Source organism: Chenopodium album, chromosome 7 (genome assembly GCF_948465745.1).
Source record: "Chenopodium album chromosome 7, dcCheAlbu1.1, whole genome shotgun sequence".
Taxonomy (NCBI): Eukaryota; Viridiplantae; Streptophyta; class Magnoliopsida; order Caryophyllales; family Amaranthaceae; genus Chenopodium; species Chenopodium album.
Genome location: NC_137840.1, coordinates 66,429,664 through 66,496,742, shown reverse-complemented (window position 1 = coordinate 66,496,742; position 67,079 = coordinate 66,429,664). Strand labels below are relative to the sequence as shown.

General features: G+C 33.9%; 2 protein-coding genes and 2 pseudogenes across 2 annotated transcripts; 3 read left to right on the top strand and 1 right to left on the bottom strand.

Annotated features, from left to right (window-relative positions):
• The first annotated feature begins 8,406 nt into the window (after positions 1–8,406).
• On the top strand, positions 8,407–14,314 carry LOC145639222 (heat shock cognate 70 kDa protein-like). The gene is made up of 2 exons (XM_081690399.1): positions 8,407–8,927; positions 12,500–14,314. The coding sequence occupies exons 1-2, from the start codon at positions 8,708–8,710 to the stop codon at positions 14,146–14,148; spliced, it is 1,869 nt and encodes a 622-aa protein (XP_081546525.1). The 5' UTR covers positions 8,407–8,707; the 3' UTR covers positions 14,149–14,314.
• A 9,263-nt stretch (positions 14,315–23,577) lies between these two features.
• LOC145640530 (uncharacterized) lies at positions 23,578–31,344 on the bottom strand (annotated as a pseudogene).
• Positions 31,345–32,834: 1,490 nt separating this feature from the next.
• Positions 32,835–41,124, top strand: LOC145640529 (heat shock 70 kDa protein 18-like; annotated as a pseudogene).
• An 18,946-nt stretch (positions 41,125–60,070) lies between these two features.
• LOC145639221 (heat shock cognate 70 kDa protein-like) lies at positions 60,071–66,028 on the top strand. The gene is made up of 2 exons (XM_081690398.1): positions 60,071–60,581; positions 64,214–66,028. The coding sequence occupies exons 1-2, from the start codon at positions 60,362–60,364 to the stop codon at positions 65,860–65,862; spliced, it is 1,869 nt and encodes a 622-aa protein (XP_081546524.1). The 5' UTR covers positions 60,071–60,361; the 3' UTR covers positions 65,863–66,028.
• The last annotated feature ends 1,051 nt before the right edge of the window (positions 66,029–67,079 follow it).

Here is a 67,079-nt window from a genome sequence, read left to right as displayed (position 1 = left end):
TGGGTTGGGTCATTTCGGGCATCGGGTCAACTCCATTTCGAATTGGGTTGGCTCGGATTCGAGTCATTTCCGGGTCAATGGTTTGAGGTCAACTTTCAAGTCACGGATCTGGTCAGGATTTTCAGGTCTAATGTCACATAAAACTCCTTGACTTCCTTTAAAAAATTCATCAAAGTACGCCTTTCATCAGTCCTTGATGCCGTCATCTTGTACCAAAACAATTTGGTTCTTATCTTTGACACAATTGAACGTGCCAAACTGCCAATATCCTTTCTCGCCTTGTCTTCTTTTTGCCATCTTATAAGTTATCTTTTCTCTGCCCTTAGAGTTAAGCTTTTCATGATAAACCTCTTTATAAAATTATAAGTCTTTTCTTTCCCTTGACGAACAACTTTCTTGCCTTACTCTTATCCTCCTTATACACTACAAAGGTTTTGTTGTTCCTAGATTTTCCAAAGCTTGATAGCATTCCCTTTTTGCTTATTTACTACTTATCGCCTCTTCATTATTCCACCACAAAGATTATTATGACATATATTAGAAATAAATCAAAGTTCTTAAAAAAAAAAAGGAATAATTCTAGAGGTAATTCTCTTATCATTTGATAAATAATATCAAAAATCAAAATAAAAATAAGTAGTTGAAATATTATTTCATTTTCGTAACTATTTGAAAGGCTTTATAATTACGACCTTGGAATCTTTGTCTATATTCTTTGATCAGGTTAATCAAACAACTCTTCAAGAGAGTGAGGGTTAGTTCAAGTGGTTAGAGCTTCCCTTCCGGTTACAAAAGATCTTGGGATCGATTCTCACCCCGCTCTCGTGGCTCTCTAAAAAAAAAAAAAAAAAACTCTTCAAACTTCTATTTGTTTATTTGTTATAATTCTCATTTTTTTTTTATGACAATCCAACCAAACAATCCAAAAAAATGAAATGATTCTAAATAAAAATCTCATCCCCACCCCACGGCCCCACCTCCCACTATATTTTTGTTCCAGATAGGCTGAAAATGAAACTTATCTTGGAACTAGTAGATCATGCAATAATACACTACAAATCCATCTAAAATCTAGTGTATATTAACTAACAATAAAAAAAAAGTGTTGATTTAAAAATTTTAACAACAGCTTTAATTGATTTTAATATACTATGTATATCATTGAAGCTACTACTCCTTAGTATATGTCATGGCTATAGTCCTATAGATTTACTTAATTTTAAAGGGCAAAAGCTAATGAGCGCCCCCGGACGTTAGATAAGAAAATTAAAAGTGGAAATTTTAGAGTAAAATTAACATTAATTACACCGAACGATGCGTGATTTTGTCATACATTCCTAATTTAAGTATTTAATTTACTCTAGAATATTGTTAAAAATTTAGAAATTCATGACAAAAACACACTAATTACACCGATTTGCGCGTGTTTTTGTCATGAATTCCTAACTTTATACATTTTCAAGAGTAAATTTAATACTTAAGTATAGCCCTAAGGGCTATGTATAACATTACCCTTATCTTAATTAGATGCTCCCATGATTCTAATTACGTAATAAGTAGAATTTGTCATTATTATCTACTTTTTAATAAACAGACCTGAGTCGCACTCATCATAAGTGTCTACTTTTCTACCTACTTTGCATGTATTTGATTGTTTCTTATCTGTCAATAACATATAATAACAGTGTGAGCCAACAACTGCATTTTACTCCGTACTAGTGTACTACATACTTTAGTCTTATGAGGTCTTCGTTTACTTTTATGGTCGTTGTTTTAAAGTTAAGGACTTTTTTCGGATGAAGTTACGTTAATGGGACCATAGTATAGAGTGCTGGTAAAAGAACTGGCTAAGCATTGTTTTTAGGAAAATTTGTCAATTACTACCGCGTAATATATTTATGTCATTTTGAAAATTATTACCACCAATTAAAAAACTTCTGAATTATTACCGTAAAAATTTTAAAAATTTTGATTTTACTACAAGCTAGCACTTTAAACCATTTATGGCATCATATTTAACCTTTAACCCTTGATTAACCATTTACAAGACCTTAAAATAAATAAATAAATAAATAAATAAATTACCCCTAACCCATGGTTACCCCAACTTAACTCAACCCAAATTTCTCTCCTACTTCATAAATTTGACCCTTTGACCTTGAAACTCCATTAAAAAACAACCTACAAAAATGATTGACCTTGTGCTCTAATATGCAACGAATCTTTGACAAAGCTAAATTGACCAGGTTTTTGAGCAATGAAGGAAACAGGATGGACCATTGATTAAAAATACCAAATCAAATCACATATTATGCTAATTAGGGGGCGTTTGGTTCACATAATTAAGGTATAAGGTATGGGTTTAGAATGGTTTAAACTCATACCTTATGTTTGTTTTATGATTTTAAGAGTTTCAAACCCATACCTCAAACCCTCAAGGTATGGGGTTTAGAAACCTTTGGTGGGGGGAGGGGGGGGAGGTAGGTTTGGCTCATTCCCATACTTTTAGGTATCAAATTAAATAAGAGAAAAAAATTGCATTAAGCATACCAAACATATGGTATTAAGAATCAAATTCCAAACCCATACCACTATGGTTTCATTCCTGATTCCAACCCCATACCAGTTTGCGAACTAAACGCCCCCTTAGAGGTATTGCCATAATGTAACATTTAATTAAAATTATCAAACAAAATCACAAATTATGCTTAATTGATAGCTCAATTTAAAGAAAAATACAAAAGCCCTATGTTAATCAACCAAAATCGTAATCCATCCATAAACCCTTAATGAAAAATCCCTAATATTTGAAAACCCTAGAATTTGAAAACATTAAAAAAAAAATTACTTTAAGAGAATCAAACTAATTATATGTTTATTTGGAGCAATTGGAGGGGACATGAAGAATTAGTGTGGATTCGGAGTAAGAAGCTTGGAGGGTTTTTAGCAATGGTGAAGGAGGAAGATCGATAAGAGAGAAAGAAAGAAAATGGGAGTTTGGTTAAGTTAATTAGATAAGGTAACCATGGATTAGGGGTGATTTTTATTTTTTTTTTGTTTGTTTAAATGGTGAACAAAGGGTTAAACGTGGATTAAGGGGAAAATGACGTCATAAATGGTTTAAAGTGGAGTCTGGTAGTAATAAAATCAAATTTTCTAAATTTTTTACGATAGTAATTCACAAGTTTTTTTACTTTGTTGTAATAATTTTCAAAATGACATTAATACGCGGTAGTAATTTTCAAGAAGTTGTTCATATGATCATATCCATGTGCTGCATATATCTTTATAAATGTAGACTGGACTCAAGTGCATATTGCATAGACCCTACTCCTTCTATTTTTATATACTTGCTCCATTTCTCCTTGTACAGAGTTTTAGGAGAAATTGGAAAAAGTAATAAAATATAGAGATAGTGGGGTTGGAGAAGAATAAAAAATTGTGTAAAACAAAAGTTGTTGAGAGAATTGAAGGAGAGAGAATATGAAATTAATAAAATATGATTTATGTTGGGTCCACTAGGTGAGAGAAATGAATTAAATATTATAAGAGTTTTCTAAATAAGGAAATGAAACAAGTATTTAAAAACGGTCGAAAAAGAGAAGTGAAATTGAACAAGTATTTAAAAACGAAGAGAGTATTTGTTTTCAAAACAAATACGAGGGCAGTAGGCTAATTTTACGTCAATAAAGGTAATTAGAACTATAATATTATTTTTTGCGTACCATGCATGTAGTTGTTATACTTCCTCTGTTCTTTTTTACTTGACTTGTTTCTTTTATCATGTTTGTCGATGCACAAGTTTAACCATCAATAACTTTAATACTCTATAAGTAAAAAAATATAAAATTTATATATTGTGATAGTACTTATTTAAACGATTCTAACAAGATCCTACATGAATATGTTTTTCTTTACCTATAATTCACAAAAGACGGTCAAAGGTGGGTTGGTGAATAGTGTAAAAGTCAAAGCGGGTCAAGTAAAAAAAAACGGAGGAAGTAACTTATAAGGTTATACACTTATACCACTTAAGTATATAAACCATGGGGAATAGATGTATTGAAAACCAAACGTGAAGTGAAGACTTGAATAATCAAACAAAAAACCGACATAAAAGCCTCGCAGCTAGAAATTTGACTGGAATCAAGGTAATCAAATAATCAATGGTTTAAGGGCCTACAAAGTGAAAATAGTATAGTGCACCCGGGTGTATTATGTGTATGTCCGGAAAAAATATTAGGCATATTTTAAAGAATATAGGTGAAAATAAAAACATACTAGTGTTTGAAAAAGAATATATTTGTATTTGATAAAAGAACATGTTTGTGTTTGACAAAGAACATGACAAAACAAAGAATATAAAGTCTTTACAAAAAGGACATATTTTTTTTCATGGTTACTCTATGTTTGACAAAAGAACATGTTTATAATTGATAAAGAACATGACGTTATAAAAAAACATACAGCCTCAGATGTGATCATTGGGCGGGCCGAGCCGAGTTCGAGTCGGGTTGAGATAAAAAAAATTAGCCCATTTTTTAGGCCATGCCAAGACTCGGGCCAGAATTTTGTGCCCAAACTCACCCAATATGGCCGGGTCGTGCAAGCTTTATGGGCCATTTTCGAGCCGAGTCAAAAAATTCGACTAAAAAGGCATAAAAACACATTCCCAAACCTGTCCAAAAAAAAAAAATTGGGCCAAAAAAATCTGCCCAAAATCGGGTCGAGACAGGTCTACGAGCCGGGCTAAGCATGATCGGGTCTATAAAGTCTTTACAAAAGAATATGATAATACATTAAAGAACATGTTCTTTTTCACGGTTACACAAATGGTTGAATTTAACATTTTTTTTTATATACATATATTAAAGAACATATTTTATAATGTAAAGAACATATATTTCAAACTCAAAAAATAATAATCAAACTCAAAAAAAATATTATTTTCGCGTTCTTCATAAATGTGTATAATTTTTTTTCTCACCCATGTTCTTTTAAATATACGTAATGTTCTTTCCGGGTGCACCATGCACATGGTGCACCATACGCATTAGCTCATAAGTATTCTCTATGGTCAAGGGTTCAATTTCTTTGTCCAACATTTTCTTCTTGTTTCTTTAATTCACAAATTCAATTAGAAGTAATACGTTCTAAATTACCTTAGTAATTTACATAATTTTTTTGATAATTGCATAAATTACAATCCCAAATTATTTGTTGTAGTAGGGATTTCGGCAAAGGTATTTGATTTTATTATATATCTTAATATATATTAAATTATCCCGAGTTTGAAACTTTGAACCTATAAGATAAAATTCTTAGATCTGCCATTGTCCAAATTGGAATGAGAAATAGTTTATATATTAGGATTATGAGGAAGAACATCAATAGGTTCTTCTTTAGGCAGATTCTCATAGCAAAAGAGGGATGAGTTGTCTGACTTAGAGGAACTCATTTTGGTGATGAATTTAGCGAAGATTTGGAAATTTCGAAAACGAAAAGAGAAGTAGAATGGGAGGGTATGAGAAATGAGCGAACTGAAGAAGAATTAGGGTTCCAAATGAGAGACAAAGGTGGAGATTCAATTTTAAAGGAAGATGAGATAGAGGAGTAGCCATGGATGTAATGTAGGTAGGTGGAGAGATGACAATGAATGCAGTAGTTGAGAAGATGACAATGTGATGAATAAATAAATACAGAGGGGAAAGTTAGGGTTTGATGATTTTTTACGAGAAGGATTAATCGTTGATGCAAAATTAGTAGAGTAGTTAATTTTAGGTTTGAGTAAATCTACCCTTTAATAAAAAAAAAAAAAAAAAAAAAAAAGAGGGCAAAATGACAATTTTGCCTTAAAAAACTTATTAAAAAAAGAAAATAAAAAACTTGTTGCAAGAAATGTGAACTACCCCAAAATAACAAATATTGCAAGAAATAAGAAACGGAAGGAGTATTTTATTTAATTTTTTTTTTCGAAAGTTATTTACAAATTTGTTTTAATTCTACGAGTATTTTTTAAAACACGTATTCACTGACTCTCTCTTTCATACTTTTTGTACTTTGACAATGTTCTGGCTATGTTCATGCTAATAATTATATAGTTCTTATTTGTATTTTTTTTACGGCAGTTAAGAAAGTTGATGAACTACATTAATAAAAGTGAAAAGTACAATATAAACAAAAGTTAGAGAGAGAAAGTGGAAAAAGGCACAAAACATGTGCAAGATTCAAGGGTAAATTAAGAAATATAATGAATAAAGTTAAAAAGATGAGGGTATAATAGACTTGATATATTATCCAAAAATAAAAACAGAAATAGAAATAACATTTTGAATTTCTAAATTACGAAAACATAAGAAAAACAATGATAAAATTAACCCGGATATGGAAGTAAAGGCTACACATACAATCGTTGTATATAGTCCCTACATACAACCTTAATTTGTCATGTTTTTATTGGCTAGAATTATGGGTCCAAATTCCATTTGAATTCAATTTATATTTGACTTCTAGTTTTCTTCCTTTTTTTGGTGATGTGTCAAATTTCTAATGGTGTTGTATGTAGGGAATACATACAATAATCGTACGTGTATGGATATGGATTTGCTTCAATTTAAAAGGTCAATTAAGGTGTCTGTCGAGTTGTCGACTTCTATCTTAATAGACAAACCGGCTTTTTTTTCTAATTAGATTCTCCCATGTTCCTATAATCCTATTGGCGTTGTTATCCACTTTCTGCCTATTATTTTCTTACTGTTTCTTATCTGTCAACAACATTTAATAACAAAGTGAGCCAACGACTGTATTTTACTCCGTACTACTTTAATTAGTCTTATGGGGTCGTCATGGTCGTCTTCGTTTCATGGTCGTCTTCTTTAATTAAATTAAAATAAGGAGTTTTATTTTTTTTTATTTTTTTTTATGCATTATGGAGTTGTATAACTCCTTTCGTTTTTAAATACTTGTTTCACTTTTTATTTTCGATTATTTTTAAATATTTGTTCCATTTCCTAATTTTGGAACATTTTTATAATATTTAACTCATTTCTCTCAACAATTCATTTCCTTCAACTAATGGAACCAACATAAATCATATTTTATTAATTTTATATTCTTTCTCCTTACATTCTCTCAACTACTTTTATTCTTTTACCTATCCCACTACCTTCGTATTTGATTAGTTTTTTCAATTTTTTCTAAAATTTCGTTCATGAAAAAATGGAGTAAGTATTTAAAAACAGAGGAAGAATACCACTAAAGTATACAAGTATAAACCAAGGGGAATATTTTCATTGAATACCAAATGAGGATATAAGCCTTTGAATAGTCAACATAACCTTTATAAAGCCATCTCTAATGGTGAGAGTGAGACTCAAGTAAGTATTTTTAAGAGAGAGAAAGAATATTTTTTACAATGTATACCAATAAGTTGGTATCAAACTTAGCAACTCTAAAAGAAAGTTGCTAAGTTTAGATACTCAACTTTGAGTCTCATTTGACAAAAAATGTGGGCCCTTGTCAATATTCTAATATATTTAGTAATTTATTTAAGCTTTACCGTTTACCTTTTTATTTTTGTTTTTTAATCTTACAATATTTGATATTAAAAAATAAATGGATTTGGTGGAGCATAAATTGAAAGTGACATTTGTATACCTTAGAGAGTCTCACCGTTAAGAAATTAGATCTCACAAGAGTTGCTAAATTGAGAAATGGATATGGTATCACCATTGGAGGTTAAAAAAACTCATTTTGTATTTCAATACTCAAACTAAAGTCTCACCATTGGAGATGGTCTAAGAGCCTTATAGCCGAAAACTTGACCGGAATCAAGGTAAGATCGATATGGTGAAATTTGTTTTTATATTCCCTCTGTCCCTTCAGTTTGTCACTTTTAAAGAAAAATTATGGGAATTAAGGTGAGAATGTGAAGTAATGAAATTACATGAGAAAGTAAAATTTCCAATAAAAAAGATAATTAAAGTACATGGGAAAGATAAGTCGATAGATTCAAGAGTATAAAACATTAAATTAGTCAAAAGTTGACACAATTTTTATGGCAAATGTTAGGGTAAAACAGAGAGAGGACTTAATAAGAACAAAAAAAATGAGAATATAAGGGTCTTCTTATGTATCTTAATAATTATGAAAATGTGAAATATGACAAACATTTAGGGGCACCCAAATGGCAAAAGTGACAATACGATGGGGGTGAAGGGAATATTTTTTCATAGTTATTTTGCTTCTTCTGAGTTTCTTGTGGTCCTGCTATGTTAGTCGGTCGTCAGTGGCGGATGTATGTACAAGCAAGTGGGGTCAGGTGACCTACTTGAACAACAAAAAAAAAAATTATTTTCCTATAAAATAAATTATTTTTGTTATAAAATTGAGTTTTTACCCATAGAATTACCAACTTGACCCATTAAAATTTATGAAATGTATTTTAACCTTGTTAAATAATTTTATTAGATCCGCAGTTGTCGGATGTCAGAGTTATATTATACGAAGTACTCCATATTACTATAGGCTTAAGCAATATAAATAGCATTTTCCAATACAAAACTTTTTCAACTTGTATCTCTTTAATTAGCTATTTGTATTTCACTTGCATTTGTTATTGCTTGTAATAATCAAGAGCTTAAGACCAATAAAAAAAAAAAAAAAAAAAAAAAAAAAAAAAAAAAAAAAGGTGATCTGAAATAAGAAAATGGAGGGGAAAGGAAAAGAAAAATGTCCGGCAATAGGAATCGATCTCGGAACTACATACTCTTGTGTGGGAATATGGAAGCATGGTCGTGTTGAGATCATAACTAATGATCAGGGGAATAGAACGACACCGTCTTGTGTTGCCTTCACTAAAAACCAAGTCCTTGTTGGGGAGGCTGCTGCTAACCAGGCTATACAAGATCCTACCAACACCATTTTTGGTAAGCACTTTCTTAGTCTAATCTATAAGTTTCTTTCTAGTTAATTATTATTATTATTATTATTATTATTATTATTATTATTATAAAAAAACAAAACGTACAGAGTCAAACAATTTACAAGAAATTGGTAGGGAGCCGAGATACAATCTGGGCCCCCACCCCTCTAGCTATAGCGAACCCGATCCTGCTGAAAATGTGAGCAGCTGCACGAGCACCAATATCCTGAGTCTTAGCGAACGCCTGAACCCGCTTCAGCAACGCAATAGCATCCTTCTCTAATTCCCCCAACGAAGAAAAGGAGAAAGGAAGAAAACCATAGCCAATAGCCCTGCAACGCGCCCCATACTTGTCCCGCTATAAGTTTAAGCACTTTCTTAGTCTAATCTATAAGTTTCTTTCTAGTTAATTATTATTATTATTATTATTATTATTATTATTATTATTATTATTATCATCTCAAAAACAAAAGTCATACAACCTACAATTATTATTATTGTAATACGTACTAGGTTAATAATTTTGCAATACAAGATTAAGAATTTAAACAAAAATCAAAATAATTACTTGTATATACTAAATGATTTTGTAATGGGTATTACAAAACCCGCCCCAATTTGGGGGTTGGGGGGAAGGGTTTCATGGTTGGGGTTTTAAAAATTTCAAGGGAGGATAGGAGGTGGATGGGCCAGTGAAGGGTGGGAAGTTAAGGTGGCCGATTCACGATCGTGACGGGGGAGTAGGTGGCCGATTTCAAGGAGGGGAGTTATGAAAGTGGTTGGAATCATTTAGTGTTAGAGGACCAGCTCAACAGGAATATGCTTTATACTTTATCATTTAGAAATGATTAAAAATTGGGATTATTTAAAGAAAATCGATTAAAATTGATTAAAAGGTTAGAAATGATTAAAGGAAAATGTTATACATAGCCCTTAGGGCTACATATAAGCATTAAATTTACACTTGAAAATCATAAAAAGTTAAGAAATCATCGAAATATAAACACTAATAGAACTGATTTACGCGTGTTTTTGTCATGAATTTCTATTTATACAATTTCCAAGAGTATATTTAATGCTTATATATAGCTTTTAGGGCTACATATAATATTACCCATGATTAAAAGAAGTAAGTTATGAAAGTGGTTGGGATTATTTAAAAATGATTAAAAGTTAGAATTATTAAAAAAAAAAAAAAAATTAAAATTGATCGAAAGTTTACAAATAATTAAAAGGAAGTTATGAAAGTGGTTGGGATTATTTAGTTTTAAATAAAAGTTGGGATTAAAAAAAAAAAAAAAACCGATCAAAATTGATTAAAAGTTTAGAAATAATTAAATGAAGGAAATTACGAAAGTGGTTGGGATTATTTAAAAATGATCAAAATGATTAAAAGTTGGGATTATTAAAACCAAAATTTTCTTTTAAATATGCAAAACCAAATGAAAGTGTTTGTATAAGTGTTGTAATAAACATGCATGGAAACTGAAAAGTGTAAAATTTAGAGGTAATAAAAATCGGGCTGGACTGGGGCCTTAACACAATTTCTCGTGCTCAAACCCGTAAAAAGTACCGGGCTTGTCGGGCTAAAACGGGCTTTTTCAGGCCGGGTTCGAGCTTTTTAACTAAAAATGCGTTTTTATGCTTGCCCAAACCCGCCCTATTTTCAAGCCGGATCGGGCTGGGCTAGCAGACCGGGCCAATGTTGATCACCTCTAGTAAAATTATAAGTATATTTAGAAAGAATCATATAGAGTAGTATAAACTAGGGGTGAGCAAAAATTCAGGGTACCCTGATATGGAACCGGAACTTGTTCGGAACCGCATGTCCCAAACCTGTTGATCAGGTTCCGGTTCCGGGTAATAAAATTAGGAACCTGTTGCAACAGGTTCCGGTTCCGGGTAATAAAATTTTGGATCTAGAACCTGTAGGGTACCTTGTTAGTACAGGTTCCCTATAGGGTACATGAAACCGGAACCTATATGGTATTAAAAATTCTAGACAATTAGTGTTGGTTTGTTATATTTGAAGTACTATACTAAAGTTGTAAGCTTTTATTGTGATCATCTATTTAAAAAAAAATAAATTTGTCACAATTTATCAAGTAACTATTAAACTTACTTTGACAGACAGGGTACCCTGGTTAGGAACCGGAACCTGCAGGTTCCGGTTCCGGTTCTCAATTCTTAGGAACCTGTTGCAACAGGTTCAGGTTCAGGTTCCGGTTCCGGTTCCTATTTTTAGGAACCTGTTGCAACAGGTTCCGGTTCCGGATTCTAATATTTTTACAGGGTACCCTGCTACGCTCACCCCTAGTATAAACTCATGTAAAAGGGAGGAGAAGATTGAGATTGAGATTCTATGGAAAATGTATTCTAATCATTAATGATCATGTGAGGTTTTGCGGCTATTTTCGTCTAGATCTTTAGATGGCTATGATGGTATCATAGAGATTACGGGTTCGAATATCATCCACCCCTCCTTTAAAGTGGAATTAATTTGCGCTAGGTATGGGTGAGGACTGTATTGCATCCACATTTCAAGTCCAAATGACCTTTCATGTGAGGGGGAGTGTTAGAGTATAAAACATATTCCTTGATCGTTGAGGCCCATGAATATGTTTTATAATCTATTAGTGAGAATTGAAAAAGGTAAAAAGAAACGAGATGTAAAGGTAAGAGAGTGTGTATGAAATAAAAATATAAATAAACACGACATTTTTAAGGGAAAAAAAATACCTGTACATGTTACTCCTTCCGTTTTTAAATACTTGGTCTACTTTATTTTTTCGGCCATTTTTAAACATTTACTCAATTCCTTATTTGGAAAACTTTTATAATATTTAATTCAAGTCTCTTACCCAGTGAACCCAACATAGATCATATTTTATAATTTCATATCCTCTCTCCTCCAATTCTCTCAACTCCTTTTGTTTTTAATGATTTTTTATTCTTCCACCAATCCCACTACCTCCATATTTTATTATTTTCTCCAATTTCTCCTAAAACTCCGCCCTTGGAGTAATGAAATACTTCCTCCGTTCTTTTATTATTGCACCATAAGGGTTTGACACAAATTTTTTGGTGTGGAAAAAAGGATGAGAGAAAAAGGTAGAAATACCAAGTTGCCCATGTGATTGTATGCACAAAATAAAAGTAAGGGTTGAAAAGCAAGGGTGTATTAGGTATTTATAGTGTGAACACATAAATTTCCTTTCCTAAAATGGATATGGTACAATAAATGTGAAACTTTCTTAAAAGGAAAGTGGTGCAATATTAAAAAAACGGAAGAAGTATTAAAAAATGAAAAGAGTAAAAAGGGAATACTACGAATATATACTAAGTAGAGTACCAGTATTAAATAAGAAAAACAAATGAATAGTTGGAAGATAAATGGATTTCTATTTATTTGATGTCATGATGTGTTATTATGGTCATACAAGTTTATACTCCTATAATAATGTGAAATGCTTATATATTATTATTATTCCTTTGATCATTATTTACCACCTTCTTTTGATTTCTTATTTAATTATCTACTTGTATTGTCCGGCTATTCATGTTAAATGATCACAGATGCAAAGAGGTTAATTGGGAGGAGATTTGATGACAAATCCATAGAAAGTGACAAAAATTTCTGGCCATTTAAGGTTATTGAATCTCCCGTACACAACAACAAACCTATGATCGCGGTCACTTACAGGAATCAACAGAAGCAATTCTCCGCGGAACAGATATCCTCAATGATCCTCTCTAAGATGAAAGAAACTGCAGAAGCCTACCTTGGCTCAGAAGTGAAAAAAGCTGTTGTCACAGTCCCTGCCTACTTCAATGATTCCCAACGTCAGGCAACTAAAGATGCTGGCACCATTGCAGGGCTTGATGTCATTCGCATTATCAATGAACCAACAGCTGCAGCAATTGCCTATGGTCTTGACAATCAGATGGTCACAGGTACAAATAAGGTTGCGAAGAATGTATTGGTTTTTGATCTTGGTGGAGGTACTTGTGATGTATCTTTGGTTAAAATTGGCAAACGCTCATTTGAAGTGAAAGCAGTAAGTGGTGACCCCCACCTCGGTGGTGAGGATTTTAACAATCGGATGGTTCAGTATTTTGTGGCCGAAATTAAGGTGAAGAACAACAAGGACATAAGTAATACCCCTAGAGCTGTTAAGAGGTTGAGAAATGCTTGTGAGGTAGCAAAAAGGACTCTCTCAGCAGCAATTGAGACTGATATTTATTTAGAATGTCTTTTTGACCGTATTGATTTCTCTGAAAAAATCACTCGTGCCAGATTCGAATATTTAAACCAGGATTTGTTTAAGAAATGTATCGATCTTGTTAACGAGTGTTTAAAGGATGCCAACATGAAAAAGGATGATGTTGATGACGTAGTCCTTGTTGGCGGATCATCTAGAATCGTCAAGATTCAAGAATTGTTAAAAGACTTCTTTAATGGGAAAGATCTTTGCAAAAGTATCAACCCAGATGAAGCAATTGCATATGGTGCTGCAATTCAAGCCGCAAAGTTGAGTGATACAGGTAACATTAAGGATTTCGCGCTTGTAGATGTTATTCCTTTGTCGCTTGGAATCCAGCTTTATACTGAGGAAATGAGGGTTGTTATCCCAAAAAATACTACCATCCCTGTGAAGAAGTTTAATGATAAACTCGTAACAGCTGAAGACAACCAAGAATCTGTGACATTTTCAATATACGAAGGTGAGAAAGAAATTGCTAAGGAAAACAATTTCTTAGGCAAATTTGAACTGTGTGGGATTCCTCCAGCGCCTAAAGGTGAACATAAGCTCAAAGTTAGTTTTGAAATCGATAGTAACGGGATTTTGACAGTGACAGCGTATCATGAAGCCAGTGACAAAAAAAACCAAATCATCATCACGGATGTAAGGAGTAGGCTATCAAGTGCTGAGATTGAGCAAATGATCAAGGAAGCTGAGAAGTGCAAGGCAGAGGATATGGAGTACAAAAAAGCTATGAAATCCAAGCTTGCATTGCAAGAATATGCTGAGCAAAACCAAGAAACTCTTAGAAAATTCAACAAGAACAAAAAGAAGTTGGTGAAAGCTAAAACTGCCATTGACAACACCATACAATGGCTAGACAGCCTAGATCTGAATTCAACTCTCTGTAATGCTCGCGAATTTGAGGTCAGGCTGAAAGTGTTGAAGCACACTGTGGATCCTTTTACTGCTATGCTGTAATGAAGTCTTGATGGAGTATTGATGCCAAGGATGTTTAAGATATTAGATCGTTGTACCACCAAATTAAATAAGCCAGTGTACCTTAAATTTCAATCTGTTTTTTTTTTTTTTTTAGTTTCAGATGTGTGTGTTTTATTTCTTGATTGATTAGCTGTATGTTTCATGATGCACTAGTTCAATTTGCGTGTATTTTATATCTTTTGTTTAGCGTTTCACAAATTCTTATTAGATGTGGTCAATAATCAGTTACTCCCTCCGTCCCCAATTGTTTGCCCCAAACCATAAATTCACTTTATTAAGGCTTTGTGCAAAAAATAGTGCACATGGGTTGACACAAATATCAACGAGGAGAGAGATAGAGAGAGTGCAAGTGGGAAAACATGCCAAAAATGATATGGGGCAATTTTTTGGGGACACCCTAAAAAGGAAAGTGGAGCAAACAATTAGGGACAGAGGGAGTAACATATAAGACAAGTAGACAACTACTAATTAAGTAATGAGGTTGTCATATAGATTATCAAGTGGTGTTACCTAATAATCATTTTTTTTTAAAAAAGGTAAGAATAAAGGTGGTAAGCCAATAAAGAGAAAGACCCTACTAAACCAGAACATCTCACACGTCAACCCAACTCGAATTAGCAGACTAGCCAATTTAGGAGGGGGAGGGGGGGGGGGTAATCCTCACACCAAATTGCCTTTAGTGGAGCTTGATCCCACAACATATTGATTTTGAGGTGACAAACCTTACTACTAGGCCAATTCCAGCTTTACTTGGTCGTATAATAATCATCATATATTCATATTGGTTTGAGAACTTTACATGTATTTTTATACTATTCCAATTGGATTTCATAAGACAAAAATCAAAGTGGGAATAGGAAAAATGATTGAATAGGGGTTCGTTTGGCATTGTTGTGGTTTTCTGTTTTTTGGTTTTTTCTTGTATAAAAATATATGATATATGTCACATAATGAATAAAAAATTATTTAAAATTATTAAAATTTAAAATCATAATAATTTTGAAAACTGACAACAAAAAAGGGGAAACACCTTTTTCTTGTTTCCTGTTTTTAGTTTTTAGTTTTAAAAAAAACAGGAAACTAAAAACCAAAAATTATACCAAACAAGCCCTAGAGTATCAAATTTTGCATTATGAACTATAACAAATTTAATTAGGTGACAAATATAACAAAAACTTTTTGCGTACACCGTTTTATAAGTATATTGTTATACATCGAACTATATTAAGGTAATTTTACTTCATTTGAGGTAACAATAAACTATTTTTGGGTAATTTTAATCGAATATAATTTTAATATATATTGATAGTGGAATAAGCTTTATGAAACTAATAAAATTACTTTTAGTTGTTGAATTTAGAGATAATTTTTATTTAATTTAGGGGTAAATTTGGTTCAGACAACTTAATAGTGGTTAAATACAGATGTTGAAAAGTGTTAGCACGGCCGATAGTTTGGAGAATTTTTTGCACCCGGGATACAAAGGCTTTTTGGAAGCCTTCGATAATAACTCAAACACTCCACCTTCAACACCATGCAACATCTCATTCACTTGTTCATCCTCGATCTCATCCGCCTGATCATCATCGGCTCCATCCTCACCATTATCAACAATATAGTCATCATTTTCGTATTCCTCGTCCACATGAATCTCATTGCTTCTAACACGCACATCATTCCGATCAAGATCCCCACTGTACTCTCCACTTTCTCCGTGCCAAATCCACACATGGTATAAATGCCTAAACCCACGACATAATACATGATCTCTAATGATTTCAACACTATAGACCACATTCACATTATTACAATCAACACAAGGACAATAAAGGCCTTTGCCACCCAGTTTGCGTTGATAAGCTAAAGCCCTCTCGCAAAACTCTTGAACCCCATTCCAAAATTCCAATGTATCGCGTTTACCATACATCCAACCACGATCCTTCTCCATTTAGTAAATTGTCTCTAAACATATATAGCAACATATAATGAATAATGTGTAATTGCTACATATTTTATGTAAATCAAATTCAAGTACAAAACGTGAATATACCATTCATATAGTGAAAAAATGCATGTTTCCAAAGGGTCCTTATCACTCCAACCTAACCCATCCTTGAATGTCTACTCTCACTAGTGAATGTATGTCAACTTTCCAATTTTAAGGAAAATCCGGGAGCATTTCCCCCTAGTTCTCCAAGTACACGATGTAGATAATTAATTACCCACATATATACCCAGATAACATAGTGAGGAAATGATAAGCCAAGATGTTCCTTAAAATCGAAAAGAAAACATACATTCACCACCTAAGTGAGAGTATACATTCAAGAACAGTCCAAACCGGGGACTATTCAAGACTTTCTCCTAATGAGAAAGCCTTGAACAGGTATCTAGGCATATGATGATGCAAGTATTCTATATATTGTTGTATTTATTTGCAATTAAACAATACACAATTTGCAATTTCATGATCGAATAAACTTTTATTAAATGGATAAATAGAAAGAAATATAGCTAAGTAAAGTTTAAAAGTCATACCAATATAGCAAGTACCCACTTGAGCTCAATATGTAGTCCTCAAGCTAAACTCGTGCTTCAATTCACAAATCTATTAAAAAAAAAAAAAACAATAAACAAAAATTAGGTTAAATATAAGGTATGTACTATTTCTTTCTCATAACATGTCAATTCACTAATTTATTTATAAGCTAAAACACATCATTCATCGAACTAACAATTGCTAAACAATGTATTCACTACTTTAATTCATCTAATTTATTCAAAATTGCTAAACTAACAAGGTTACTAATATCTAATTTTTTTCAAAATTACTCATCAAAACAACTTAAAAGTAACCATTCACCCATTCCAAAATTCATCTACTTTAGTAACAAGCAAGGTTACTAATCTCAAATTTATTCAAATATACCCATCAAAACAACTTAATATTAACCATTTAAACATTCCAAAATTCAACTAATTTAATAACAAAGTTCACTAATCTCTAACTTATTCAAAATAATCCATCAAAACAACTTCAAATTAACCAAGTAACATACCAAATTTCACCTATTTAAGTACCAAGGTTAATATATATTCTATAATTATTTCAAAATTATCCACCAAAACACATTAAATTAACCATTAAAACATAATAAAATCCAACTAATTGAGAAAAATCACTAATATTTTCATTAATTCCCAATAAAACAACCTAAAATTGAGAAAAATTAGAGTATAATTATATTCAAACCTAAATTTTAATTTGCAAACAATGGTTCAGCATGCAAAACACAATAATATAAGTACATAATTAGAAAATAATTGTAAAATTAAAAAAAAAAAAGGAAAAACCTTGAAATAGTGAGGAAATTAACTCGGTGGTGGAGGAGGGCAGAAGCAGGTGGTGGAGGAGGGCACGGTGCGGCGACCATAGGGCAGCAGAAGCACTGCGGTGCGGCGAGCAGGTGGTGGCGCGGCTTAGCTTCTACACCTTCACAACCCTCTTGAAATAAAACACAGAAAGAGAAGGAACATGGGGGAAAACCCGGTTAGGGGAGAAAGAGAAGGGTGGGGCTGGTGGCTGGCGACGGTGGCAGCGATAATGGTGGTGGGAAAATGGAGAACGAGAGTGCAATAAGCTAAGGGAATAGGGCTCGAATGAATGAAACAATGAATGAAAGAGAGAAGGAAGAAGAAAGAAAGTATAGGGCGCGTTTTTTTTTTTTTTTTTTTTTTTTTTTTTTTTTTTTTTTAAATATGGCACCGGTTCAATTGGCATTGATTCAAACCGGTGCCCTTTTTATTTTTGGCACCGGTTTGGGCTGAACCGGTGCCTTTTCTATTTGTATAAAATTGCGCCCAATTTTAGGCCAGTTTATGACACCGATTTGGCCTGAATCGGTGCCTTTATGGGGATGCCTTTTTGTATTTTTCTACTAGTGTATTGATCTAATTTTGGATAAACGAACTTTTGGTCCGTTAATATAAATAATAATCTGTAACTTATAAGGGCATAATTCCTTTTCCTTCTTTATATTTTAAATCTACTAGGATATTATTAATTTATATATCGAATGATATATATATATATATTTTTTTTGGTGAAGATATCGAATGATATATAAAATGTACTTTGTATTTTAGAAACATAAGTTTATGATATGATGATGTTTGTTGTTTCTACATTTTGACAATTAATCATGTGTATAAGGGTTACCCAAAAACAAAGTACTATATCATTTTATAATAAAATTTAGATAAATTCAAATAAGTGAAATTTAAGGAAACATAACACATTTTAATCTTGAATAAATGATACGGAGTAGTACACACTAATTTTTATACTTTATTCTATTCGTTTGATTGAACTATGAATCATCATTTTTTAATCAAGTAAAATTATATATTTTTAAAATGAATTTATCCTTTAGAACAAATTTATACTCCGTAGTATATATATTGCGTTATACTTCCTCAAAAATTTAAAAGTAACATTTCCATTTTGGTATGCTCTCATTTTAAGAAGGTAAATAGGTATTTAGGTCAATGAACTTTTAGAGTATAATATGGGAAAATTTGCAAATTGCAGCCATTTAAAGTTCGTATTTTGCAAATTGCAGTCATTTAAAAATAAAATTGCAAATTGCGGCCCTAAAGTTCATATAAATTGTAAATTACAGCCCGATTCAACTTTTTCATAGGTTTACAAGTTGAAAATCTTCGAATAAGGTTTTAGGGGCCATTTTAACCCTTAGGGATCCAAATTGAGCTCGGAATTAGCAAAAAAATAACGCAAGTATCTCGTTTTGCGTAACAAAAATGTATCGATTTGTGGGAAACTGTAAATATGAGACACTTACGTTATTTTTTTTGCTAATTTCGAGCTCAATACGGGCCCCTGAGGGCTAAAATGACCCCTAAAACCTTAATCGAAGATTTTTCAACATGTAAACCGATGATAAAATTGAATCGGGTTGCAATTTACAATTTATACGAACTTTTGGGCTGCAATTTGCAAAAAAAAAAAAATTAAATGGCTGCAATTTGCAAAATACAAACTTTAAATGGCTGCAATTTGCAAATTTTCCTATAATATGACAAAAATATACATTCTAATGTTATTATTATCTCTCCTCTCATTGTCCCACTCATGCCTTTTTTTTTTTTTTTTTTTTTTTTATCTTATTTCTCCTACAACATGCTTACTCCACAATATAAACCATTTATCCCTTTATTTTACCTTATGATTAAGTAATTAACTAGGTTAGTAATGTGCGTTACAAGTTACATGATTATTTTATAGATAAATTAAGGATGCCCATATAATGAATCATTAAAAATATTTGTTGTACACTCGATTTATTTAAAAATATGGGTAAACATTAAGGGCCTGTTCACATTGACTGAAATCAGCTGAATTGAACTGAGCTGAACTGAAGTGAAATGAATATTTTATAAGAGAAGGAAATTAGGAGCTGAACTGAACTGAACTAAACTGAACTGAGCTGAGCTGAACTGAACTGAACTTAATTTCAACATAAGAGAACAGACCCTAAGCCTTTGGTTAGTTTGTTCGCCTTATTTCCACTTGTTTGATGAAAAATAAATTTGAATAAATTACACATGCACAAATTACCAATTTCCTAAAAAAAAAAAAAAAAAAAAAAAAAAAAAAAACTAGGTTAGGTTACGTGTTGTTTCGGGTATTTTTTGGATTTCCTGGGATACTGGTCACGCTCTGCTGGTAATGAGTCGGTCCTACCTGCAAAACAACGAATATTCCGATCAACGGAATATTCGCCTCCGACGATCAAGTCAGTGATCAGAACGGAAAAAGGGCTAGAGAGAGAAAGTAGAGAGAAGTTGGAGCTATTTAATGCTCTGTGTTTTCAATTGTCTAAATCCCCCTCTCATCATAAATGATTGGGGTATTTATAGGGGTGGGATTCGTGCCCCTCTCTAGGGTGATTTGCGTGACGTGATTGGCTGCGCAATCAGCGATCGCCACGTGCCCTTCTGGGGGCGCCGTTTTGCGGCTTTCAGTGTCATCTCTCGGGATTTGGGCCCTGACGTTGTTAGGGCTTTTTGGCGTGCTGATTTTTAGAAGAATCTTCCCGTGGTGACACGTGTCACCCTATGGTTGGGCCACGTGTCACCATGGGATTGGCCTGAGACCTTAAGAACTCTGGATTGCGTGGCATCTTCCCGTGGTGACACGTGTCACCCCATAATTGGGCCACGTGTCACTGTGGGATTGGTCCACGTATACGTGGTATATTTACCCTCAACATTTGCCCCTCAGAGGGGATGGCTCGTACGCTTATAAGCCGACTCCTCTGACCTTTAATAGCCTTGGCGCGTACAGATGTTTTAGAGTTTTGTCAACTTTCTGTCCGCCTGACATTTTTAAGGCGAACGCCTGTCTATTCAAGCGGCGCGGACGAAGCTGGGCTGTCGATTTTTGCGGTCGTCTTGCCATTTCGGAAAGAGCCTTAGTTCTGCCAGCTTTCCCTTGGACGAGCTGTTTATTAGGTCGTCCCTTCCGTCTATTTTGACGGAATTACTCCTTGTCCTTCCAAATTCTAGGTCACTTTTTTCAAATTGTAACCGTTTAGCTAAGTTGGGCGGGAAAGTTGAATTTACTATCTTACCCCCATAGATTTTTCCTATATATACAAGGGGTTTGACTTCATTTTGGCACTTTGGAACTTTACATTTTCTAGAGAGAAGTCAGAGCTTCTAGAGAGAGAAAGTGTTTTTCCTTTGAATCTTCAAGAGCTCCACCGCGCATTTGAGTTTTCCGGTGACATTGGTTGAGTTTTCCGATCAATCTTCAAGTTTCTCCAAGTTTTCAACACGTACAGAGGTAGGCCGCCTGTTTTTCCTTTCCTTGTCTTTTTATTTCTTTGTTTATTTAAAAGCTGGCTCAACACTCGGCTTCGTCCGTTTCTCCTCATGAGGCCGGCCGTTCGCCTGGGACTGAGGAGTCTAGAGTGGACGGAGATGAGTTGTCTCCTTCATGGAGTGGGTCCATTTCTAGTGTGTACCAACTCACATCCACCCATTCTTCTCTGTCCCTGCAGTCGAACATGGCACGGACGATGCAAACGCACGACCGTCACGCGGCCAGAAATCCAGACGGAAGTCTGGTAAACCCTCGGCCGCCTTATGACCCAAACAGGGTTAATGCTGAGACCCCTTCTACCACTCCTACGACCGCTTCCACGGGCACTCACTGCTCGGCCGTGGAGGTGACTTCCTCATTTGAGGAGCGTTAGAGAACTCAGGGCGCTCTTATAATGGGGGGAACGTCCGGGCAAACTCCGGGGTTGAGGTTCCCCCAATATGCTAGCTCGGTCATGGATGGGGCCGAGTTGCTACTCTGTGAGGGGCCTCTCTCCTCTTCTCGAGCGGACGCTGATGCGTCCGCCCCCACTCCTTCTGAACTCTTTCTCCGATATGGCGGGTCGGACAGACCAAGAACGGGGATCTCTCTCAACGAACCGTCCGACCTGCCCCCTCGCAGAGCCCCTCCTACCGGGAGTCAGGCGGCCGGTGCCAAAGATAAGGGCAAGCGGCCTCTTGAAGACGCAATCTCCCCCCGGGGCGGCCATAGTTCTAGGAGCCGCAGCTCGGCGGAGGCAGCTCACCTTGATAGAGTGCTGTCCTCCGAGTTTGGGAGCGCTCCTCGACAAGAGGAGGGCGAAGCTGAAAATGCGGCCGAGGGTGGAGCGGCGGCCGCAGAGGGTGAAGAGGCGGACGAGGAGGATGTTGCCAATGTTGACAACTTCAAGGATCCGTATGCCTGCACGGTGGGTAGCACAACCTTGGGCTACCTGAACTACAAATTTGAGGATTACAAGGCATTCCTTCACCTCGGGGAAGGATTCGAGATCCAGCCCCCAAGAAAGTCCCGCGCCTTGGCCGCCTGGGAAGAAGAGAGGTCGCGCCAAAGATCCTTCAGCGTCTACAGGGCGGCCTTAGACGTTGGACTACGCTTCCCCCTCCATCCTTTCGTCCGCACAATCTTGGACGAGTATGATATTGCTCTCTTCCAGCTGATGCCAAACAGCTGGTTGAACATCTTTGGGTACTTGGTGACGTGCATCTGCAAGGGCTTTGAGCCAGACTTTGCAGTTTTCTGTGAGATGCACTCACTGACTAGGCTGGACGCGGACACGGACGACTGGCTCATCTTAAGCACCACTAGAGATTACATGGTGGTGATGGACCGCGTCTCCAAGTGGCGTGACTGGAAGCACTGATTCTACCGCGTCAAAACTAAGGACGTCGAATTTAACTTGCGAATGAATCGGTTCAATGCTGAGCCAATTCAACTTGGACGCGGGGATCTCAAGCCCAATAAGCCACCCGTCCACCCCAGCCAGGAGCACCAGCTTGAATATTTCAAAGTCAAGCGGGTGAAAAGGAACGACAAGACTGAGCGCGTTCCAAGTAACTGGGTCCCTTTATCCAGCTGCTGCGGGATCCCACCTTCATGTCCGCCTATGGCCTATACAGGAACCTGCCCCAAGGTGGACGCACGGACACATATTCTTACACTTACACATATTATTTGAACTTGAAAAACTTTCTAACTCTTTTTCTTCCTCTTTCAGCTGAGGCGTACAAGATGCTGGACAAGGAGCAAAAAGGGGAGGTCAACATGTCCGAGATTGACTTGGCTCGGTACAAGGCTCGCCAGAGGCTGTACGAGCAATCAAAAGGAGTAAGTAAAACAAACTAGCTCTCTTTCTTATGTCCGTGTATGCATTTCGGAAGAGATCTTCTTCCTAACTAGGCTCAACCTATTATATCATCTTGTTTTCTTCTTCTAACTTTTGTCTCTACAGCTGGCCACTCCAACCCCCAGATCCAAACGGAAGCAGCCGTCTCCTGCGTCAAAGACGGATCAGGACGGCAAGTCGTCCAAGCAACGGAAGACGGTTGCATCCAAGACCACTTCCACTTCTGCGGCCAAGACGACGTCGCGGACTGTATCAAAACAATCCAAAGGAGAACAACCCCGGCTGAGCGATAGCGGGGCCTCCAAGTCCATAGATTCGGCCGCCATGCCGGGTCATGTTAGGTCCAAGAAATCGGACGATAGGGGTAAGTCGACCCAGGCAAAACCGACCGGGCCAGAAGTGACTCCGCCCGTCCAAAGAGTCAATGAATCTGATTGGCTTGATGCCAATCAGTCGGCTGGCGATCAGCCTGGCCGGACGGGGGAAGAGAATAATGAGCCTGTGCCGCCCCCGTCATTCACTTTCAACCTCCCAACTCCTCCAAGCTTCTCTGATGGTCAGTTCCAATGACTTTGAATCTCTCTTTTTTTTTTATTTTTTTTTTAATTTTTTACTTACATTTAACTCTTTGCGTCCGCCTACAGACATTGCAGAGGAGCTACAAATGAAGCTGCCCGGCCAGTCCCTTACTGCCCGGCCAGTCCCTTGCTGTAGACAGGATTCTTTTTGCCCTTTCACAAGCAGCTCTTAGCTTCTCAATTGCCCTATAGTTCTCTCTAATGTTCTTTCCATACTTCCTCTGAATCTCAGTCACATAGCGTTCAATTATTCTGTTGTCAAAGTCTCTTCCTCCCAAGTTGGTGTCTCCACTTACTGATTTGACTTCAAATTTTGCATTCTCAATAATGACCAATGAGACGTCAAAAGTACCTCCGCCAAGATCAAATACCAACACATTCTTTCTATCATTTGTCATCCTGTGAAGGCCGTAAGCAATGGCAGCAGCCGTTGGTTCATTGATAATGCGCATCACATTCAGCCCAGCAATTGTTCCAGCATCCTTAGTTGCCTGACGCTGTAGATTATTAAAGTAAGCTGGAACAGTAACAACAACATCCTTCACAGAAGTGCCAAGATAGGCCTCTGCAAATTCTTTCATTCTGCAGAGGATCATAGCAGAAATCTCTTCTGCTACAAATGACTTCTCTTCACCCTTGTATGTCACCACAATCTTGGGTTTTATTTCTTCAGCATTGACTTTAAATGGCCAGCGCTTCATGTCTTTCAGTAGAGCTTCGTCATTCGATTTCCTGCCTGTTAGCCTCTTTACATCGGCTATTCAAGAAGACACAGAGGATGATTGCATAACCAAATTAAAGTAATTTATTTCTATCGAGTATGAAGATAATAAAGCCCTGTAACCCATACTACATATAAACTGCTATTCAATGAATACTTATGAACTTACAATTTGATGTAGACATGCAGTAGTTTAACATCAGTGAAATAAACTCTAAATCTCTGATCCAAAATCAGATATATATGAACATCAATGAACTCTGACAGCATACAGCAAATTGAACTATGTAATACAATGTCACATTAAGGGATCTATATGTTCAAAATCTCCAAATCAATCACATAAGAAAATTATTAGATTACTCACAAAATAGTTCATTTTCTTTTCTATTGAATAATAAGTTCAGAAACTGTACGGATATACCGGTAGTATCATAATATGCCGGTAAAAGAGTGTCGTGCAACTTAAAGCCCTCGTTAATCATTGAATAATTCATGTCCTTACCGGCATTAGTCTCTACCACGTGGAGAGCTGCTTCTCGGAACGTGGCGTGTCCCACTGATACGTGGAGAGTTGCTTACTGCCGCGTAGGCACCTGCTATTTACAAGGTCGGTGTGCCACCTATCTGTATAGGTGGCACCTGCTTGGTTGTGTTCCTATAAATACCCAAGCAACTTCTCATTTCAAAGGTAGAATCTCTCTCTCTCTCTAAAACGCTTTCTCTCTCTTCTTTCACTTTCTTCTCACAAAGGTACTGACTTTAGCATCGGAGTGGTTATTCCCGGATAACCCCCCGGGTTAGCTAATCTGTATTGGCTGTGTAGGTGAGCAATTGGACGGTAAACCATTACCAGCCCTCAGACATTAACGGAAGCAGAATCCAGCAGGAACAATTGGCGCTAGAAGGAGGGGGTAGTAATAACTTCTATCGTCCAACAGGACCTCTCACAGTCATGGAAGGAAGTAAGGAAACTTCAGTACCGGTGCCAGAAGTTGATAACCGACAATACGATAACAATGTCCTTAATGCTAACACGAATAAAACCGTACTACCAGAAATCATGGTCGAAGATGAAACTCATCTCCTTCACGGTAACACAATGAACAGGCCCATAACACCTGACCGTAGCAGAGCAGTGACCCCAGATCCCTTGGAAGGGTTTACCCCGGAGGAGCTGGAGATAACGGCCAAGGTCATGCGGGCTATGTCTAAGAAAAGAAAGGAAGCCGAGTTAACGGCAGGGGGAATGCGGGATGAGGTACCAACAAAGCCGCTGATAGTGAACTTGGAAAGTCAGTTCAATCAGGCGGGACAGCAACAACCGTCAAGAAGCCGGGGCCAAGAGACCACACCGGCTGAGCGCCAACTCACACAAGGCGCCCAGGTGGGGGATTCAGGTTCTTATCGGCATGAGGTTTCTAGTGGCTTGGAAAGGCGGGTAGTCAGGGCGATCATCAGGCCCAGAATATCTCCGTTCACACAAGAGATACTTGACCAACAAATGGAGAAAATAAAGATGTCGTCCTGTACGTATGACGGTAAGGGGGACCCAAAGCGGTATGTGGCTGCGTTTGAGAGTCACATGTTGCTATATACCGACACCGATGCTGTGTGGTGTAAAGTTTTCCCTACGACTCTTACCGGCGCCGCTTCGGATTGGTTCTCCAATATAGAGCCGGGATCAATTGACTGCTTTGAGACCCTGGTGGAGTTGTTCACAGGTCAGTACATAAGTAATAGTGCGAGACAAAGGACATCTGGCGAGCTCATGGCTATTCAGCAACGAAAGGATGAGTCACTCAGAGACTTCGTTAGACGCTTCAACAACGAGGCTAACACTATACCAAAATTGCAGCAAGAAATTGCCGTGATGGCATTGATGAATGGGCTAGGGGATAACGACTTCAAAAAATATATGTCGCGGAAGTCTTTCCCAAACTTAGGGGTAGCATTTGCCAAAGCTCATGAATACATAAAAAATGAGGAGCTGCTGAAAACGAGTCGTCAGATATCGTCGGCAGAGCCCTCCAGAAGGCAAAGTGATAATAGCTCGAATTCCCAGATGGGTGGGGTAAGCAGGGCGCTGCCGCAAGGCCAGCAGAGATCCGGAAGGCCGACAAGGGGATTGGGTCGTTATAGTAGTTATACGCAGTTAAACACCCCGAGAGCGGCAATATATTCAATAAACCAGAATAGAGAAGATTGGAGTCGACCGGCACCGATGATAACGAAGGGCCCGGACGTGAAGAAATATTGCATGTTTCATAGAGATGTTGGTCATTACACTGAAGAATGTGTTCAGTTAAAAGAGAACATTGAAGATCTCATAAGGAAGGGGCGATTATCCCAGTATCGTACTCAGGCATGTCCCAGCCGACAGCAAAATTCACAGCCTAGGCAAACCGAGTACCGAAAGCAGGGAGATCCATCAATGCAAGATGATACTTACAAGCAGAATCATGCGGAAACATCCAGACAGGGAGGTAATCCGACAGGGCGCAAAATAACAATCGACGTTATTACGGGAGGGCCAGTATATGGAGGTTCTGTAAGCGGGGCCAAGAAGAGTTTGAGCGTAGAGGAACGACCTCGGCCTTCTTCCATGCTTTCGATATCTTTTTCGGAGGAGGATGCTAAGGGAATAATTTACCCTCATGATGATCCGTTGGTGCTGATATTGACGGTAAACGGAGCAGATATCAAACGGGCACTCATTCACGGCGGAAGTTCCGCAAATATCCTGTTTGCTAAGGCTTTTGATGCCATGAGGATTGGCTGAAAATACTTGACGCCAATGTCTTATCCTGTGATAGGTTTCAACGGATCAACGGTGCGACCTGAAGGTAGTATAGTTCGAATGGGAGAGGGTTCGGCAGTAAGAGACGTTATGGCGGAGTTTTTGGTGATTGATGTGCCATCCGCTTACAACGCCATTGTCGGCAGGCCTCTAATTCATGACATGCAAGCTGTGGTCTCAACGTACCACTTGACGATGGTGTTTGTATCCAACGCGGGAATGACAGAACGCGTACGGGGTAGTCAAACTATGGCAAAAGAGTGTTATGTATCAGCACTGAAGCAGCCAGGCCGACAGCCAACTTGTGAACAGACACCAGCCAAGCGAGAACGAATTCCCTCTACACATGACTTGGCTATGTAAAATTTTGATACTCGGCCGGTAACTGCGCCACGTCCTTCCCCAGGAGGCGAAACTGTAGAGATCGAATTGCAGCCTAGAGTTCCCGGTAGGGTAGTGCGTGTCGGATCCGATATGGATGTCGACACGCGCTGCCATTTGGTAGAATTGTTGCGAGAAAGTGCTGACGTGTTCGCTTTCTCGGCAGACGAGATGCCAGGGATACATCCCGACGTCATAGTACATAAGCTAAATGTCGACAGGAGGGCAAGACCTGTTCGACAGAAGAAGAGGAACTTCTCAACAGAGAAAATGGAGGCTATTCGGTCAGAGGTGAATAAGTTGCTAGCGGCAGGGTTTATCGAACCTTGCACATACCCCGAATGGTTAGCAAATGTGGTTATGGTGAGGAAGCCGTCAGGGAAATGGAGAATGTGCGTGGACTTTACGGACTTGAACAGAGCCTGCCCGAAAGATTGCTATCCCTTGTCGAGGATAGATAGATTGGTAGATTCAACTTCCGGTCACGCGCTATTGAGCTTCATGGACGCTTTCTCCGGATATCATCAGGTCAGCTTATATGAGCCGGATCGAACCAAGGCGGCATTCATTACCGACTGCGGAGTTTTCTGCTACAGGGCTATGCCGTTTGGATTGATAAATGCAGGGGCTACGTACCAGAAGCTGGTCGACAAGGTATTTGCGAACCAGAAAGGAAGAAATGTAGAGGTGTATGTGGATGATTCAATTGTGAAAAGCCGTTTGACCGTTATTTGGTAGTCTTAGTTCGTAACCATCTGGGAAACGGTAGAAGCGTTTGCCATGTTGGCAATAATCTTTTTCGGTGGCTGTCTGCAACCATACCGGATCCACAACTACCTCAGTTATTTCATAGCCGCTGGGAATTTCTTGAGGTTCTAGATACTTCGGATCATCTTGATCTGAGTCGTATTCCTCGTCGAGACGTTCCTCTTCTGCAATCTGAGCAGCAAGGTTGAAATCTGTAGCAATTTCCTCGCCGGTCTCGTCGTTTTCTTCCTCATCACCTTCTCCCTGACCACCCTCTTCTGACCCACCTGCATCGTCTTCGTTACCGATGCTTTCACCCCCGCTTCCTTGCTGTTCTAGGCTATCTTCGACTGACCGGATATCCTCTTCTCGGATATCCGAAGCTTCAAGCCCAGGGTTAACCATTTCTTCATCAACAGAGGGTCTACTTCTTTCACCAACCTCACGTTGGTAACTTGTATGTTTCGTTCTCGGCATCCTGTCAATATTAGTGCCGTATTGATTAAATAAATCCAAATTTGACCTTAAATGATATTGAACGCTAATAGGCTCAACATCGGCAATCTCTATGTCCTCTGAAATATCGGGGTTGGTAGGACGCAAAGCCTTCTCGGCGTCAGCCAGAAACTTATGACGGTAATAAGCTTCTCTTTCTTCTACAGAAGTTAAGGGTGTACAGAGTCCAGCCTCAATGGCTTTACCCGTATTTGCATGCATTCCAGAACCAGACATTCACAAATAATGAAATAAACGCAAAATCTACTTAACCACAAACCAGTGAGAAATCGAAAAGAAAGTTAGGGTTTTTTACCTCTTTTTGAACTCAACTCTTGAAGCGTAACTCGGGAATTAAGTGTCCTCCGTTTACAAACACCGGTCACAACACAACTGAACAAACCCTTGACAAATTGAGCCTTGAATCGCAGAAATATAAGCGCAATACGAGCGAAGTGAAGTAGAAATTTTTCGAAATTTTTTCGCAAAGGAAATGAAGGGTCAAAAGTACGAAACTCGATATTTATACTGTCCAAATGAAGCGGTTGATGTGACATTTACTGCATGCAATCCAACGGCTGTAATAAAACGCCTTTTCAAAACTAACCTACTTCGATGACTGACACGTGCCCCATTACTTTATTACATTTTCCCGCCAAATCCTGGGGGATAAATTTTTAAATGTGTAAAATCGTTTTACCTCCTATTTTCGGTTTCATATTTAATTCACCCAAACCATGTCGGCATTATGCTCGGTTATTGAGCAACTTACTATCGTCAATTTGCTCACTTGGGGGGCAAATCGTAGATTTTTTCATGTGTTTTATTGAGCAAATTACTATCGTCAATTTGCACACTTGGGGGGAAAATCGTAGATTTTTTCATGTGTTTTATTGAGCAAATTACTATCGTCAATTTGCTCACTTGGGGGGCAAATCGTAGATTTTTTCATGTGTTTTATTGAGCAAATTACTATCGTCAATTTGCTCACTTGGGGGGCAAATCGTAGATTTTTTCATGTGCTTTATTGAGCAAATTACTATCGTCAATTTGCTCACTTGGGGGGCAAATCGTAGATTTTCTTTTCGTTTTCTAAGCATTCTTGTATGATGTATTGTACATACCACCACCGTGTTCCATTACAAGTGAGCACGTCAGTTTTACTGACGCCCTCACTTGGGGGGCTAGTTGTACGGGATATACCGGTAGTATCATAATATGCCGGTAAAAGAGTGTCGTGCAGCTTAAAGCCCTCGTTAATCATTGAATAATTCATGTCCTTACCGGCATTAGTCTCTACCACGTGGAGAGCTGCTTCTCGGAACGTGGCGTGTCCCACTGATACGTGGAGAGTTGCTTACTGCCGCGTAGGCACCTGCTATTTACAAGGTCGGTGTGCCACCTATCTGTATAGGTGGCACCTGCTTGGTTGTGTTCCTATAAATACCCAAGCAACTTCTCATTTCAAAGGTAGAATCTCTCTCTCTAAAACGCTTTCTCTCTCTTCTTTCACTTTCTTCACTTTCTTCTCACAAAGGTACTGACTTTAGCATCGGAGTGGTTATTCCCGGATAACCCCCCGGGCTAGCTAATCTGTATTTGCTGTGTAGGTGAGAAATTGGACGGTAAACCATTACCAGCCCTCAGACATTAACGGAAGCAGAATCCAGCAGGAACAGAAACATTATTGTTCAAATGGAGTCATCATATCCTTTACAATAGCTAGTCCAAACGGCCATACAATTTGCAACAACAGAAGAGCATATAGCCAAACTAATTCAGTGAATGAATACTAGCTAGTACGACATAATTCGATTGTTAGAACATCAAGATCAACATCATGAGTCATGACACCCAAAAAAACTTGCCTCACTAGAAATATTTTTCGAAGTCTACCAAAAATTTAATACATGAATTATTTGCTTCTCATAGTTGTGTAATTTATATCCATTTATGTTAATTTCTGTAATTTGCACACACATTTTATCCAGTGATTTCATATATTCTTTACAAATTATATAATGCACTTCCACCTAAATTGACAATCGCTACTTCCCTCTATCAAGAAAATTGCTTCTTCCATTTTTTCAGTAAGGACAATTAAATTTTTCATAATCTTCCAAAAAAGAATATTTCAATTAAATTCTTCATTTTACTTTGATTTTTTCTTACAAGTTTGATGTCTAGTATCCTAAATAATCAAACCAAATATTTTAGCTCTCTAAGAATTAATTATCAAGAAATCCCATAATTTGGTAAATTAAAAAAAAAAATCAAACCCAGAACTCGACAAAATTATCAAAAACTGTTATTCAATAATCAAGATAGAAGATTAAATAATTAAAGTAATAAACCCAAAACTCAACAACATCAAAAACACCTATTTATAAACAATGTTACTCAATATTCAAGATAACAATTGAAAACAATTAATAGCAAAATCTACTGAATATGATGTTTAAATAAAAGAGCAATAAAGTTACCAAAAATAGTATTGGAAGGATTAATATGAGCTTGATACTTGGCAGCTTCTCCAATAAGGCGTCCAGTCGGTGTAAAGGCAACACAAGACGGCGTTGTTCTATTACCATGATCGTTGGGAATTATTTCGACCCTTCCATTTTGACAAACTGCAACTCATGAATAAGTCGTCCCGAGATCGATTCCTATCGCCGGCGACGGAGTTTTAGCTGTAGCTTCCATTTTTGGTAAATTAGAACTACCAAAAAAAGTTTGATGATATTGTTATCATTAAGGCTGTACACAGTTTGGTCTGAACCGTAACCAAACCAGACCAAACCGCATTTTTGCGGTTTGGTTTGGTTTGCGGTTTGGAAAAATACGGCTTGGTTTCGATTTTTTTGGGAAATACGGTTTGCGGTTTGGTTTGGTTTTTCAAAAATTATAAACCAAACCAAACCGTAAACCAGTAAACCGCATTTTAATATTTAAATAATTTTTAAATAAATTTAAATAGTTATTATATATTATAAAAAAATAAAATAAAAAATAAAAAAAACATGAAAAATCATTAGAAGACTATACGGTCAGTATACTACTATACTCTATACTCAATCTCAAATATCAATACTTAAAATTTAATAGGTCATATAACTATAATATAGTATGAATTATTTTTTTGGACAAATGTATTATGTTTTTTTCCACTGTTAATTTGTTATGTATTATTTTTATTATGTGTTATTGTGTTAGCACTTAGCACTTGATTAGTTGGTTGTTATTTTTATTAAAAATTTGTAGTAGAATTTAATCCCTTTGGCGAATTATTTGAACTTTATTATAAATTTATTAATATTTGACAATTTTTAGGAAAAAATGCCATCTCATCATAAACCGCAAACCAAACCGCACCAAACCGCATTATTACGGTTTGGTTTGGTTTGGTTTGGTTTGAAAAATTGACCAAACCGTATTTTACGGTTTGGTTTGGTTTAGACTCAAACCACACCAAACCAGACCATGTTCACCCCTGGTTATCATTTTAATATTTGTAGAAGAGAGAGAAAATTGAGCTGCAGTTTATAAAGGATGGTCTCCCCTCTTTCTCTAATCTCTATTCTCCTCTTACATTTCTTTCTTTTTTTTTATTAAAAAAAAAATTAATTTTTTGAAAGAACTCTATTCTCCTCTTTCCTATCTTTTTCTTTTTTTTCTTTTTCCTTTATTTTTTCCGGTTATTTTGGTAGACTTTGGGGTAAGTTAGGGCCTGTTCATATTTACTGAACTGAGCTGAACTGAACTGAACTGAATTGATTGGAGCTGAACTGAACTGAATTGAACTGAACTGAACTGATTGGAGCTGAACTGAACTGAACTAAGCTGAAATTAATATTTCATGAGAGAAGGAAATTAAGAGCTGAACTGAACTAAACTGAACTGATTTGAGCTGAACTGAACTAAACTGAACTGATTGGAGCTGAACTGAACTGAACTGAACTGAAAATAAGTAAATATGAACAGGCCCTTAGTAAAGACAGTAGTTTACTCGATTAGGGTAGTAACTCTTTCGAGTTACTTGGTTAGAGGTTTATTGAGGGGTTCGTTCAGAGATTATTTGAGGATTACTTAGTCAAGGCCTCATGGGTTTGCTTGAGGGGTTACTTGAGGCTCATTCGAGTAACCTCTAACCGAGATGCCGGGCACATAGTGCAGCCATGAAAAATACCCTTTTAGATAAAATAACTTAAAATTTTCATTATTCCTACTTATATACTTTGCATTTTCTATGTTTTATTATTTTACTAGTATAGTTATTTGATCCTCGATGATAAATTTTTTTAGAAAACAACAATTTACAATATAATTTCTACAACTCTGCTTAATGGAAATTATTATGCATTGAAATTGTAAATAAAAAAGTAGAAAAATTTGTGAGAAAAGTCCTTTTATGTAGACCTTTTTTACTTGAAATGTCATTTTATTTTTAAAAAAAAGGTTGGGTTATGAGTCTTATGACTAATTGACTAGAGTCCTTTTACCATTTTGTTTGTTGATTTTATTTTCGCCTAAAAAAGTCACATGACCAAGTTTTTTTTTCTTTTTTTTTCCCCTGTTTTCCCACTTTTATTTTCCCCTTCCCCCCTTTTAAATCTTAACTTCTCAGTACTTTTCTCACTTATTAAACCCTAATTGAAGTATTGGGGTTAATTGTATTGAGAAATTATTTTTTGATAAAGAACTTTGCTATATTACAAAGCTTTTTGTTTGGAAAATGGCAAAATGGCCGGTGATAGGCATTGATTTAGGGACAACATACTCATGTGTAGGAGTGTGGCAGGCACAACAAAACCGTGTAGAGATCATTACTAATGACTTGGGAAGCCGTACGACACCGTCTTGGGTGGCCTTCACCCCTAACAATCGCCTTGTCGGCGAGGCGGCAAGGAACCAAGCGGGAAAGAACCCTTCAAACACTATTTATGGTTTGTTATTAACTTTTTTTTCTTTTTTTTGGTTGATGATTTGCTTCCTATTCTAAGCATGTGATTAAATAGTTGCTTGAAAAGTTGAAAATTAATGTTGTAGTATTTGTTCTGTGTTAAGATTTCAATTGAATTTCACCGTTGACCAAAGAACTACAGTTTTTATGTTCATGATTTGGTTTGTTAATTTAGATTTTCTGTATAAATGTTCGTAAGACTATTAATGAATTTGATTTGATGATTAATTAGATTCCACAAAATGTGAAATACATCTTGAACCTATATATATAGATAAGGGTTTTGACTTTGAATTATAGTGGTGATCTCAAAATATGTTTAACATTAAGCCTAAACTATACAATATGTAGTTACATTAAATTAAATTTATGAGATGAACATGTTATTATAAGCACTAATAATGCACTAAGTTATTAGGTGCAAATAACTTGTTTTCCTAGTGGGCAAATGAATTGATGTATGTCTCTCTTAAATCTTAACTTGAGGTTGAAAATGACTGATTTTGTACGACTACAGTGTCAATGTGTCATAGGTTTCTAACTTCTTGTTAATGAGTATGAACAGACGCCAAAAGGCTCATAGGTAGAAGATTCAACGACGACAAGCTTCAAAAGGACATGAAGCTCTGGCCTTTTAAAGTAGTTGCTTGTCCTGATGGTAACGATGGAAAGAAGCCCATGATCATGGTCACCCACAAGGGTGAAGAGAAGAAACTTGCTCCTGAAGAGATATCCTCAATGGTGCTCGCGAAGATGAAAGAAACTGCAGAGGCCTATCTTGACTCAGAAGTAAAAAATGCTGTTGTTACTGTTCCGGCCTATTTCAGTGATGCTCAACGTCAGGCAACTAAAGATGCAGGACTCATTGCTGGACTGAATATCATACGAATAATTAATGAGCCAACAGCAGCCGCGATTGCCTATAATTTTGACAAGTTTAAGAGCAACGAAGTCACCCCTAAGAATGTGTTGGTGTTTGATCTTGGAGGAGGGACTTTCGACGTTTCTTTTGTCACTATTAAAAGAAACGTTGTGGAAGTGAATGCTGTAGGTGGTAACACCCACCTTGGTGGAGTTGATTTTGACAGTAGAATGGTGAGTCATTTTGTTGCGGAATTTAAAAGAGAGCACAATAAAGACATTAGTGCCAATCCTAGAGCTCTTGGGAGGTTGAGAGCTGCTTGTGAAAAGGCTAAGAGACAACTTTCGTGGACTACTGAGACTAATATCGAGATTGATTGTCTGTTTGATGGAATAGATTTTTCATTTACCATTAGTCGTGCTCGATTTGAGAAGATGAATATGGATTTGTTCAGGGATTGTATGGATGTTGTTGAGAAGTGTTTGAAGGATGCCAAAATGGGAAAGAGTGATGTTGATGATGTTGTTTTTGTGGGTGGTTCGACAAGGATCCCGAAAATTCAGCAAATGTTGCAGGACTATTTTAATGGAAAGGAGATATCCAAAAGCCTGAACCCGGATGAGGCTGTTGCTTATGGAGCAGCCATTTATGCTGCAATCTTGAGTGATGTACGACAAGATGAGCAATTTTCGCTTGTTGATGTCACTCCTTTATCTCTCGGTGTTGGGCTAAGTAGTGGCGCTTTCAGAGTTGTGATTCCAAGGAACACACCGATCCCTACCAAGGTAAAGAAGAACTCGGTCACTGTCTCTAACCACCAAACTAGGATGAGGACTAGTGTGTATGAAGGCGAGAGTCCTATTGCTGAGCAGAACAACTTCTTAGGTGACTTTCTTCTTACTGGCATTCCTCCGGCACCAAAAGGAAAAATCAGGGTAATTGATTGTTTCAGCATTGATGCCAATGGTATCTTGACTGTGACATCATCAGAAGAAAAGTCTGGTAAGAAGAACCAAATTACTATAACAAATCACAAAGGGAGGTTATCAAAGGTGGAAATTGATAGGATGTCGAATGAGGCCAAGACGTACATTGCTAAGGATAAGGAGCAAAAGAAGGCCGCGAATGCCAAGAACACTTTGGAGAATTATATACATGAGATGGAGGATGCCTTAAGAGGTAGTGGAGAGAAGATCGGTGCAAAAGACAAGAGGAAGCTTGGGGATGCCATTGATCAGACTGCACAATGGATAAAATGGAATACCATACATGCCGAAGCTTCTATGTTTGAGGAAAAAATTAAAGAACTTGAGGGCAGTTGTGCTCATATCATTGCAAAGCTGCGTCAACAGCTGAAAGATGTTAGTGAAGCTAGCTATTCTCGAACCAAGATTGAAGTTGTGGAGCTCGATTGACAGAGCTTTGGTGTGAGTTGTGAATATACTATCTTTGGTCTAAAATTAGTTTGTGGTGTTAATAGACAAATAGTTTGAATTACTTTGTCAATAGTCTATGTTGATGCTTTATTTGTAAGGGGTTTTGATAATGGGAACCTGACTACTTTTTAATCCTTCTGATTTTAGTACTGTTATAAGCCTCTTTTAGATCCTTTTATCTAGAAATCCGACTCCATTTAGCAAGCTTTGTTGAACTATGCTACTTGTATTTTGGACCTTGACAGTGAAAAGGCGGAGAAACAAATTTGCAAAGAGACATCAGAAGCTCATATAGGAGGAAGCTATTTTACTTGATACTTTCAATTATAATGAGGCTGATAAATACAAAGATTGTTAAGATTGTTGTCTTCCATGTATTCTAAAGTTATCTGCTTTGGATATCTAGGGAGAACTATGCTGATAACTTAATAAATAATGCTAGATATTTACTCACTTGCTATAATTACACAAATTAAGAAATTTTTTTTTTATGATGTGAGTGGGTGTAAAATTTAGTAAGCGAGAGTATAAAAAGGTGGGTTTGTGTCAGAAATGGTGAAAAAAGTAAAAGAGAGAGCATGAAAATGTGTAATTATGGGGTTGAATTGAAAGAGTAAAGCCCTGTTCTTTTCACCTTTAAAAAAATAATATTAAGTAAAAATAATTTCAGTTCAGTAAAATTAATTTCAGTTCAGTAAAAATAAGTTCAGTTCAGTAAAATTCAGTTTTCTTAAAGAAGAATTATAAAAGAAAATCAATAAAAATAATTTAAGTTCAGTAATAATAATTTAAGTTCAGTAAAAGTAATTTCAGTTCAGTAAAATTAAGTTCAGTTCAGTAAAAATAAGTTCATTTCAGTAAAAATAATTTCATTTTTTTTTTGACGGGGATTATGTATGCAATTAAAAAATAAAGCAAAGTGAGTTAAACAATAAACAAAGTGAGTTGAAAATTAAAAAAAAAAAAAAAAAAAAAAAAAAAAAAAAAAAAAAAAAAAAACCTACCTAAAATGAAAAGTGAGTAGAAAATACAATTGAAAGAATACATTGTTATAAGTCTTATTACTACCATAACATTGGTCAATTGTATGTTGTTATCAAACTAAAATTTAGGGTTCGTTGCTGAAGATTAAAAATTTATGGTTTCATAATCTTTGGAAGTATTTAGAAGATCATATGAGTATATTCACTCATATAACCAATTTAATAGTACTAACTCACATATTGTATTGCTTCGGATGGAATATTTTATTAAGGCGATAGATCATAGATGTCTGCAATGTAACTAAATCTAATGAATTATTTGTAAGTGTCGTTTAGTTATCTTTTGTAAATGCAATTTTTTTTATCCTTATAAATCTAATATATATATATATATATATATATATATAAATAAAGTAGGCATTTTCGGAGAGCATTGAGAGCGCCACATAAGAAAAGGTATATTTTCGACCAATTAAAAATTAGATTTCTATATTATTTTAGAATTAAAAAAAATCACTCGCCACCTAAACAAAAGTGACGAATGAAATTTTAAATTTTTGCCACATAGGTAAAAACGACGAATAGTAATTTATTAAGATTTTAATTATTTAAGAACACTAAATTTTATCATTTTTATTTTTTACAAAACTAAAAATTATCTTTAGATATTAGGATTTATATTATTTAAAAAACTAAAATTTTTTTTTTTTTTTGAAACAACTAAACATTATAATTTGATATTTAAAAAATATAAATTATCATTTGATGTTAATGATTTTAGGTAAATATCTGATGATATGATACTTTCATACAAAATTATATTTATATATTAATTTAGAATTTTAATTTTCAGTTGTCATTTAAGAAAAAATTAACAAATGAAATTTGAGAATTGAAAACAAAAAATAGTAATTTAAGATTTAAATTATTAAAAAAAATAAAAATTATCTTTTATATTATCTTTTACATTAGGATTTATATTATTTTAACAAATAATTAGAAATTAAAAAATATATTTTGATTTAATGATTTTATCTAACTATCCGATGAATGAGATAATATTTATTTCAATTTATAAATTCAATTTCTATATAAGTTAAATTTGAATAAGAATAATTTAAAACTTAACAAAATATTTTACCTTAAATTAATGTTAAAATAATAGAATAGAAAATAAAAACAGAAAAATATTAAGAAATTACAAAAAAATATACAAAATAAAATATTTAAAAATCGTGCATCGCACGGGCTTACCTCTTATAAAAACTCGAGTTCAAATGAATGATCAAGTTTTAACCTTTCAGCTTCAAATGCAAATTCATCTTCATAAACAACTTCTCTAATATCCAATCATATCATCCAAATAAAAATTCTAATTCCATCAATATATAAACAACAATTACCAAATTCATCCAATTTCAAAATTAAACAAAAATAAATAAGCAAAGTATAGATAGAAAAAGTGACGAATAAGATTTAAGAATTTTGCTAGGTAAAAATAACGAATAATGAACAATTAAAATTTAAATTGTTTAAAAAATTAATAATTATCTTTTTTACATATATGGATGTAAATCGTTGATCATAAATATCTTTAATCTCTCCTTATCAAATATTATAAAAACTAGGTTAGGTCCCGTGTCATGCACGGTAATTTTCAATAACTATTTTTAAAATTAACACTGTATTATATTTTTTAACTTCCATATGTTATATTCATATCAATTGAATATTGAAAATCTACCCAAAAAAAAAAAAAAAAGACAGGAAAGATTACACTAAGAATAATCAATATGTGTTGTTCTTGGCATGTATTATTGAAGTATCTATACAGTACTAATAGATTAAATTCTAATCATAAATCATTCAAGGAAATAAAAATAAATAAATAAATAAAGCATCATTTGATGATTTGATATTCGCATTTCGTTATTTCAGCTTGTAACTTCGTTCTATTACATAATTTAAAACAAAATCAACAAAATATATAATCTTGTTCTAATAAACGTACAAAGTACCTAATATGTCTTTCCTACCAAAAATAGTCCATAACAAAGTATGTTAAGACTTAAGAATTTATACTTAATTTTTTTTTGTTTAAGTTTATGATTCTCAATCTGTTTTATTTTGGAAAGATTCATCAAAATCTTTTCTTACACTTTGTAGAAAATTAATATAATACTTTATATATTTAAAAAGATTTTTTTCTTAAATAGTTTTTTTTTTTTTTTAAAAATAATAAAAAAAATCTAAGGATACACCAGGAGATGACAAGTGTCATTGCTGGTGTGTCTTTTAGTATATAGTTATTGATTGATTGATGATTAGATATTAATAATGTACTCATCGAAACGAATAAAACTAAATCTCATATCACTATGTTTTTCCTTATATATAGAGAGAAATTTAATTAGAAGATTTCCCTAATTTTTTTAATAGTTAAAATATTCTAGATGAGAAAACATTTTGAAAGAGAACGATTATATAAAAAAACGCATTTGCAAAGGAGTTATTTTAACGAATAAATAAAATGATTTGTCATTTATTTTTTATTAAAAATTAAATTGTCACCTGAGCAAAATTAAAGAATAAGGTTTGGAATTTTAAATTCAAGCGCCACGTAAAATTATTTTATGATATTAGGAATTTTATCCAAATATCTAATGAATGATGTTCATATAAAAAAAAATCTTAAATTAATAAAAATATTTACTAGAACCGTGCATCGCACGGGCTTATATCTAGTTTATCCTATACTAAAACTTATAAATAACTTTTTTATCCTTATAAAATCCTTGTTTAAAAAAAAAGTATAAAAAAAAATCCTATCTTCTTTAATTGGATGGTTAATATGACTATAAATTGTTTTCATTGCAACTATTGACGAATTTGACGATTAATTGGTTACTTGCAATCAAAGACTTTAGTCAACACTCTTAGAATACATGGCCTTGACAAACTTACCACAAATAAGAAAGAGGTGGGTAAGAATGTGTTAGTATTTGATCTTGGCGGTGGAACATTTGATGTATTTTTGGTTAGAATTGGTAAACAGACTTATGAAGTGAAAGCAGTTAGTGGAGACACCCATTTAGGTGGTGGGGATTTTGACAGTAGAATGGTTGATTACTTTGTGGCTGAATTTAAGAGAAAACATAACAAGGACATCAGTGAAAGTCGCAAGGCTATTGGGAGGTTAAGATCCGCTTGTGAGAGGGCGAAAAGGATGCTCTCATCAGCTACCGAGACTAGTATTGATGTAGACTGTCTCTATGAGGGTATTGATTTCAATTCAACTATCTCCCGTGCCAAGTTCGAAAAGTTGAACATGGATTTGTTTACAAATTGTATGGTTCCTGTTGAGAAATGTTTGGAAGATGCCAAGATGAAAAAAGATGATGTTGATGTTGTTGTTCTTGTTGGTGGGTCAACTAGGATTCCAAAGGTACAACAACTGTTACGTTGAAAAAATTCTTTAATGGGAAGGAGCTCTGCCAAAGCATTAACCCAGATGAGGCTGTTGCATATGGTGCTGCAATTCAAGCTGCAATCTTGAGCGGTGTACACAACAATAAAGACTTTACACTAGTAGATGTCACTCCTTTGTCCCTTGGAGTTAAGCTTCATAGTGGTGAGATGAAATTTTTTGTCCCAAGAAATACTACCATCCCAGTGAAAAAGTCGGGTAATGCCTACACTGTATTTGATAATCAGACAAGCGCTGAATTTCGTGTATATGAGGGTGAAAGACCCATTGCCGTAGACAACAACTTCTTAGGTAGATTTACTCTGCACAATATCCCTCCAGCACTGAAAGGCCATGAAAAATTTGATGTCTGCTTTGAAATCGATAATGATGGCATCTTAACGGTGTCATCGCAGCATATAGGGACTGGCAACAAGAAGCAAATCACTATTACAAATCACAGTGGTAGGTTATCCAAAGAGGAGATTGATCGAATGGTAGAGGAGGCTAAGAAGTACAAGGCAGAGGATGAGGAGTACAAAAAAGCTATAAAAGCCAAGCTTGCATTGCAGAACTATGCTGAAAGTATGTGGGACATGGTAGGAGTTTGCTGGAAGAAGTTTCGGGAGGAGGAGGCTAACAAGATGAATGATGCAATTGAAAAGACTACTCAGTGGCTCGATTGGAATTTCAATCTCACTCAAGTTTCTGAGTATGAGGAAAAGTTAAACGAGTTGAAGAGTATTCTTGACCCTATCATTGCAGAAATGCCTTGACGAAGGTCTGCTACCAGAGATACTGTCGTCGACCCCCAATAATCTGTACGACATGGCTACAGAAGGATGTTAGTTAGTTTTATTGTGCTTGAATTCTGAAGGATGCTTTGGGGTTTTGAATTTATTTTAGTCAGGAATTGGGTTTTGATGGTATGGTGAGAAAGGATATTGATCATTTGATCTGTTTTGTTTATACTACAGAACTTAATTTAATTTGCTATACTTGTGAATAGCTTCCGTATTTTACATGTTACTTGTTCGTCTAATCGTCTTCTTGGCCAATTAGAGCCTTGTTATAGTTCTCAGACAAATCGATATGGTTTACAATACCAGTTTTAAGACTTGTATTGTTGTAGGCCTTGTAGCCTAGTACTACCTCCCTTTCCTAACATTTTTTATATTTCGTCTTAGATAGGTTTTGAAAGTTATTAACACTTTGCTTTACTCAATTTTTGACAAAAATGTTTCCACTAACTGGCGCATACTTTTTGTGCTTCTACAGTGTTTTGTGCTATATTGATGCATTAATGTATCCCTATCCCTACCTTAAGTACAAAATTACTCTTATAAATAGTGTTATGCCAATTATATCCTTCAAAATATGTATTTACATATATACCCTCATTAACAATTAATATGTATTATTCACATATATACCCTCAGTAATAATTAATATGTATAAGTTTTTGTAATGAATAGTGTTTGGACAATTATACCATCTAAACTATTTATTCACTGTCATTAATAATGATTACTTGTTAAAAAAAAAAAAATATTAAGAATAATGCATGGAATTTATACCCCCTAATATATATTTTTATGTATTTTTCTCATTAAAAAGTTGTCAAGAACTAAATTTGTAATGTAAGGTTAAATCGAAAGAGATTTTGGATATGGCTAGCTATTATGCGCGCGTTAGCTGCCCTAGTATAAGATTAAAAGACTTGTAACAATGATAAAAAGTTAAATTTAGTGTGTCAATTTTGCTTGGATCAACCATCTTACTTTTTCTACAATTTTTATTTCGAGTGTGTTTAGTATTTGAAAGTTGATCTTAAATTGTGACTCGAAATCTAGTAGGGCTGAATTTAAATGCAGATATCTCTCAAACTACAAGTGATTTTGAGGTGATAGCTTGGTTCGAGTGAGCTATAGCTCGACCCTATGAGGATTGAGGACTTGCGGCAGGCATGAGCTAGCTGTCGAGCTATAGCTCAATAGTTCGGTTTTTCTAGGATAATTTATGGAATATTTCCTAAAATTATATCTTTTCTATGACGGCTATTTGAGTATATTTGGGCAACAATTTAGGGTTTTTATTAGGTTTCCTTGTGTTCTAAAAGGACTCTTTAGTTAATCAATTAGATCATACCTTTTGAGCCATTAGATTTAGGACTCCTTTTATTATTCTCTCGTTCTTTCTCCATTATAGTGAAGAAGCTCTCGAATCACCCACCCGTGGATGTAGGTCTAATTTGACTGAACCACGTAAATTCTTGTGTTCTTTGTTTATCTTCTTTATTGCTTTTCTCGTTTTTATTTTTCATTGATTTGTTCCGCACTTCCGCATTAATCAAACACAGTTACATCCTTATTTCCTAACAGTTGAAAAACAGGGTAAGAAAGTCATTAAGCACCCATGAGGCCATGATACTAGTTGTCAAATACGCAATTGATCATTTCAGCACAAGGTTATAAGCAATTAAGCAGTATGCTTACTTATCAAGTTAAACCCACTTTTAACGCGAAATTAATGAGTAATTCATATATTGCAATTCAATATGGAAATTCATACATTGCAAGATGAAAATTCATTTTATTTTAAGTTTTGGATGAGATTTCTTCTCTAATTTATTGTACAATGAAATAGGTTCTCTTTTAAAAAATAAAAATAAAAAAAAAAACTTTATGACTAAAAAAAACAAAGTATGACTTTTATAGTTTTACTTCCTATACTCATATAAAGTTAAAATATACATGTGGTGTTATAACTCTCATGTTATTGTACGCGTATTTATATTTTCAATTATAGGTTTTTTTTTCATGTATACTCATGTGAGTCATGGGTCATACCTCCATGGGTTGACCCAAGGGGCACGATTGGGCCTTGGCCCACCCCATGCCTAGAATTTACTTTAAATTTAAATTTTTATGTTAGCTAAATGCACATTGTGGCCTTGTGGATAGTTGACAAAGTTATTCACCCATTGTGGTAAGGTTTTTTCTTTTTTATTATTTCTTCTATTTCTTTATATTATTTACGTGTTGATTTGTAAATTTACCAATATACTTGTTTGACCAATAATATATTTCTGTAGAAAATCATAGAAATTATGAACTGATGAATTTTAGAGAGAGAAAGAAGAAGAGAATAGAGAGAAATTGGGAGGATTTTATTTTTGTAAGAATTGAATTAGAGAATTACAAAGAAGCTTCTAACATATTTATATGAAAGCAGAATTAAGGTATAACAAACTTTTTAATAGAAAAGCCAGTTGTAATAATGCTGTAACAAACTCATAACTAATTTTGTTATGCTGAGCATCAGCTTGCCCTGAGCTAGATACCCCAATAATTTCATTGCATACATATAAAAATTATAAAGATTGAATAATTAAAAAACTTGTTGAGGTGAATCAAACAATATTCCACGTGACTATATTCAATCAATCAAAGTCTTGATTCCATAAGTGGGGTCAACTAACTTCATTAATTAAAAGTAATTATTCCATATAATCATCCATAAAAATCTTCTTCGTCATTCCCTTACGATCAAATACTTCATTCTCATTCAAATTCATATGCTTCGTATCCTTCTTCACTCCTTCCAATCAAATCACTTTCGGTCTCCTTCTACCTCGTTTAATCTCCCCATGATCCCTCTCTTTCACTCTCAGTACTAGTCCCTTTAGGGTCTCCATCTTGACGATTTTCCTTTAGTTTGTCTATAATGCCCTATGACACCTACACACTTTCTTGCAACAAACTGTATTTCATTTTAGGGAAACCAAAATTACTTGTCTGTTTCTATTTAAATAATGTACTTTTTGACAATATTCCTTCATTTTGATGAATTGTCATCATATTTCTTTATTTATTTATTTTTTGTACTTTGGACATCATTTTTCAACACTTTCTCCATCTCTTTAATAATTACCAACTACCTTTTCTTTCTGTCTATCTCTCTCTAACCCCACATGCATACTTATACTTTCCAATCATGGATTTTACAGGAATCTCTAAATTCCCGTGAAAATGGGAAATAGGCTTGTAGACAAGGGATAGAGGGAGTATTGTTGATTCCATCTCTTAAAGGGTTCTTGCACATCCATCTTAACATGCACATTTCAGTAACATTGACTTCCATCTTTTTAATTTACTTCTTCTTAGAAGCACAAAATTCTATACCATAGAGTAATTACACTGGTCTTCTGGAAGTCCTATAGAATTTCCCCTTCAATTAATACCGTGAAGGAATGTTTCGGTCACATAAAACTCTCATAGCCACTCTCCATTAAAGCCACTCTACTTAATCTTGTGGGCACGTCTTCATTAAGGTCACCATTCTTCTGGATGATCTACCCAAATTATATAAAACACTCACTCATGGTCATATCCTTTCTGTCCAAACTCATTATATTATCATCACTTGTCCCCTATGTGTACCAAAGTGGCATACCAAATATTCAATATTACTCCGACATAGCTTTAACCCTCTAGATTATACCAACCTTTGCCTCTATTATATTGTTCAAATTTGACATTAACCCCATATTTAGTTGTATCCACCAAAACGATATCATTTGCAAACAATATACACCATGGGACCTCATCTTGAATTGGTCTGGTTACTTCATCTGGAACCATTACAAAAAGAAAAAGTCTTAAAGAAAACCCTTGATGCAATCCAATTGTAATCGAAAAATATTTTGTCGACCCTCCACGTATCCTCACATTTGTAAACACATCCCAATATATATCCTTAATTAGGTCCATGCACCTTTGTAGAATACCTTTATTCAACATTGTCCACCAAGGTACCTCTCTTGGCACCTTGTCATATACTTTCTATAAATCAATAGAAACCATATGGAGATCTTTCTTCTTACCCTATAAGACTCCATCATTTGTCTTATCAAATGGATTGCTTCCATAACTCTTTAGACGGGCATAAATCAAATTAGTTATTTGAAATGATTGTGCATACCCTTAACCTATGTTCAATCACTCTTTCCCATATAACTTCATAGTGTGTCTCTTAAGCTTGATTCCTCGATATTTAGAACAATCTTGCTCTTCCTCCAATCTTGCTCGATCCTTATATCCCTCCATATCTTATTAAAGAGGTTTGTTAACCAATCAATACCAAATTTTCCCAAACACCTCCACACATCTACTGATTTACCATCATGGCCAACTTCTTTCTTAAATTTCATCTTCCTCAGTCTCCACCTTCCTTTAATTTCATAATCCTCAGCACGTAGTCCACATTTAAATTCTCCATCACACACGTAGGTATTTCATGTCACATCTACCTGGAAAACGAGTAAACTACACAACTACTCCCTAAACTTTGCACAAAGTTGCAGATCACTCACTTAACTTTCAAAAGTTGCAAATCACTCACTCACTTGAGTTTTGACCTTCAATAACAGGTAAAATGCAAGAACTCCCTAAACTTTCTGACAACTCCCTAAACTTCCTCACATGATTTTTAATTAGCTAGTCATTACAAAAACAATAATAATAGTAATAATAGTAATAATAATTATAATAATAATAATAATAATAATAATAATAATAATAATAATAATAATAATAATAATTAATTATTATTATTATTATTATTATTATTATTATTATTATTATTATTATTATTAAAAAACGATTATTATGTAATAAAATTCTAACAACAGCTATATATATAATCCAACAACTATAGTTCAATATTTTTGGTTTTTTTTTATATATATATTTTTGGTTTTTTAATTATTTTTTTTTTGTTGTTTTAGTTAGAATATTTTATAGCCATGTACTAATATAAGTAAACAACCGCGCGCTATTAAGCAATCTTAATTTCAACATCACAAAAAAATTCTAAACTTTTTTTTCTAGATCATGTTCGTTTCAAAAAATTTGGAACTTTAAGTATTTTTTTTTAATAAACGCACGCAACTGCAAATTCATACGACAATGAGAGTTTTTTTTTATAAGGAGACGATAAGGGATTTTTAGTACTAGGTCTCTACTAGAGTCTACTAATTATAAATTTTGTTGAGTTTAATGTGTATAATAAATCAAACATTCAAACAAATTTTTTTTTTGAAGAAAAAACAACCAAACTAATTAATATGTGATATATAATGGCACACAATGAATATGCTTATCTTGTTCGAAGAACAATGATTCCTAATTGTTTGATTTGGTAAATCATTCTTTCTACTCTGATGTTAATTGGATCATTTAATATATATATTTTTTTTAAAAAAAAAACGAAAAAAAGAACCAAACTAGTGCAAAGGAAAAAATGAAAAAATAATTACAATGGTCCCTTTTATTTGGACTACTACTATACTTAATTATCATTGGATGATTTTTTTTTTAAAGCTTGGTCAAACCTTAATTTTAGTATTTTTCCTTTTTTAATTCTTTTTTATATTTTCCAAAATTTAATTATTGTATTTCCAAAAAATATTTTATAATTTTCGAAATTTATTTATTATAATCAGCTTTTAATTAAATCAAAAAATAAAATTAAATTAAAAAAACAAAATCAAAAAAATGTTCATAAACGTTCTTCGAAGTTCATCATTGTTCATCGACAATCTTCAACGTCCTTCAAATTTGTTCAACAATCGATGAATTTCTCTATAAATTAAGATCTACAGTCGTGCATTGATGAAGAAACCGATAGGGAAGATCTATATTCGTGCGTGGATGGAGAAAACGAAATAAGATCTACAATTCATATCGGCGTTAATTGTAGAAAATTATATTTCACTTGTATAGTATCAATCAGCGAATGCAAAAACATCGAATTTATGTACCCAATCACATAAAAAAATTTGATTTATTTCGGTGATCTAGGTTATTCAAGAAAATCAGTTAAGAAACCATATCGTTTTTCTTTGAAACGTTGTTTGATCCAAAAAATTTGGAGACCGAATTAAAAATCGTGTTTATGAGTAAGGAATTTACCTACTTACGTATAAGACATTACCTATTATATAGGGCTTAAATATTAAACGGTTATCCCCCAACGTAATGCTGGACATTACTAATTAATTAAAATTAATGTGCAACCAATACAAAATAATTTTAGTTAAACATGTACAAAAATTAAATTCAATCTAATTTAATTATTAAGTATAAAAAAAATGGAATCAATATCTTTTAAGATATCTTTTAACATTAGATTTGATAAGAAATTGTGTCATTGTTTCTTCAAAACCTTGTTTGACCCAAAAGAATAGAAATCTGAATACAGATCTTGTTTGTGTTTAAGGAATTTACCAAAATACGGATAAGACATTACCTATTGGAAACATCTTAATTATTAAATGCTTATGAACATACGTTATGTTGAACATTTACTTTAATGCATTGTACAACCATTGCAAAATATTTTATGCTAAATATGTACAAAGATATAAATGAATCTAATACATACATATATAAATATATATATATATATATATATATATATATATATATATATATATATATATATATATATATATATATATATATATATATATATATATATATATATATATATATATATATAATAATCAATATCTTTTAGGATATCTTTTAACTTTAGAAATTAAATATTATTTAAGAAACATTTTAAATCACCAATTATAATAAGGATAGTTTCCTAATTTCTTATCTTATTATTATTGTATAAAAGATTTTTAAATCAGTATATTTTTAAATTTGAAAAGATTATATTCAAATGTTAAAAAAAATTTATGCGTGCACATCTTCGTCTTTGTATTGCTTTGATTTGATATGAATACACTTAATGTTAGAATATGTTATATTTTGCCTTAAATAATATATTTTGAATATATATTCTATTTTATATTGTATCTTTGTATTTATAGCTAGTATATATTTAGGCTCCTTTTTGTAAGCTTTAAGTTTCAATATTTGTGTAACTGATCTACTAATTCCTAGCATTCAGTTGTTACACTCATGTATGATTAGCAAAATCTTTGGTTGACTAATAGCTTGTATTTTGTTATGATAATAGACAGCAGCAAAGTTCCGTGAAAAGACTCGAAAAGTAAATTCTTTCACTTTTACTCATATGTTATGATCATAAGATTATTGATTAGAATATATTTTGAATATATATTTTATTAGAGTGTATATATCACATTTGTTAAGCTATAAATATATATACCAAATAATACACGAGTATAATAAGATAATAGCTTAAGGCTCGTGCCATGCACGGTAAGTTAAATAAGGTTTAAATTTCAATCTACATTTTTTGGGATCAAACAAGGGAGTACAATAAAAAAAATAAAATAAAAAATTGTTAGTTAGTCTCTCTAAAAGTATTTCACTACAAAAAAAAATCAATCTAGCATCAACTAAAATTTGTTGTTGCTAAAAGGCTTGTTGCCATGGGATTTTGGAAACCAGTTGCAAAGCAATTTTGTTGCAATATTGCATCAATTTAAATATAGTTTCCATGATTGTTGCTGTTTTTGGTGCATTCGTTGCCAACTTTGGCAACAGATTACCATTGGTTGTTGCTAAAATTAGCAACGAATTATTAATGTCAGTTCCTAAAATAGCAACAAATTATTAATGTTGGTTCCTAAAAATAGCAACAAATTATTAAAGTTGGTTCATAAAAATAGCTACAAATCATTAATATTGGTTGCTATCACTACGTACGAGACAAAAACTCAATCCCTATTAGCAATTCGGTTCAACCCGATCTCGGCCCTTACCAATTTGAAATCTCACTCAGGTTAGGTCAACTCGGCTCGACTTTGCATGTAAGACTCTTTGAATCCTCAGTCTCAAGAATCGCATTTGGTAGGAGTCGAACTTGTGACCTCAAAGTCAGATGGTGAATCTCTTACCAACTATACCAAGTACTATTTGTTTACTTTTATGCATATAATTTATAATAAGTGAACAAAATATTAGAGACGAAATTGAAAATTTTGTCTCCAAATTTGGGACAAAATAAAAAATCCGTCTCTAAATTAGAGACGAAATTGAAATCCGTCTCTATTTGATGTCATTTTAGCAACAAATAATTTTAAACATTACAGCAAAAAGTGGCTTACATATAAATTAACAAGAATATGTAACACAACTCGTTTCCAATGGCAACAAACAAAATAATGCGTTATCAATTAGCAACAATAATTTAGAACAATTCAAAAATTCATTGTATTTGTTTGTTTCTAAATCAATACAAATAAAATATTTGTAGTCATAGTTTGTTACTATTTGGCAACAAGAGAAAAATATGATGCCGTCTAGTAACAACTAGTAAGACAATTTGTTTTAAAAAGCAACAAATCAAAAATATGTAGCCATTGTTTATTAAAAACTAAAGCATAAAATGTCGCTTTTAAATAGGCAATGAAAAAATTTAGATTCGTTGTTATTTAGCAACATTTTAAAAATCTGTTGCCAAACTTAGTTGCTAAAAAGCTTTTATTTTTGTAGTGTTTAATCTAATATTGAAGTATATGCATACATAAAGTAAACTACAAGCTTCTCAAAAAAAAAAAAAAAAAAAAAAAAAGTAAACTACAATAGTAAATATATATTAATTATCATTTGTACCAAACCTGGTTAACATAATATCGTGGTTGTCCAGTGAAGACCACATTCATATTTACTACTCTGTACCAATAAAGAACATAACAAAATGTTAGTGAATTATAAATCAGTAATTGGTAATGTCCAAAACAACCTAATGTCATATGTTGTTAATAATTACAATTTTAAAAACATGTAATGTCCTATCCTTTTTTGGGTTAAACATTTACACAAACAAGATTTTAAATTCGTTTTCCGCGTTTTTTTTGGATCAAACAAGGTTTCGACCAAAGAATGATGCGGTTTTTTTTTTTTTTCAGATAATCATGATAAACCCCGATTACCGTAAAACTTAAAAATTATGATTTCGATTACATAAAGTCATCGTTTTGGCAAACTTTGACTGATACTGTACAATCCAAACCTATTATTTAGGGATTTCAATCGCTGCCCAAAATCGCAACGATCCCAATTTTTTTGTAAATTAAAATTTCGGATTTTCTTTTTAGATCGAGCCATATTGTAAATCGCTTTCGATGCGCGAGTGAATGATAATGGACATAGATCATGTGTTCATGTTTAATCTCTCCATGGATGAAAAAAGTTGAAGAACATTGATGAACTATGAAGAACATGATGAACAATTTTTTGATTTTGAATTTTTTTTAATTTAATCATTTTTTTATTTGATCTTATTTTTTGATTTAATTAAAATCTGATTTTAATAAATAAATTTCGAAAATATAATAAAATGATTTTTCTAAATTTTGTAAAATATTTTGTAAAATAAAAAAATGAATTAAAAAAGGAAAATACCAAATTTAAGGTTTGACCAAGGTAAAAAAATAAATAAAAAATCAACCAATGATAATTAAGAATAGTGGTGATCCAAATAAAAGGGACCATAGTAGAATTTTCGTTTTTTCCAAGTCAAAAATTTAGTTAGTTCCCATTAGCTTACAAATGTATGATTAGATTGTTAAATTAAAAAAATATTTTTAAAAAATATCAAAGTTTAGGGAGTTTACCTATTAGTATAGTAGTTTAGGCAAAGTTTAGGGAGTTAACCTGCTATATCAGGTTACTACCTGAAAAATGACCTCCAGCCACCTGAGTAATGAGTAAATTGCAACTTTTAAGAGTTTAGTGAGTAAAGTGCAACATTTGGCTAAGTTTAGGGAGTAGTTGAATGCTTTACTCCCTGGAAAACGAGTCTTTTGGGTCGGGTTTGGGTCAGCAAATATTCGGGTCGGGTCTGGGTCGGGTCGGGTCAATTTAGGTTTCGGGTCATCATTTCGGGTTAAGTTTAGGTCGGGTCAGTTCAATTTGAGTCAATTCAGGTCAAATCAATTTTTAAGACTAATTTTCCAGTCACTTTCGAGGCGGATCAATTTCGGGTCGAGTCAATTTGGGTCGGGTAAATTCAGGTTGGGTTTGTTCGGGTCAGGTCAAGTTTAGGTCGGGTCACCCAAAAAAATTCACTTTAAAAAATAGTTGAAAAAATAAAGTAAATTCGTTAAGAAAATGAAACGGTCATGACTACCTAATACCTATTACTTAGGAAAGAAAGAAAGCCAAAAATAAGTAATTCAGTATTTAACCCTATTCACTTTAAAATTTGGGTCACTTTGAGTCGGGTAATTTCAGGTCAGGTCGATTCGGGTTTCAATCGGCTCGGGTTAGTTAGGATTTCGGGTCACTTATGGTCGGGCCAAGTTCAGATCTCAAGTCAATTTTGGGTTGGGTCATTTCGGGCATCGGGTCAACTCCATTTCGAATTGGGTTGGCTCGAATTCGAGTCATTTCCGGGTCAATGGTTTCAGGTCAACTTTCAAGTCACGGATCTGGTCAGGATTTTCAGGTCTAATGTCACATAAAACTCCTTGACTTCCTTTAAAAAATTCATCAAAGTACGCCTTTCATCAGTCCTTGATGCCGTCATCTTGTACCAAAACAATTTGGTTCTTATCTTTGACACAATTGAACGTGCCAAACTGCCAATATCCTTTCTCGCCTTGTCTTCTTTTTGCCATCTTATAAGTTATCTTTTCTCTGCCCTTAGAGTTAAGCTTTTCATGATAAACCTCTTTATAAAATTATAAGTCTTTTCTTTCCCTTGACGAACAACTTTCTTGCCTTACTCTTATCCTCCTTATACACTACAAAGGTTTTGTTGTTCCTAGATTTTCCAAAGCTTGATAGCATTCCCTTTTTGCTTATTTACTACTTATCGCCTCTTCATTATTCCACCACAAAGATTATTATGACATATATTAGAAATAAATCAAAGTTCTTAAAAAAAAAAAGGAATAATTCTAGAGGTAATTCTCTTATCATTTGATAAATAATATCAAAAATCAAAATAAAAATAAGTAGTTGAAATATTATTTCATTTTCGTAACTATTTGAAAGGCTTTATAATTACGACCTTGGAATCTTTGTCTATATTCTTTGATCAGGTTAATCAAACAACTCTTCAAGAGAGTGAGGGTTAGTTCAAGTGGTTAGAGCTTCCCTTCCGGTTACAAAAGATCTTGGGATCGATTCTCACCCCGCTCTCGTGGCTCTCTAAAAAAAAAAAAAAAAAAAAAAAAAAACTCTTCAAACTTCTATTTGTTTATTTGTTATAATTCTCATTTTTTTTTATGACAATCCAACCAAACAATCCAAAAAAATGAAATGATTCTAAATAAAAATCTCATCCCCACCCCACGGCCCCACCTCCCACTATATTTTTGTTCCAGATAGGCTGAAAATGAAACTTATCTTGGAACTAGTAGATCATGCAATAATACACTACAAATCCATCTAAAATCTAGTGTATATTAACTAACAATAAAAAAAAAGTGTTGATTTAAAAATTTTAACAACAGCTTTAATTGATTTTAATATACTATGTATATCATTGAAGCTACTACTCCTTAGTATATGTCATGGCTATAGTCCTATAGATTTACTTAATTTTAAAGGGCAAAAGCTAATGAGCGCCCCCGGGCGTTAGATAAGAAAATTAAAAGTGGAAATTTTAGAGTAAAATTAACATTAATTACACCGAACGATGCGTGATTTTGTCATACATTCCTAATTTAAGTATTTAATTTACTCTAGAATATTGTTAAAAATTTAGAAATTCATGACAAAAACACACTAATTACACCGATTTACGCGTGTTTTTGTCATGAATTCCTAACTTTATACATTTTCAAGAGTAAATTTAATACTTAAGTATAGCCCTAAGGGCTATGTATAACATTACCCTTATCTTAATTAGATGCTCCCATGATTCTAATTACGTAATAAGTAGAATTTGTCATTATTATCTACTTTTTAATAAACAGACCTGAGTCGCACTCATCATAAGTGTCTACTTTTCTACCTACTTTGCATGTATTTGATTGTTTCTTATCTGTCAATAACATATAATAACAGTGTGAGCCAACAACTGCATTTTACTCCGTACTAGTGTACTACATACTTTAGTCTTATGAGGTCTTCGTTTACTTTTATGGTCGTTGTTTTAAAGTTAAGGACTTTTTTCGGATGAAGTTACGTTAATGGGACCATAGTATAGAGTGCTGGTAAAAGAACTGACTAAGCATTGTTTTTAGGAAAATTTGTCAATTACTACCGCGTAATATATTTATGTCATTTTGAAAATTATTACCACCAATTAAAAAACTTCTGAATTATTACCGTAAAAATTTTAAAAATTTTGATTTTACTACAAGCTAGCACTTTAAACCATTTATGGCATCATATTTAACCTTTAACCCTTGATTAACCATTTACAAGACCTTAAAATAAATAAATAAATAAATAAATTACCCCTAACCCATGGTTACCCCAACTTAACTCAACCCAAATTTCTCTCCTACTTCATAAATTTGACCCTTTGACCTTGAAACTCCATTAAAAAACAACCTACAAAAATGATTGACCTTGTGCTCTAATATGCAACGAATCTTTGACAAAGCTAAATTGACCAGGTTTTTGAGCAATGAAGGAAACAGGATGGACCATTGATTAAAAATACCAAATCAAATCACATATTATGCTAATTAGGGGGCGTTTGGTTCACATAATTAAGGTATAAGGTATGGGTTTAGAATGGTTTAAACTCATACCTTATGTTTGTTTTATGATTTTAAGAGTTTCAAACCCATACCTCAAACCCTCAAGGTATGGGGTTTAGAAACCTTTGGTGGGGGGGGGGGGGGGGGGAGGTAGGTTTGGCTCATTCCCATACTTTTAGGTATCAAATTAAATAAGAGAAAAAAATTGCATTAAGCATACCAAACATATGGTATTAAGAATCAAATTCCAAACCCATACCACTATGGTTTCATTCCTGATTCCAACCCCATACCAGTTTGCGAACTAAACGCCCCCTTAGAGGTATTGTCATAATGTAACATTTAATTAAAATTATCAAACAAAATCACAAATTATGCTTAATTGATAGCTCAATTTAAAGAAAAATACAAAAGCCCTATGTTAATCAACCAAAATCGTAATCCATCCATAAACCCTTAATGAAAAATCCCTAATATTTGAAAACCCTAGAATTTGAAAACATTAAAAAAAAAATTACTTTAAGAGAATCAAACTAATTATATGTTTATTTGGAGCAATTGGAGGGGACATGAAGAATTAGTGTGGATTCGGAGTAAGAAGCTTGGAGGGTTTTTAGCAATGGTGAAGGAGGAAGATCGATAAGAGAGAAAGAAAGAAAATGGGAGTTTGGTTAAGTTAATTAGATAAGGTAACCATGGATTAGGGGTGATTTTTATTTTTTTTTTGTTTGTTTAAATGGTGAACAAAGGGTTAAACGTGGATTAAGGGGAAAATGACGTCATAAATGGTTTAAAGTGGAGTCTGGTAGTAATAAAATCAAATTTTCTAAATTTTGTACGATAGTAATTCACAAGTTTTTTTACTTTGTTGTAATAATTTTCAAAATGACATTAATACGCGGTAGTAATTTTCAAGAAGTTGTTCATATGATCATATCCATGTGCTGCATATATCTTTATAAATGTAGACTGGACTCAAGTGCATATTGCATAGACCCTACTCCTTCTATTTTTATATACTTGCTCCATTTCTCCTTGTACAGAGTTTTAGGAGAAATTGGAAAAAGTAATAAAATATAGAGATAGTGGGGTTGGAGAAGAATAAAAAATTGTGTAAAACAAAAGTTGTTGAGAGAATTGAAGGAGAGAGAATATGAAATTAATAAAATATGATTTATGTTGGGTCCACTAGGTGAGAGAAATGAATTAAATATTATAAGAGTTTTCTAAATAAGGAAATGAAACAAGTATTTAAAAACGGTCGAAAAAGAGAAGTGAAATTGAACAAGTATTTAAAAACGAAGAGAGTATTTGTTTTCAAAACAAATACGAGGGCAGTAGGCTAATTTTACGTCAATAAAGGTAATTAGAACTATAATATTATTTTTTGCGTACCATGCATGTAGTTGTTATACTTCCTCTGTTCTTTTTTACTTGACTTGTTTCTTTTATCATGTTTGTCGATGCACAAGTTTAACCATCAATAACTTTAATACTCTATAAGTAAAAAAATATAAAATTTATATATTGTGATAGTACTTATTTAAACGATTCTAACAAGATCCTACATGAATATGTTTTTCTTTACCTATAATTCACAAAAGACGGTCAAAGGTGGGTTGGTGAATAGTGTAAAAGTCAAAGCGGGTCAAGTAAAAAAAAACGGAGGAAGTAACTTATAAGGTTATACACTTATACCACTTAAGTATATAAACCATGGGGAATAGATGTATTGAAAACCAAACGTGAAGTGAAGACTTGAATAATCAAACAAAAAACCGACATAAAAGCCTCGCAGCTAGAAATTTGACTGGAATCAAGGTAATCAAATAATCAATGGTTTAAGGGCCTACAAAGTGAAAATAGTATAGTGCACCCGGGTGTATTATGTGTATGTCCGGAAAAAATATTAGGCATATTTTAAAGAATATAGGTGAAAATAAAAACATACTAGTGTTTGAAAAAGAATATATTTGTATTTGATAAAAGAACATGTTTGTGTTTGACAAAGAACATGACAAAACAAAGAATATAAAGTCTTTACAAAAAGGACATATTTTTTTTCATGGTTACTCTATGTTTGACAAAAGAACATGTTTATAATTGATAAAGAACATGACGTTATAAAAAAACATAAAGCCTCAGATGTGATCATTGGGCGGGCCGAGCCGAGTTCGAGTCGGGTTGAGATAAAAAAAATTAGCCCATTTTTTAGGCCATGCCAAGACTCGGGCCAGAATTTTGTGCCCAAACTCACCCAATATGGCCGGGTCGTGCAAGCTTTATGGGCCATTTTCGAGCCGAGTCAAAAAATTCGACTAAAAAGGCATAAAAACACATTCCCAAACCTGTCCAAAAAAAAAAAATTGGGCCAAAAAAATCTGCCCAAAATCGGGTCGAGACAGGTCTACGAGCCGGGCTAAGCATGATCGGGTCTATAAAGTCTTTACAAAAGAATATGATAATACATTAAAGAACATGTTCTTTTTCACGGTTACACAAATGGTTGAATTTAACATTTTTTTTTATATACATATATTAAAGAACATATTTTATAATGTAAAGAACATATATTTCAAACTCAAAAAATAATAATCAAACTCAAAAAAAATATTATTTTCGCGTTCTTCATAAATGTGTATAATTTTTTTTCTCACCCATGTTCTTTTAAATATACGTAATGTTCTTTCCGGGTACACCATGCACATGGTGCACCATACGCATTAGCTCATAAGTATTCTCTATGGTCAAGGGTTCAATTTCTTTGTCCAACATTTTCTTCTTGTTTCTTTAATTCACAAATTCAATTAGAAGTAATACGTTCTAAATTACCTTAGTAATTTACATAATTTTTTTGATAATTGCATAAATTACAATCCCAAATTATTTGTTGTAGTAGGGATTTCGGCAAAGGTATTTGATTTTATTATATATCTTAATATATATTAAATTATCCCGAGTTTGAAACTTTGAACCTATAAGATAAAATTCTTAGATCTGCCATTGTCCAAATTGGAATGAGAAATAGTTTATATATTAGGATTATGAGGAAGAACATCAATAGGTTCTTCTTTAGGCAGATTCTCATAGCAAAAGAGGGATGAGTTGTCTGACTTAGAGGAACTCATTTTGGTGATGAATTTAGCGAAGATTTGGAAATTTCGAAAACGAAAAGAGAAGTAGAATGGGAGGGTATGAGAAATGAGCGAACTGAAGAAGAATTAGGGTTCCAAATGAGGGACAAAGGTGGAGATTCAATTTTAAAGGAAGATGAGATAGAGGAGTAGCCATGGATGTAATGTAGGTAGGTGGAGAGATGACAATGAATGCAGTAGTTGAGAAGATGACAATGTGATGAATAAATAAATACAGAGGGGAAAGTTAGGGTTTGATGATTTTTTACGAGAAGGATTAATCGTTGATGCAAAATTAGTAGAGTAGTTAATTTTAGGTTTGAGTAAATCTACCCTTTAATAAAAAAAAAAAAAAAAAAAAAGAGGGCAAAATGACAATTTTGCCTTAAAAAACTTATTAAAAAAAGAAAATAAAAAACTTGTTGCAAGAAATGTGAACTACCCCAAAATAACAAATATTGCAAGAAATAAGAAACGGAAGGAGTATTTTATTTAATTTTTTTTTTCGAAAGTTATTTACAAATTTGTTTTAATTCTACGAGTATTTTTGAAAACACGTATTCACTGACTCTCTCTTTCATACTTTTTGTACTTTGACAATGTTCTGGCTATGTTCATGCTAATAATTATATAGTTCTTATTTGTATTTTTTTTACGGCAGTTAAGAAAGTTGATGAACTACATTAATAAAAGTGAAAAGTACAATATAAACAAAAGTTAGAGAGAGAAAGTGGAAAAAGGCACAAAACATGTGCAAGATTCAAGGGTAAATTAAGAAATATAATGAATAAAGTTAAAAAGATGAGGGTATAATAGACTTGATATATTATCCAAAAATAAAAACAGAAATAGAAATAACATTTTGAATTTCTAAATTACGAAAACATACGAAAAACAATGATAAAATTAACGCGGATATGGAAGTAAAGGCTACACATACAATCGTTGTATATAGTCCCTACATACAACCTTAATTTGTCATGTTTTTATTGGCTAGAATTATGGGTCCAAATTCCATTTGAATTCAATTTATATTTGACTTCTAGTTTTCTTCCTTTTTTTGGTGATGTGTCAAATTTCTAATGGTGTTGTATGTAGGGAATACATACAATAATCGTACGTGTATGGATATGGATTTGCTTCAATTTAAAAGGTCAATTAAGGTGTCTGTCGAGTTGTCGACTTCTATCTTAATAGACAAACCGGCTTTTTTTTCTAATTAGATTCTCCCATGTTCCTATAATCCTATTGGCGTTGTTATCCACTTTCTGCCTATTATTTTCTTACTGTTTCTTATCTGTCAACAACATTTAATAACAAAGTGAGCCAACGACTGTATTTTACTCCGTACTACTTTAATTAGTCTTATGGGGTCGTCATGGTCGTCTTCGTTTCATGGTCGTCTTCTTTAATTAAATTAAAATAAGGAGTTTTATTTTTTTTGATTTTTTTTTATGCATTATGGAGTTGTATAACTCCTTTCGTTTTTAAATACTTGTTTCACTTTTTATTTTCGATTATTTTTAAATATTTGTTCCATTTCCTAATTTTGGAACATTTTTATAATATTTAACTCATTTCTCTCAACAATTCATTTCCTTCAACTAATGGAACCAACATAAATCATATTTTATTAATTTTATATTCTTTCTCCTTACATTCTCTCAACTACTTTTATTCTTTTACCTATCCCACTACCTTCGTATTTTATTAGTTTTTTCAATTTTTTCTAAAATTTCGTTCATGAAAAAATGGAGTAAGTATTTAAAAACAGAGGAAGAATACCACTAAAGTATACAAGTATAAACCAAGGGGAATATTTTCATTGAATACCAAATGAGGATATAAGCCTTTGAATAGTCAACATAACCTTTATAAAGCCATCTCTAATGGTGAGAGTGAGACTCAAGTAAGTATTTTTAAGAGAGAGAAAGAATATTTTTTACAATGTATACCAATAAGTTGGTATCAAACTTAGCAACTCTAAAAGAAAGTTGCTAAGTTTAGATACTCAACTTTGAGTCTCATTTGACAAAAAATGTGGGCCCTTGTCAATATTCTAATATATTTAGTAATTTATTTAAGCTTTACCGTTTACCTTTTTATTTTTGTTTTTTAATCTTACAATATTTGATATTAAAAAATAAATGGATTTGGTGGAGCATAAATTGAAAGTGACATTTGTATACCTTAGAGAGTCTCACCGTTAAGAAATTAGATCTCACAAGAGTTGCTAAATTGAGAAATGGATATGGTATCACCATTGGAGGTTAAAAAAACTCATTTTGTATTTCAATACTCAAACTAAAGTCTCACCATTGGAGATGGTCTAAGAGCCTTATAGCCGAAAACTTGACCGGAATCAAGGTAAGATCGATATGGTGAAATTTGTTTTTATATTCCCTCTGTCCCTTCAGTTTGTCACTTTTAAAGAAAAATTATGGGAATTAAGGTGAGAATGTGAAGTAATGAAATTACATGAGAAAGTAAAATTTCCAATAAAAAAGATAATTAAAGTACATGGGAAAGATAAGTCGATAGATTCAAGAGTATAAAACATTAAATTAGTCAAAAGTTGACACAATTTTTATGGCAAATGTTAGGGTAAAACAGAGAGAGGACTTAATAAGAACAAAAAAAATGAGAATATAAGGGTCTTCTTATGTATCTTAATAATTATGAAAATGTGAAATATGACAAACATTTAGGGGCACCCAAATGGCAAAAGTGACAATACGATGGGGGTGAAGGGAATATTTTTTCATAGTTATTTTGCTTCTTCTGAGTTTCTTGTGGTCCTGCTATGTTAGTCGGTCGTCAGTGGCGGATGTATGTACAAGCAAGTGGGGTCAGGTGACCTACTTGAACAACAAAAAAAAAAAAATTATTTTCCTATAAAATAAATTATTTTTGTTATAAAATTGAGTTTTTACCCATAGAATTACCAACTTGACCCATTAAAATTTATGAAATGTATTTTAACCTTGTTAAATAATTTTATTAGATCCGCAGTTGTCGGATGTCAGAGTTATATTATACGAAGTACTCCATATTACTATAGGCTTAAGCAATATAAATAGCATTTTCCAATACAAAACTTTTTCAACTTGTATCTCTTTAATTAGCTATTTGTATTTCACTTGCATTTGTTATTGCTTGTAATAATCAAGAGCTTAAGACCAATAAAAAAAAAAAAAAAAAAAAAAAAAAAAGGTGATCTGAAATAAGAAAATGGAGGGGAAAGGAAAAGAAAAATGTCCGGCAATAGGAATCGATCTCGGAACTACATACTCTTGTGTGGGAATATGGAAGCATGGTCGTGTTGAGATCATAACTAATGATCAGGGGAATAGAACGACACCGTCTTGTGTTGCCTTCACTAAAAACCAAGTCCTTGTTGGGGAGGCTGCTGCTAACCAGGCTATACAAGATCCTACCAACACCATTTTTGGTAAGCACTTTCTTAGTCTAATCTATAAGTTTCTTTCTAGTTAATTATTATTATTATTATTATTATTATTATTATTATTATTATTATTATAAAAAAACAAAACGTACAGAGTCAAACAATTTACAAGAAATTGGTAGGGAGCCGAGATACAATCTGGGCCCCCACCCCTCTAGCTATAGCGAACCCGATCCTGCTGAAGATGTGAGCAGCTGCACGAGCACCAATATCCTGAGTCTTAGCGAACGCCTGAACCCGCTTCAGCAACGCAATAGCATCCTTCTCTAATTCCCCCAACGAAGAAAAGGAGAAAGGAAGAAAACCATAGCCAATAGCCCTGCAACGCGCCCCATACTTGTCCCGCTATAAGTTTAAGCACTTTCTTAGTCTAATCTATAAGTTTCTTTCTAGTTAATTATTATTATTATTATTATTATTATTATTATTATTATTATTATTATTATTATTATTATTATTATTATTATTATTATTATTATTATTATTATTATCATCTCAAAAACAAAAGTCATACAACCTACAATTATTATTATTGTAATACGTACTAGGTTAATAATTTTGCAATACAAGATTAAGAATTTAAACAAAAATCAAAATAATTACTTGTATATACTAAATGATTTTGTAATGGGTATTACAAAACCCGCCCCAATTTGGGGGTTGGGGGGAAGGGTTTCATGGTTGGGGTTTTAAAAATTTCAAGGGAGGATAGGAGGTGGATGGGCCAGTGAAGGGTGGGAAGTTAAGGTGGCCGATTCACGATCGTGACGGGGGAGTAGGTGGCCGATTTCAAGGAGGGGAGTTATGAAAGTGGTTGGAATCATTTAGTGTTAGAGGACCAGCTCAACAGGAATATGCTTTATACTTTATCATTTAGAAATGATTAAAAATTGGGATTATTTAAAGAAAATCGATTAAAATTGATTAAAAGGTTAGAAATGATTAAAGGAAAATGTTATACATAGCCCTTAGGGCTACATATAAGCATTAAATTTACACTTGAAAATCATAAAAAGTTAAGAAATCATCGAAATATAAACACTAATAGAACTGATTTACGCGTGTTTTTGTCATGAATTTCTATTTATACAATTTCCAAGAGTATATTTAATGCTTATATATAGCTTTTAGGGCTACATATAATATTACCCATGATTAAAAGAAGTAAGTTATGAAAGTGGTTGGGATTATTTAAAAATGATTAAAAGTTAGAATTATTAAAAAAAAAAAAAAAATTAAAATTGATCGAAAGTTTACAAATAATTAAAAGGAAGTTATGAAAGTGGTTGGGATTATTTAGTTTTAAATAAAAGTTGGGATTAAAAAAAAAAAAAAAACCGATCAAAATTGATTAAAAGTTTAGAAATAATTAAATGAAGGAAATTACGAAAGTGGTTGGGATTATTTAAAAATGATCAAAATGATTAAAAGTTGGGATTATTAAAACCAAAATTTTCTTTTAAATATGCAAAACCAAATGAAAGTGTTTGTATAAGTGTTGTAATAAACATGCATGGAAACTGAAAAGTGTAAAATTTAGAGGTAATAAAAATCGGGCTGGACTGGGGCCTTAACACAATTTCTCGTGCTCAAACCCGTAAAAAGTACCGGGCTTGTCGGGCTAAAACGGGCTTTTTCAGGCCGGGTTCGAGCTTTTTAACTAAAAATGCGTTTTTATGCTTGCCCAAACCCGCCCTATTTTCAAGCCGGATCGGGCTGGGCTAGCAGACCGGGCCAATGTTGATCACCTCTAGTAAAATTATAAGTATATTTAGAAAGAATCATATAGAGTAGTATAAACTAGGGGTGAGCAAAAATTCAGGGTACCCTGATATGGAACCGGAACTTGTTCGGAACCGCATGTCCCAAACCTGTTGATCAGGTTCCGGTTCCGGGTAATAAAATTAGGAACCTGTTGCAACAGGTTCCGGTTCCGGGTAATAAAATTTTGGATCTAGAACCTGTAGGGTACCTTGTTAGTACAGGTTCCCTATAGGGTACATGAAACCGGAACCTATATGGTATTAAAAATTCTAGACAATTAGTGTTGGTTTGTTATATTTGAAGTACTATACTAAAGTTGTAAGCTTTTATTGTGATCATCTATTTAAAAAAAAATAAATTTGTCACAATTTATCAAGTAACTATTAAACTTACTTTGACAGACAGGGTACCCTGGTTAGGAACCGGAACCTGCAGGTTCCGGTTCCGGTTCCGGTTCTCAATTCTTAGGAACCTGTTGCAACAGGTTCAGGTTCAGGTTCCGGTTCCGGTTCCTATTTTTAGGAACCTGTTGCAACAGGTTCCGGTTCCGGATTCTAATATTTTTACAGGGTACCCTGCTACGCTCACCCCTAGTATAAACTCATGTAAAAGGGAGGAGAAGATTGAGATTGAGATTCTATGGAAAATGTATTCTAATCATTAATGATCATGTGAGGTTTTGCGGCTATTTTCGTCTAGATCTTTAGATGGCTATGATGGTATCATAGAGATTACGGGTTCGAATATCATCCACCCCTCCTTTAAAGTGGAATTAATTTGCGCTAGGTATGGGTGAGGACTGTATTGCATCCACATTTCAAGTCCAAATGACCTTTCATGTGAGGGGGAGTGTTAGAGTATAAAACATATTCCTTGATCGTTGAGGCCCATGAATATGTTTTATAATCTATTAGTGAGAATTGAAAAAGGTAAAAAGAAACGAGATGTAAAGGTAAGAGAGTGTGTATGAAATAAAAATATAAATAAACACGACATTTTTAAGGGAAAAAAAATACCTGTACATGTTACTCCTTCCGTTTTTAAATACTTGGTCTACTTTATTTTTTCGGCCATTTTTAAACATTTACTCAATTCCTTATTTGGAAAACTTTTATAATATTTAATTCAAGTCTCTTACCCAGTGAACCCAACATAGATCATATTTTATAATTTCATATCCTCTCTCCTCCAATTCTCTCAACTCCTTTTGTTTTTAATGATTTTTTATTCTTCCACCAATCCCACTACCTCCATATTTTATTATTTTTTCCAATTTCTCCTAAAACTCCGCCCTTGGAGTAATGAAATACTTCCTCCGTTCTTTTATTATTGCACCATAAGGGTTTGACACAAATTTTTTGGTGTGGAAAAAAGGATGAGAGAAAAAGGTAGAAATACCAAGTTGCCCATGTGATTGTATGCACAAAATAAAAGTAAGGGTTGAAAAGCAAGGGTGTATTAGGTATTTATAGTGTGAACACATAAATTTCCTTTCCTAAAATGGATATGGTACAATAAATGTGAAACTTTCTTAAAAGGAAAGTGGTGCAATATTAAAAAAACGGAAGAAGTATTAAAAAATGAAAAGAGTAAAAAGGGAATACTACGAATATATACTAAGTAGAGTACCAGTATTAAATAAGAAAAACAAATGAATAGTTGGAAGATAAATGGATTTCTATTTATTTGATGTCATGATGTGTTATTATGGTCATACAAGTTTATACTCCTATAATAATGTGAAATGCTTATATATTATTATTATTCCTTTGATCATTATTTACCACCTTCTTTTGATTTCTTATTTAATTATCTACTTGTATTGTCCGGCTATTCATGTTAAATGATCACAGATGCAAAGAGGTTAATTGGGAGGAGATTTGATGACAAATCCATAGAAAGTGACAAAAATTTCTGGCCATTTAAGGTTATTGAATCTCCCGTACACAACAACAAACCTATGATCGCGGTCACTTACAGGAATCAACAGAAGCAATTCTCCGCGGAACAGATATCCTCAATGATCCTCTCTAAGATGAAAGAAACTGCAGAAGCCTACCTTGGCTCAGAAGTGAAAAAAGCTGTTGTCACAGTCCCTGCCTACTTCAATGATTCCCAACGTCAGGCAACTAAAGATGCTGGCACCATTGCAGGGCTTGATGTCATTCGCATTATCAATGAACCAACAGCTGCAGCAATTGCCTATGGTCTTGACAATCAGATGGTCACAGGTACAAATAAGGTTGCGAAGAATGTATTGGTTTTTGATCTTGGTGGAGGTACTTGTGATGTATCTTTGGTTAAAATTGGCAAACGCTCATTTGAAGTGAAAGCAGTAAGTGGTGACCCCCACCTCGGTGGTGAGGATTTTAACAATCGGATGGTTCAGTATTTTGTGGCCGAAATTAAGGTGAAGAACAACAAGGACATAAGTAATACCCCTAGAGCTGTTAAGAGGTTGAGAAATGCTTGTGAGGTAGCAAAAAGGACTCTCTCAGCAGCAATTGAGACTGATATTTATTTAGAATGTCTTTTTGACCGTATTGATTTCTCTGAAAAAATCACTCGTGCCAGATTCGAATATTTAAACCAGGATTTGTTTAAGAAATGTATCGATCTTGTTAACGAGTGTTTAAAGGATGCCAACATGAAAAAGGATGATGTTGATGACGTAGTCCTTGTTGGCGGATCATCTAGAATCGTCAAGATTCAAGAATTGTTAAAAGACTTCTTTAATGGGAAAGATCTTTGCAAAAGTATCAACCCAGATGAAGCAATTGCATATGGTGCTGCAATTCAAGCCGCAAAGTTGAGTGATACAGGTAACATTAAGGATTTCGCGCTTGTAGATGTTATTCCTTTGTCGCTTGGAATCCAGCTTTATACTGAGGAAATGAGGGTTGTTATCCCAAAAAATACTACCATCCCTGTGAAGAAGTTTAATGATAAACTCGTAACAGCTGAAGACAACCAAGAATCTGTGACATTTTCAATATACGAAGGTGAGAAAGAAATTGCTAAGGAAAACAATTTCTTAGGCAAATTTGAACTGTGTGGGATTCCTCCAGCGCCTAAAGGTGAACATAAGCTCAAAGTTAGTTTTGAAATCGATAGTAACGGGATTTTGACAGTGACAGCGTATCATGAAGCCAGTGACAAAAAAAACCAAATCATCATCACGGATGTAAGGAGTAGGCTATCAAGTGCTGAGATTGAGCAAATGATCAAGGAAGCTGAGAAGTGCAAGGCAGAGGATATGGAGTACAAAAAAGCTATGAAATCCAAGCTTGCATTGCAAGAATATGCTGAGCAAAACCAAGAAACTCTTAGAAAATTCAACAAGAACAAAAAGAAGTTGGTGAAAGCTAAAACTGCCATTGACAACACCATACAATGGCTAGACAGCCTAGATCTGAATTCAACTCTCTGTAATGCTCGCGAATTTGAGGTCAGGCTGAAAGTGTTGAAGCACACTGTGGATCCTTTTACTGCTATGCTGTAATGAAGTCTTGATGGAGTATTGATGCCAAGGATGTTTAAGATATTAGATCGTTGTACCACCAAATTAAATAAGCCAGTGTACCTTAAATTTCAATCTGTTTTTTTTTTTTTTTTAGTTTCAGATGTGTGTGTTTTATTTCTTGATTGATTAGCTGTATGTTTCATGATGCACTAGTTCAATTTGCGTGTATTTTATATCTTTTGTTTAGCGTTTCACAAATTCTTCAATAATCAGTTACTCCCTCCGTCCCCAATTGTTTGCCCCAAACCATAAATCCACTTTATTAAGGCTTTGTGCAAAAAATAGTGCGCATGGGTTGACACAAATATCAACGAGGAGAGAGATAGAGAGAGTGCAAGTAGGAAAACATGCCAAAAATGGTATGGGGCAATTTTTTGGGGACACCCTAAAAAGGAAAGTGGAGCAAACAATTAGGGACAGAGGGAGTAACATATAAGACAAGTAGACAACTACTAATTAAGTAATGAGGTTGTCATATAGATTATCAAGTGGTGTTACCTAATAATCATTTTTTTTTAAAAAGGTAAGAATAAAGGTGGTAAGCCAATAAAGAGAAAGACCCTACTAAACCAGAACATCTCACACGTCAACCCAACTCGAATTAGCAGACTAGCCAATTTAGGAGGGGGAGGGGGGGGGGGGTAATCCTCACACCAAATTGCCTTTAGTGGAGCTTGATCCCACAACATATTGATTTTGAGGTGACAAACCTTACTACTAGGCCAATTCCAGCTTTACTTGGTCGTATAATAATCATCATATATTCATATTGGTTTGAGAACTTTACATGTATTTTTATACTATTCCAATTGGATTTCATAAGACAAAAATCAAAGTGGGAATAGGAAAAATGATTGAATAGGGGTTCGTTTGGCATTGTTGTGGTTTTCTGTTTTTTGGTTTTTTCTTGTATAAAAATATATGATATATGTCACATAATGAATAAAAAATTATTTAAAATTATTAAAATTTAAAATCATAATAATTTTGAAAACTGACAACAAAAAAGGGGAAACACCTTTTTCTTGTTTCCTGTTTTTAGTTTTTAGTTTTAAAAAAAACAGGAAACTAAAAACCAAAAATTATACCAAACAAGCCCTAGAGTATCAAATTTTGCATTATGAACTATAACAAATTTAATTAGGTGACAAATATAACAAAAACTTTTTGCGTACACCGTTTTATAAGTATATTGT

Coding starts and splice junctions, on each gene's coding strand:
- LOC145639221 (XM_081690398.1), top strand. CDS start 60,362: ATGGAGGGGAAAGGAAAAGAAAAATGTCCGGCAATAGGAATCGATCTC. Junction 60,582..64,213: donor TCCTACCAACACCATTTTTG/GTAAGCACTTTC, acceptor AAATGATCACAG/ATGCAAAGAGGTTAATTGGG.
- LOC145639222 (XM_081690399.1), top strand. CDS start 8,708: ATGGAGGGGAAAGGAAAAGAAAAATGTCCGGCAATAGGAATCGATCTC. Junction 8,928..12,499: donor TCCTACCAACACCATTTTTG/GTAAGCACTTTC, acceptor AAATGATCACAG/ATGCAAAGAGGTTAATTGGG.